Source organism: Alligator mississippiensis, chromosome 11 (genome assembly GCF_030867095.1).
Source record: "Alligator mississippiensis isolate rAllMis1 chromosome 11, rAllMis1, whole genome shotgun sequence".
NCBI classification, from domain to species: domain Eukaryota; kingdom Metazoa; phylum Chordata; order Crocodylia; family Alligatoridae; genus Alligator; species Alligator mississippiensis.
The window spans coordinates 63,662,847-63,733,363 of record NC_081834.1 but is presented as its reverse complement, the minus strand read 5'-3'; the positions used below and the strand labels follow the sequence as shown (position 1 = coordinate 63,733,363).

At 50.8% G+C, this 70,517-nt stretch overlaps 2 protein-coding genes across 2 annotated transcripts; both read right to left on the bottom strand.

Annotated features, from left to right (window-relative positions):
* Positions 1-4,144: 4,144 nt before the first annotated feature.
* Positions 4,145-12,550, bottom strand: LOC102561134 (tripartite motif-containing protein 10). Its single transcript, XM_014606141.3, has 8 exons — positions 12,270-12,550; positions 10,917-11,367; positions 9,595-9,690; positions 8,959-9,189; positions 7,629-7,651; positions 7,162-7,271; positions 6,761-6,802; positions 4,145-6,410 (listed from the first exon to the last, which is right to left on the bottom strand). The coding sequence occupies exons 2-8, from the start codon at positions 11,325-11,327 to the stop codon at positions 5,809-5,811; spliced, it is 1,515 nt and encodes a 504-aa protein (XP_014461627.2). The 5' UTR covers positions 11,328-11,367; positions 12,270-12,550; the 3' UTR covers positions 4,145-5,808.
* Positions 12,551-48,302: 35,752 nt separating this feature from the next.
* On the bottom strand, positions 48,303-58,824 carry LOC102560891 (class I histocompatibility antigen, F10 alpha chain). Its single transcript, XM_019482804.2, has 7 exons — positions 58,535-58,824; positions 52,536-52,796; positions 50,759-51,034; positions 50,347-50,622; positions 49,919-50,035; positions 49,132-49,164; positions 48,303-49,023 (listed from the first exon to the last, which is right to left on the bottom strand). Exons 1-7 carry the CDS (start codon positions 58,593-58,595, stop codon positions 49,013-49,015), a joined length of 1,035 nt encoding a protein of 344 aa, XP_019338349.2. The 5' UTR covers positions 58,596-58,824; the 3' UTR covers positions 48,303-49,012.
* Positions 58,825-70,517: the final 11,693 nt, after the last annotated feature.

Sequence of the window (70,517 nt, the reverse complement as noted above, 5' to 3'; positions counted from 1 at the left end):
GGGCTGCACAACAGGACTGGAGCGGAGGGGTTCTACCCCTCAGTATGACCAGTCCTGTCATCCCAAGGTTTACTTGGAAATCTCCCTTGTCCCACATGGCCTGCTGTGCCTTGCTGGAAAGAAGTGATTTGGGAAGTGTCCTACTTCTCCCAAAACTGAGGCGGGTGGAGGGGAGGAATCAGATGACAAGCTTTCATTGCCCAGGAGGACTTCTGGTGTCTGCTGGCTCCCTGGTTGCCTTATTTTGAATGTCTCTTCTCCAGCTCAGCACTGGAACCCCAGTTGCTTTGGGCCTGTGGTGCTGGGTCCTCCTGATCCTTTGTCCATAAACCACCCCAGAGCTTCTGCCCCTCTGATCTAGGCTGAGAGGAGCTGATGCTCAGACAGGGCCAGGGGCTCTGCTGAGAGCAAGGTAGTCTGAAGCCAAGCAGGGGCTGCAGCCGAAAAGCAAAGGTGAGAAGGGAGGCAGGCTGAAGCCTGGGAGTGGGTAAAGCCCAGACCAGAGAGAGGCAGGGCAGGAGGTTCCAGAGCAATAGAGCAAACAGGATCAGCGAGAGGAGCCCTGCTCAGGCGAGACAGACCGGCAGCCTGAGTACGAGCTGGGTGCAGCAAAGCTGAACTCCAACCCCCCAAGCACTTCCTGAAATAGAGAATTAACTCAAACATCAATTGTGGCAGGCAGGAGAGCAGGGCCAAAGTGGAGCGCTGGGGTAGGGGGATGGGCAGTGTGCCCACCTGGGGCACCTCAGCCACCCCTGGGGGTGCACTCTGTTAGCACAGCGAGTGGCTTTGGTTGCAGCTAGGTGGCGTGACTGTGACTGGCATCAGTGCTGCCCCGAGTAAAGGTAGTCACTGCACTGTACAAGAAAACCTGTGATGCCAGCCATGTCTCAGGGCTCAGATAAGGGACATGCTCATTATTCTGAGGAGCTGGCATGAGTACTGGCCAGGGCCTCACTTCATCGCTGACTCTTGGGGGAACTCAGAGCCTTCTGACAACAGCAGTGAGCTTTTCAGAAACATCTGCCCCGTCCCTTTCTAGGGGATCAGTGCAGGTTTCCATCGCCAACCGTGAGGGTTAGGTTGATGAATGTTCCCCTGGTTGGCAAACCCATGGTTGGTAAGACAGTTGTTGGCAGGCTGATGTGCAGCCATGGAAAACCATGGTCCCTCAAAACTGTATACCACAGTAGCCAAAATGATATACAGAATATTAAGCAGAGATACTCAAAACCATGGTTAGTAAAACTGTGGTTGGCCAGGGAAACCTCTACTTCTTTGCATTGTGAAAGGTGTGTAAAGCAAAGGCCGGTGGAGTTGCTACCCCAGGCAGCTCCCATGCCTGTGCCAGAGCGGGGGCCAAGGGAACGTGTCCCAGATCTCTTGTAGCTGGGTGTGAACAGGTCACTCACCCGGCTGCCTTATCAAGGCTGCTCAGTTTTGGGTTCAGTTTCCAGACAGTTTTATTTTCCTCAGGGCAACCTTGTCCCCACAGTCAACAAGAACAACAAAATGAGCACGTGGGCAAACCACAAACCAAACCACACCAAAGCTTGGTCTTCCTGCAGAACTGGGGAGCGGCAACGCAAGCTCTGGGTTTCTTCCTGAGCACCACCGCCCCTCACTTCTCTCCCCCTTGCAGCCTGCTCCTGGTGCTCTTATTCCTCTCTGCAGTTTCCCCCTCACTTACCAAGCAGAAGTTGCTCCTGACTCCCAGCCTTAGGGCCAGGCCAACTATTAGCTGTTGCACATCTGCACCAGGGCTTTCAGGCTCCTGGAACCTGAACCCCTCAGAGTGCAGCGGGTCCCAAGCGTTTGGGTTTGCAACAATAAAATATGTGGTCGCAAAGACCATCACAAGTAATGGTGCTGTTACATGTTACCTTCAAGGCATTTAAAATCTGTAGCATGTTTTGCCATCATAAACAGAGAACTGTTTCAGAGCAGTCCCAGGTTAAGGCTTAATGCCATCTCAGTCCTGCACAACTGTGACTCACCACTGGTGTCACAACCCAAAGTTGTGATTTTTTGTTTGTGTGTGCTTCGGCACTGCTAAATTATTTTCCCGCTAAATTACAGCTTCTTTGCACGGTGGAGTTTTCTGCTGCAGGAGAGAACCCCGGTGCAACGGAGAATTCCCGCCATTTGTATTAGAATTCGAGCCACATTATTGGCTAGTTCTAAAATATGCACACGTGGCGGCTAGCGATTGACTTGCTAGCCGTATAAAGAGCTTGGGTGGTTTCCGCCCAAGTCGGAGTTGGAGTTAGAGAGAAAGAAAAAACTTTCGCCTTGCGTGAAGATCTCTAAGCGCTGCAGATCCTTACGGACCCAACGCGTTTCTTAAAAGGCAACAGGGGCCTGACCAGCCTCTGGCCTCTCCCCGTCGCCGATAGATTCCTAGACGTATCCCTTCCTGCGAACAAAAGAGACAGACCCACAGAGCTTCAACAACTCCATGGGAGACAGCGAACTTGTCATAGTCCTCAAACGATGATTTAAGCGGACCTGTGCCTGGAAAACTGTCCAGCCTAAACCACGACCATCTTCGGTGTAAGTAAACAATCTTAAATCAACCACTACGCGTCCGTGACTAATTCTAGCTCGCCCCCGATCTTCTCCGACCCCGCGTGCCCGGGCTGCTGGCCACAGCCCACGTGCGCAAAAACGGGCCCGGATCGCTCCCGGCCCGCACAACTGGATGTCCTGGTGAGCAGGGCCATGGACAAGAGCCAGAACTCCATCCTTTTGTCTCTCCCACCCCAGGTGGCAGGTAGCTTGGAGGTGATGAAACCGCTACAGGGGCTGTGGCTTCCCTCACTCCACAGTTAGCAGGAGACACAGGCAGGAAGGAAAAAATCTTGTATGTAACCCTTGGAGCATGGTACTATCTGTGGCCATGTTCAATTTTTCGGGACCTGGGGTGCCAGGTAGCTCTACCTCCTGCTCATCTCACCTAGGAGAAGCCAGAGTCTCCCTGGGAGGAGAGGCTCCCTTTACAGTGGAAAGACCTTGCAGACTCATAAATAACGATTTACAAAATTTAATTATATACAGGAGGTAATCACTACGTGCCAAAGAACATTAAATAATATCAGAAGTTTGGAACTTTCTATTTACAACACACAAGGTTGAGTCAATACAAGAATAACACTTAATAACTATTTTCACAAAAAGGATGATCAAATCAATTAATACATAGCTAATCACTTAGGCACCATGTTAGATACTCACTATATGAATTCTCTAGTTAACTATTCACAATCAATAGCTAATCACCCCGACTTAAACCCAACAAATGGAGGGAGGGGCAGCCTCTCACTCCTCACATCATATGCTTGCAGGCTTCAGCTGCCTTGGGATATCAGTGCAAGCCAAGGCGTCTCATGGTCTGTAGAAACTGTTTCCACTCAAATTCCTGCAAAACACAAATTTTTCCCCATGCACCTCCGTGTGCTCTTCTCTCCACGGCCTCACCAAGCCCACAGAGCTATTTACATAGTTAAACACACAGGGCACATCCACACGAGTGCGCATGTGTCTCTTGCCCGCCTCAAACCCCTTTGAGGTGGGGCAACGGGCATGTGTGGGAATGAAAAAATGCCCCCCCCCCCCCCCCCCCCCGCTTCTCAGGTAAGCAGAGGCTTTTTTTTCCCATTTTTTCTGTTCTTTTTCTAGGTTTTTTTTTTAAGCGATGGTGCCTGGGGTTGTGGGGATGGGGCCGGCTATGGGGGCCTGGGGGTGCAAGTTGGGGGGTGGGGCTCAGTGGGGCACCCATGGGGGGTCTGGGAGTGCAGAGGGTGGGGCTGGGTGGGGCAGGCATTGGGGGGGCTGCAGCAGCTGGTGGGGGATGGGGCCAGGTGGGGTAGCAATCGGGGGCCTGGGGTGGGGCATGTGGGCCTTACAGCAGGGGTGGTAGCCCCTGCAGGGGCCATTTGGCCCCCATTGGGGGGCCAAATCCCCTTTTGTGGGGGCCAAACCCTTTGTGTGGGGGCTGAACTCCCCTTGGGGGGCTGAAGTCCCTGTTGGGGGCCGAACTCCTTGGGTGGGGGACGAACCCCCTGTTGGGGGGCCATAGCCCTTGTGTGGGGGCCATCGCCCTGTGGGAGGACAGCAAAATATGTATTCATGAATTCCTGAAACCTGTATTTAGAGTTCACTTTATTATTGTGATAAGAGACTTGTTTTACCACTGTAGATATATCAATAAAACATTGCCCAACTGATCACTGTCTCTGTCTTGCTCTCTCTCTCTCTCTTTATAGTGGTCTTTTGTTTTACTTGTGGAGGAACGTGGATTTGGGGGTATTTTACAGAGTGACTTTGGGATTTTTTTTATCAGGGAATTTTCAGTTTTCCAATAGGGAACACCAGACTTCCTGCTAGGGGAAGCCAGTGGTAGGACTTCGCCTGCTCAGCACTGACACCTTGGACCCAGCTGGCTGCGGCTGCCCTCCTGGTCAAATGGGGCCAGGAGGACATGCTTTGACAGTTCAAAGCAGGCCACCACACCCAGAATATCTTCCAGGCGATAGCTGCCCAGATGGCGGGGCAGGGGGCACAAATGGCAGTAGTGCCGCACAAAGGCCAACTCTGCAGCCACAGCCCGCTGGCAGCTGGCCCACAGGGGCAGATGCCTCTACTGGCTGTGCAGTCCCCATCCGAGTCTGGCAGGTGCGCAGCAGGTCACAGCCAGGCAGCAGCCCCCACTGCCAGCCTGCTGCAGCGGGGAGAGGGTGCAGGGAACTCTCAGGGCTGCTGCAGCGTCCAGCTGGCACAAGGGGTAGTGTCCCCAGGTACCAATTGGCTGGGCCCCTGAAGCTCCTGAGAGCTAGTAGCTCTGAGTTACTTGCCAGGGCAGCTTTTTATACTGCTGGGGCCAGGACAGGGCAGCTTTTTATGCTGCTGGGGACAGCACAGGTGCTGGCCCCAGGCACTAGCTCCCCCTGACTGAAGATCCAGGAAGAATCAGGCAGGGTTATTTTGCCCCAAGTGGCACGGTTTGCTCCACAACAAAGTGCATGTGTGAGCACATTTGCTGAAGCAAAAAGCCCTGGCTCAAATTTTGCACCGCTTCTATTTGATCTGCTGCAAGTGCACATGCTTGCATGTGTGGACGCGCCCACAGAGGGAGAGCAAGCTGCGCCCAGCAGACCAGACAGCACCTCTGGACTCACTTTCCCTTAAGGCACTCAGGCACACTGAGGCTCCCCTCAGGTCCTGCCTTCCTGGGTCTCAACCCACACGGGCATCCTGGGGACTTTCCCTAGCTGGCATCTCTTTGTGCCAAGCCGCCCAGTCCAGCCACAGTCCTTTCCCCATCCACTCACACAGGGGGTTTATCATACTGTTACCAACTCCCAAGTCTCCAAACCCAGAAGGGAATCACCTTCTTGCTGTCTAGGGGGTTCCCAGGGCTGTGTCCCTACCCTAAGGAATTTGTTCAGCTCACACATTAACTTCACTTGCTCATCCTAGGCATCTGCTCTCTTTTGCTTGACCCTTAAGATGCTCTGCTGGCCTCTGACCCACCCACGAGGCATCCAGCAGGCAACCGCAGGGTGCAAACATGCTGAAGACTTTTCCCAGGCCTTCTCAACAGCACATGCATCTCTCTCTGCACCCTGGGGACAGGAAGATGTACTAGTTTTAAGGGGAGCCACCCAGCCGATCCCTGGGCTGGAATTTTCCCAGGCTCCCAAACTGCTTTTTGAACCTTGCATCCCTTTGCTGGGGATAATAATTAAACTACAAGTATGGGGATAGTACTGAAATATCAGTATGGTGTCCCTGTTGGGACAGTCTCCTTCAAGTGTTGAGGCAGAGAGTAGGAGGCTGGAGTGCATCATTCCCCATGGGACATGCCCCTGCCCACCCCCCATTTCCGGGGCACAGCCTGAGCTCAGCTCCATTGTTCCTCAGCCAGAACCAGGGATGGATTCTGTCCCCAGAGAATGAGGCCGGCGGGAAGGTGAAGATTGGGGCCTCGATGTCAGCATCGAGAAATGACACTCGCCCCGCTGCACAGTCCAGACACACACGGATCCTGCTGGGGACCCGGCACAGGGACAGTGCAGTGGGCTTAGGGCAAGTGAGAGCCTGGACCTGACTACGTGAGCACTGCACAGCCCAGATCCCCCACTCTGGGCTCAAGTGGATGAGTCTCTTCCTCTTCACGGACTCTCTGGCGACCCCCACAGCCCAGAACGCCTCTTCCCCCACCTCCACCTCCACCTCCCAGCAGTGTCTCCCCATGGTGAATCCCTGACGGCCCAGTACATAGGAGTATGTATAAAATCTGTCAGGATTGTCAGGCAGACGCTGCCTCATGATTGTACATCTCACACTTCTCCCATCATCAGAAAGGAAAAGATGGGGATGAGCCGTGTCTGGATCCAGAGTCACCGTCACTGGGGAGAGAATCACCATGTCAGGGCAGAGCGCAGCAGGGGCCATTCCTCGCCCTCCCCACCAGCCCCGCTCTGCCTCGTCCTGTCCTGGGCTCTGGCAGCTGCCTTGGCCCTGCTCCCCTGAGGCCGAGAAGAGACAGCCCTGCAGCTCCACAGCCTGGCACTGGGGAAAGGGGAGGACATGGCAGCAAATCCACAAGCCAAGGCAGGAAAATCCCAGCCCAACCCCCCAGGTTACAGCACAGGGAGTTCGGTGCTTGGCTGTGAGTGTTTCTCAGGGGAGGGGAGAGGAGGGGAGCGCTGCATTGGTATTTTGTTGTGAAGACAATCCGATCTGCACTAGCACTTACCTTTCGGGTATGAGCCCTCCTTCAGATAAGACTGCAGAGTGTCTGGAAAAACAAAAGGGCCAGCTTACTGGGTCAGCACCATAACCACTAGGCTACTGGGCTAAAATGTGTAGATTGGGAAACTTCATCTGGGCTTTAAGTATTGAATAAATGCTTAACTACATTTATATGGAGCCACAGAGCTGACTAGACAGCGTACAGTCTCCTGGGTAGGCATAGTAGCTGTGTGAAGGGTGGGATGAGATTGCAAACCATGCCTAAATGTCAAAACTGACCCTTGTGTGCCCAGGTATGTGCCATTTGGAGGGCAGATTGACACAGGATTTTCACTGCCAAGAGCTTGTCTTCTCTCCACACATGGAGGCACTTCCCTTTTATCTCCCAACTTCCCCTATCAGTACCTTGAAATAGGCTAATCATCTCCCTTAGGTTTAGTCCATTGAAGCTCTTGAGTCTTGTTTGCAGCTCAGGGGAAATCCCTGCTGGTAGCTGGAACTGCCCCTTCTTGCACCTGGGAAAAACAATTCAGTGTCATTCTCTTTTCCTTTGGTAGCTCAGCTTCGTGGTATCAGCTTTGAATAGCTGGACAGACCTGGGGACTGATTCTCTCTGTCCCCCACCCACAGGGGCAGTGCAGTCAGTAACAGCACCCTTCATTGCCGGGATTCAGGTTTTCCAGCACAGAACTGTCCATATCCTTCCCACGCCAGAGTTTGTATAAAATGACCTCAGGATTGAATGCCATCAAAGATGTGTGTCCTAGCAGTGATCCTGCCCTGCATGTGATGCTGCGGTGCCCCATGGAGATGTGACCATATCACAGTGTCAGGCCCTTGCCTGCCCTTCAGAGTGAGAAGCAGCCACGTACCTGCTCAACGTGCTTCTGATGTCCTGGAGGGGAGAAAGAAAAAGGGAAGAGGGAGCTCAGTGCCACCTGTCTCAATCAGGTTCTAAGGGCAGGTGAACTTTCTGACTGCATGTGACACACCAGCATCTACTTTGGGACGGGGAAAATACAGCCCACAGGCCACATCCATACTATCAGTCACTTTCATCTGGCCTGGACACCTACCAAGGAGTTGTGCTCCACTCAGTCCTTCCATCCACGAGGGTGGGAGCAAGGTACCCATGTGTACACACATCCCGAAACATGCCCTATTGCATCTTGCTCCCACCCTTGTGGGCTGAAGGGCCCAGCCCCTCCAGCCAGCAGCTTCTGGGTGAGGCTGCTGTCGCTGTTGCAGCTCCTGGGAACCTGCTCCACTTCCCCAGGCTCTCGCTGGCTCCAGGCACCAGGTAGGGAAGCCAGCAGCGAAGGTAGGGCTGCAGCCAGGTAAGAACATGGAGTGTGAGGCTAGGCTGGCAGCAGCACTGAGCCCATGCCCAGGAGGGCAGGAGCAGCACAGATCTTGGATGGGCAGTGTGTGGGTTTGAGGGATGGGGGAGTGTGGGGACCCACCCACACTCCCCTCATGATACACAGCCCTGGCAGGTGGTGCCAGCGGCAGCAGCAGCAGGTGCAGCACTCAGGGCTCTGGTGCCTGGTGGGGCATAGCTATGGCCAGTGCTGCACATCACAGCAAGAAGCACAGGCTCTGTGGGGCTGTCTGTATCCCCAGTGCCTCCTGCATTCACACGGCACTGGAGCTGGCTGCCATCCCTGCCCCACAGGGGAAAGCACCTGGGGCGTTCCTCTCCTACAGGGCTGCCCCTGCAGGGAAGGCAGCCAGCTCCAGCTCCCCACATATACACAACTCCCAACATACCCTATGCCCCACACTCGACCCACACCCCTCACAACCTCCCCACCCTCCCACACCCTACCATACACACACACACACACACACACGCACCCCACTATACACACAGACTGTACACAAGACTAAGAATTTATTTTTAAGTTACTATGCAAACCTCTCTGTATACACTATGCAAATACACATCATGACCAGAATAGTTTTTGTAATAAAATTAAAATATGTTGTAGTAGGTGCCTGACTTTTGGTGTATGACTTGGTGTTTTTTTCTGGTTCTAAGATGGAAAGCCCCCATCTCGAAAGGAGAATTTCTGGGGGGGGGCAAGAGGAGGGAATTCTGGTGGCAAAGGTCAGGGGTCAGGGGGTGGGACTTCTGGTCCTAAGATGGCGACCAGGGGGCGGGACAGCTGTCAAGGTGCAGGGCTACTCATGGGGCCTCACCTGCAGGAGGTCCACTGGTGGCTGCTGGCACTTGTCCTCCATCTCCCTGATCAGGCTGTCCAGATGGGAGATCTCCTGAGACAGTTTGGTGACAGTTTCCTCCTGAATCACCTCAATCTCCCTCTCCAGCTCTGCCAGCTGGGCCAGCTGGAGTTGTTTCTGCTCCTCGATGAACTGGTGCAGTCGCTGTGATTCAGACACAATCTTCTGCCTTGCAGCCTTTGTCTTTTCCTGCAGTGAGCAGTCGGAAACCAGGGGGGAGAGGTCAGGATGCTCAGGGAGAGTCAGGCGCCACAGTGAGACTGACAGTGGGAAGAGTTAGTCCCCTGGAGCTCCCATGGTCTTGAAAAGATGCTCTGGCCTTGCAGCACCTCTGCTCCTAGACCTCTCTGATTGCAATTTCAGGCACCCTGCCTGGTTTCTGTGAAATCACTTCACCTTAGGAAGGGTTTTGTTTTTTTGTTTTTGTTTTTTTTTACAGCTTTGAGGGCTTGTATCTGACACGAGAGAAGTCAGTTGCTCTAACCATGCACACCAACACAGTCAAAAACCAACACACGTTTCACCAAATGCACAGAAGAGGAGACATCCCCACCTCCCCCTCCCCAGGGAGGGTGAGTGACCAGGAGCACTGACCTGATATTCCTGATGTTTCTGACTCTCACTCACTCTCTGGGCTTCAAGCCTTTTTCTCTCTTTCCTTAGACTCTCCAGTTCAGGCTGGATTTGCTCCTGAGGGAAGGAAAATGCCTTGGGTGAGTTTTCCTTTGGGGATGGAGAGACAGGTATGTTTTTGCCACACACAACCAAGGTGCCTTCCCTGCTGTGATTTCAAAGACTGGCACATGTTATTAGCCAGCTTGCATATGTGCCCATGTGGCCTCCCCTTCCCCGTGCCTTGGGTCCTTGCCTGGCACCAGTGGCCCCCGCAAAACCAGAGGCCCTCAGCCCTGCACCGGCCTTCGCTGCCTCCCCGGACCAGACCTGGCTCCTGCACCGTCTAGGGGGGCCTGGAGCCAGGGGCTGGAGCAGGACCAGCCTCAGCTGCACCATCAGGTTGGAGGGGACGGAGCCCCTGGGACCCCTGCATCCACCTCGCTTTGCCCCGCTGTGCTCTGTGGGGTCATGCACTGTGGCAATCTCGATATGACCCCCTTTCCCCCCAACCCTCAAGCCCAGGCAGTCATAAAGAAAGAAGATTGAAAGAAACTTACCTGCCTGCTGAGCCGGCTGTGATCCCGGCTGCAGAGGGTATCTCAGTGTGCACACCCCTCCCCCCTGCTGCAGCAGCCTGCGGCCAGGCTGCCCTACAACCATACCTGCTGCCCTGCCTTTGGAGGGGTTGAGTTTGTAAGGCCTCCCTTCCACTGCCTATGGTAGATGGAGGAAGAACCTGTAGGACACATCTGGTGTTGTACCCTCTCCCTGTGGAAATGATGGCTCAGGTCCTCCAGAAGCCAACAAAGTGCTGTCTGTGCTGACTGCTCTGCCTGAATTGTGCCTGCAGAAAATGAGTGGTGATAGCTTCTTTGTAGCTGGGACCTGGGCCTTGACCCTGTTGGCCCATTCATCAGTTTGCCTCTGATGGTAGTCAAGGCCCTTCATTCTCAGAGCCCTGTGCCCTGCCATCTCTGGGCTACCCCAGGCTCTCTCTAGCCCTGATTTGGCAACAGTCCTGGTTGTAGTTCATCCTCTAAAGGGAGGAACATGGACCTCCAGGGACCCCTCTGTGTCCTCTGCAGGGTAGTGCTCCAGGACAGGACAGTCCTAGGGTCTGGACAGTCCTGTGCTAGCCCAGAGGGTCTCACAGGAAACAGCAGGATTGTTGCTGGAATCAGTCTCTTCTGGGGGAGGGGGAGAAGCTGGGATCCCTGGAAGTGCATGTGGCTGTGGAGGGCTGAGAAAGTCTGGCCCCACAGGGAATGGTTTGAAGTAGCTGAAAATGGAGTGTTTCCTACCTTGTATTTCTGGGCAGCCTCTTCAATGAGCAGCACTGAGTGAGACCTGTGCTCTGGAGATCTCTCACAAACCACACACACGGCCGCCCCATCCTCCCAACAGAACAAGTTGAGCTCCTTCTTGTGTTTCACACACAGATCTACAACTCCAGGAACTAACTGCAATTGTTTAATGCCGTCTACTAGATTTCCCAGCTGCCAGTTTGGATGGAGATTCCCTTTCTGGAACCTGGCTCTGCAGACAGGACACTCCAAAGGTCCATGTTGTTCCCACGTCTCACAGTAGTCATTGATACACGCTTGGCAGAAGTTGTGCCCACACTCTAGTGTCACTGGGTTGGTCAGATGCTCCAGGCAGATGGGACACTTGATTTCCTCTTGGATGCCCTGCCCTGGTCTTGCTGTGGCCATGGCCAAGCACTGTTCTCAGGGCACTTCCGGTCACTCCTGTCTATTTTGCACAGGGAGACAAAAACATGCAAATATATAAAGTTTAGTGCAAGCCATATAGGGAAGGAGATGGAAAGGCAGGGAGAAAGCAGGGTATGAAGGGAGGCCAGTCTGGGAGGGGAATACTTATGCCACACAAGCAAAGGGAAGGGGAATCGCAGGTCTGTGGTTACAATCAGTGTCTCTATTAGGCCTGTGTGAAGCGGTTAGTATTCGCTTTGGATTTGGCCAATTTGGGAGACAGTCATTTGGTTCGGTGATTCAAATCACTGTCCCAAATCGATTCGGCCAAATCTGATTCTGAGATTCTGCTGCTGCTGAATCTCCGAATCACCCAGGCCAGGCCCATCGCCCACCGCTCCCAGCCTGGCAGGGGCTGCCCTGCCTTCCCCAGCTCCTGGCACTTTGAAAACAAAGCCCCAACTCACTGGTGCTGCTGGGCGGAGAGAAGGGGGTGAGCCGCACTCCCTCCCACTGCCCCCCACAGCTCTGCACAAACTCCCCAACCCCCCCTGCTCCCCCAGTACCCCACCATGGCTGCCCCACCTGCCCCAGCTCTGGCCCTTTAAGAAAAAAACAAACAAAACCCCCAGAACTCATTATTCCAGCCCGCTGCCCCGTGCCACATGGGGCACGAGCCCCCTGAAGCCCTGAGGCTGCTGCAGGAGCGGTTAGTCCTGGGGTTTTTCTAATGTTTTTTTTCCTTAAAGGACCGGAGCTGGGGCAGGCAGGGCAGACATGGGCGGGGAGGGGAGGGGTGGGGGCGGCTGGAGGAGCGGGGGGAGGCAGGTTGTGGCAGCTTGTGGCAGAGCCCCCCATGCAGCATGGGGCAGTGGGGGGCAGTAGAGATTGCCCCCCCACCTGTCAGCACCCAGTGGGTGGGGCTGCCCCATGATCACTCACCTGCTCCTCTTCTTAGACTCCTCTTCTTAGACTCCCAGCACACTTGGCTGCTCAGCTTTTTCTACAACTTCCACAATTTCCTCTTCAGTCTGATGGTCTTCTGGGCAAAGCCCTGTCTGCAGTGAGGGCACGAGATGTTTGTATCCCAGAGGGCTTCTGGCCTAGACCCACTGGGATCTTTGAAGATTTCCAGACAAAACCACAAGTTGATTCTCCCTGGAGATTTCATTTTGTCACTGTGAGGCCATGGCACACGCCGAGGGGAAAGGATACAAGAGGGAACTTCCGCTTTCTGGGTTTAGAAGTGTTTCAGTCTAAAGCAGGAAATGGGTGTTTCCCTTTCTAAAAAAATGACTTGTGGCAGATGTGACCTGCTCATCTGCTGCAAAATAAAAGTCACTGAGCTAGGGATGAAAAGCTGATATTCTGTCCTCAAAATACAGACATCAAGGTTTCTGGAGATCTGTAATACCTAGAATATTTTTATAGTTGAATAACCCTTTTCTTGTGAAGGAGAATCAAAAAGCATGTGTAGAAGGGTCAACTCTTGGGTTACATTGAAATAAGGACATTAGCACTAGCTTCATTCAAAGTCACTATGATACATACCTATGTGGTTCAAGCTGCTTCCAGCATCATGAAGAGGTAGGCCAGGGGGAAGAGGGAGCACAGGGAAAACAAAAAAGAGTACTTCATTCCCCCAAGGTATTTCCAAACTGATAAAGAGGGAAGAGAAAGTCCAGGATGCTCAAGCACACTTGCCACCGCATGGGGCTATCTCCTACTCCAAAAGGCACTTACTTTGCCCTCACTGTTTGAATTTCCTTTGGGGGTTAAGGATGGCAGTGTGAGCTTTAGAGGCTCTCACTCGGAGCCGTAGGTAATGCAGTTACCCACAAACAACACCAGGGATCTGACCCAGCAGGGGCTCTGGCAGGCAACAGACGGTCGGGGAAGAGCTGTCAGTCCTGAAACTACCTGTCAAAAAAGCAGAAACCATGAACCCGAGTCCATAGTGGATCTCCTGAATAGCTTAATAGATAAGAGGGAGTATAAAAGTATGTAAAGGGGCTGCACATATCAAGTGTAGATAGGTTTTTATGCATCCACACAATGAAACGAGAGACGCTAGGTCAAACAGGCAGCTATGAGGGAAATAGCCAAGCAGCTGAATGTGTAGGCAGCTTGCAAGGCAGCAGGAGGGGAGAGGGTGAGTAGGGAAGCCCATGGGACTGTAAAACTGTTCTGTGAAGGGGATCAAGCCACTCTCTGAGTGATTTGCCATCTGTTCCAGGCACCCAGTGTTGCCCATGTGTCTTGAAGTGACCCAGAGACAGCATGTGGTGTGCGCTGGACGACCCTGTGCGCGCAGTTCCCACTGTAACTTCCATCCTGGAGCCATGGTGCAGCTGTACCCCCACAGTGGTGGCTCCTGCCCAGGCACTAAGGGCTGAAATCACTCACATGCCTGAGAGGAGCTTTCTTCATGGAGATCCCCCAAAGCTGCCTGGCTGAGGAGGGCTTGGTCTCCCTGGAACAGCAGTTGCCAAATCTAGCCCTCAGCATGGTGGATCTGCAGAAAGATGGGACTCTTCCATGGGGTCTGTCTGCACAGCAGCTCTGGCTGTAGGCACCCAACCGTCTGGCAGAAGGCCTTGCTCAATGGTTTCTGTTCTGCCAGTTGTCATGCTGCCTGCACCAGTCTCTAAGGGCATTTGTACTTTAAAGCAGGTTAAGTGTCCTTTTGCACCGCTTTAATGGCGTTACTGTTTGCACATTCGGTAGTGTGTTGCACATTAATTGTGCTGCTGTTTGCGCATGTTGGTAGGGTAATGCTCCTTAAATGACTTTGGGATGCAGAAATGACTTTGGGACACAGCAAACTAAAACACCTCTGAGGTGTTTTAGTTTCCTACCCTACAGCTGTGGAGGGAAGCACCAGGCCCCATACAGCTCAGGGACTGCTCGGCCTACTGGCAGATTGCTCTCCCCTCCCCGCTGCCGGACAGGCAGGTAAGGATTGGGCAGACCATTGTGTACATGCCATGGGGGTTTACTTCACCCTAAATTGATGCAGTGTTTTTAAAAAAACTGCCGCTTCAATTTAGGGAGAACTAAACCCCCATGTCGTGTAAAAATGCCCTAGGAGGGATTAAAACTTATTGCAGTTTTTCAACTGTTTTTGTGTACCACTGATACTATGTCATGTCTCAGTCTGCATATTTCAGCTGCGGGAAATATGAACTTTTGTTCTGGGTCCATACATTGCTCCCCATGCAGGAATAGTGGAGCTCCAGGGCCTGCACAAAATTGGCTAATCGGTTTGGGGAAAGTGGCTTAAGCAGAAGCTTGCTTGTGAGCACATCTGAGCCGGCAGCTGTCACAAAGCTGGGTGTGCAGTGACGGGGATGCCAGGGCTATGAGGGTAGTCATCTGTTACTGCCCTGCTTGAAGAGATTGGGGTGGTGCTGGGAAGCTGTAGCCACTTTAAGTGCAAGGTATCTGGACTTTGGAAGTCATAGTGCTTCTGGGGGTAAACAGGTGGTGTGGCTGCCTGGAGACAAGAGGACCTGGGGTTTCCTTGTGTTGGGGGTTCCTCAGATCAGGGGGATTTTGTGGGAAGCAGCTTGGAGTCAGTGCTGGGCTTCTGACCTTTTGCTTGGGCATCATCTGGCTCCCCCTCCTTTTCCCTCTTGGCACTCGGCCCTGATACAGTTGATGCAATCCTGGCTGCTTGCTCAGGAGCTGCCACCTTGGCCTGAAGTGGTCCAAAGGTGCAGCCACAGGACTCTGCTTCCATCTTTTGTGTAACTCGACTGGAAGCACAAGATGGCAGATGAGCTGTGAGAATTCAGACTTGGGCTGAGGTGTGTGACCTTGCCGTACCTGCACCTTGGCAAAGGAGACATAAAATACCACTTTGCCAATGTATTGTGAATGGCAAGACAAGAAAGAAGCATTGTGAAACCAAGCCCTCTTCTTTAATTGCCTTGAAACAGGAGGTTGTTCTAAAACGGATGCTGATTCCAACCCTGTGGAAAACCTCATCGAGTGTAACAGGTGACAAGACACTGGAATATGGAAGCAACCACACAGTGTCCTGTCCTGTATGTCTGTGCTGATATTAACATTTGGTTTTTAGGTCACCCACAAACAATCTTTGTCAGATCTTCTCCCTTACCTCAGTTGCATCCTGCCCTATACCCACACCAAAGCTGTGCACATTGAGTGCTCCAGGTTCCCTTATGTCATGTCAGGCAGATCTCTAGGGAATGGTGGGCAGACTACTTCTCTACTGATGGGCAACAGGGAAAGGAAGTGGGAGAAAAATGGCAGATGTTAGAAATGGTGAAACTACTGAATTGTTGCAGATGGTCAGTGTGGCCCCAAGGTCAGCCACATGCGGGGAAGGTACAGGGAAGTGAGGAGAGGAGTGGGGGCAGGGTCTCTTTCATACCCAGAATGTGGCCAAGCCTCGAGGTCAGACCTCAGATAGGGATTGAATTTAGGGGTTTATATGGTTGGTGGTGAATAGGGCGAGACTTGTCCTAATACAGATCTTGTCTAGCAGTGTAGTGAGTGTTACATGCAGCAAGTGCTCAGCATGTTTGCGCTCCACTGAAGCCATCTCAGGCTGTTGCAGGTTAATGTATTTATTCAGAAGTCACAGCCAGGTAGAGGCAGTCAGGCAGGACTAAACTTAGGTGCCAGTTTAGAGTAGGCACCAGAATGGCAGGCCCCAGGGAAGCAGCCCTACCAGCAACAGCTGCCACCCCCAGTATGTGGGACACCGTGTGATGGCAGCTGCTGCCAGGGTCGTCTAGACTCCAGGAAGACTCTTTCTCCCCACACTGGTTTTCCAGCTCATGATAAAGCCCTCCCACACTTCCTTTCCACTGGCCATACTGTCAGCTTTGCCCAGGGCACCAGATTTCATAGGTTCATAGATTCATAGATTCATAGATGTTAGGGTCGGAAGGGACCTCAATAGATCATCGAGTCCGACCCCCTGCATAGGCAGGAAAGAGTGCTGGGTCTAGATGACCCCAGCTAGATACTCATCTAACCTCCTCTTGAAGACCCCCAGGGTAGGGGAGAGCACCACCTCCCTTGGGAGCCTGTTCCAGACCTTGGCCACTCTGACTGTGAAGAAATTCTTCCTGATGTCCAGTCTAAATCTGCTCTCTGCTAGCTTGTTGCCATTATTTCTTGTAACCCCCGGGGGCGCCTTGGTGAATAAAACCTCACCAATTCCCTTCTGTGCCCCCGTGATGAACTTATAGGCAGCCACAAGGTCGCCTCTCAACCTTCTCTTGTGGGTTTCCTAGTTAAACTTGTGGGTACAGCCTCCAAGAAACATCCACAATGCACTTAGATCAGGTATGGGAACACTACCTTGGAGGAGAGGGGGATACCTGGTTTCTGCCCCCTGCTACTAGGGTTCTTGTTATGTTCTTTTGAATCCATGACTGAGTAATGGAAAATGCACAAATTGTCCTGGAATCATGAACTGGAACCCATGGAACTTCCTTTCTAGTCGTGTCTGTGCCAAGGGGCTGCAAAATCATGTACCTTCTTGCTGGTTTTCCTTCTGGCCAATGAATCTTGCACGCTTATCTTCCCAGTGCCCAGGTTCAACAGGAAGGGTGAAAAGGGCTCCCCACAAAATAGTCTGTATCTGGAGGGTTAGAGAACTCCATGAGATGTCAGAAATTTGGGTTTCAAATCCCCTCAAGCTTAAGATGAGCTAAAAACAAGAAACATTTTGAGGGGCTCAGTGAGAAGAACACTCCCTGGAGGTTAGGAGCCATTGGATCTGGCTCTTCCCTCTGACGGTGCAGAAACTGTCCCACAGCTGTTAATCCATGTTATTAAATGAATATCAAATGCAAGGGGCAGAACTGCCCATTGGAGCATGGACCCTCCTCTTTCTTCCTTTCCTTCTCTTGACTCCACATCCCTGTTCTTTCTAGCTATCGAGTGGGCAGTTTCAAAAGGAGGGCTTTACAGGGCACTGGGCAATGCCCTGGTCATTACGGCACTTGGTAGCGGAAAAGGAGATGCAGATGCATACCCCCTTTTTGTTGGGGGAGACCTAGAACCTGGGTCTTTTGCTCCCTTCATAAGGCAATGCAATGTGCTGTTGCCAGGCTTGTCCATTTTCAAAAGGATTGGGTCAAAACTGAGACAATCTGGCCCAGGCAGAAAAGCCCCAAAGCTTCTGCCTGAGTGACTGTACCATGACCCTTCACAGATCCAACAGCTAGCTGGGCCAGCAAAGCAAGAGGAAAGCCATTCATACATTTAACTGGGCCAAATCACACAGAGCACAAGGCCTAAAAAGAAACACTGTAAGGAAGAATCATGCATCAAGTAATCCCAATACTTGACATTGAAGCTTCATCTTAAAATAATTAGCAGTAGCAATTGCTGTAACCAAATGTATTGAGTGTTATTTTGTTCTAACAGATATCTTTTTGATAAATGCTTGGGTAAGTTGTAAAACCAAAGCAGCCTTGTCAAACCATAAGCTAAAGTGAGGAGGAAACAGACCTGTCTTAACAGCATGCAGTGATAGAAAGGGAAAGGAGAGAAGGAATCCTCCATGCTTTCCCAAGGATTATGAATCTCAACGAGTTGGCACCTTCCAGGTCCAAAAGAAATCTTGTTAAATCCAGTTCTGAACATTTCAGTGAAACAAAGAAGTTTAAATTAAGCCAGTCTGAGACCAATCGTTTGAATATCGGGACCAGCCATCTGTAAATGTTGGGCACAGACTGGAGGGAAATTAACTTCTACTCTTCAATACTTTTAAATCGGAACTTGTCCAAGGCTCAGCAAATGAGCTCAAGTCCTCAGAGGACCAGAGAAGCCTGGCCAGCGGACCTGTTTTCTTCCCTGAATCTGAGGCTACGCAAGCATTCTCTTTATTGAATTAAATACATCTTTCCTATTGTGCATCCTAATAAAGCTTTCAAGCTGTGACTGGAATTGGTCCCACTCGATCATCAATCTCACTGTGAACCAGAGTTAAAACTGAATATAACACCTTGACAAGGCTCTAACCACTAGGCTGTTTGGGCTAAAAGGTGGAATGGCCTTCCTCACCCTCCACTTCACTTCTCTCACATACACATCTACTTGGGCAAGTTTACTGCGCTGAACATAGAACAAGGATCCAGATCCACCACCGTGTCAAAAAGGATGTTGGGAAGTCACATAAGTGCGTAAAAGTGAAACAGGAATCACCCCATAGTGTCACGTGCACTCAGTCAAACCCAGATTTAGTCAAAGAGGTCTGAACAGTGGAAGAAGATCATAGAATCATAGAAGTCGGGTCGGAAGGGACCTTGTAGATCTTCAAGTCCGACCCCCTGCCTGGGCAGGAGGGAAACTGGGCTCAAATGACCCCAGCCAGGTAGGCATCGAGCCACTTCTTAAAGACACCCAGGGTAGGAGCCAGCACCACTTCCCTTGGAAGTTGGTTCCAGATCCTAGCCGCCCTGACTGTGAAGTAGTTCCTATGGATGTCTAATCTAAACCTACTCTCCAACAACTTGTGGCCATTATTGCTTGTTATCCTGTGTAAGATGCACAGGACAGTTTCAGAAACAGCTGTTCTGTTACAGGTTTAAACCAGTTTCTGATCACTTGAACCGGTTTATGTGTAATGTCTGTCCCTAGCCCTAGAGGATAGCTGCAGTGACTTTACTAACAAGTTCATTGTTCTCCAGACAGTCAGGGCAACATGAGAAAGAGCGAAGGGCACACAGAATTGCTTTCTGCTTGTGTTGATCAGGAAGGAATAAAACAGCTGATAGGAAAAGCAGCGCCATAAAGGACCTGCTTGTCTGACAGGCAGGAGGAGGAGCTCTGCCTGTCCTGGGGGAGCAAAATGTGACTCAGATGTGAAGAGATTGACTCCTCTTCTCTAAGTGACTGGCCCTGGGCATTCTCCACCTCCACATCTTCTCCAGGTTGTTAGTCTTCATGTCTTTGCTCCACCGAGGCAGCAGACACAGAACTCAACCATCATAGACATTTTCCATATTAATAGAAGTTAATGTTGAATGGGAAGAGCTTTCCTGGGAGAAGGGTAGGAATTGCCAAGTCCAGTTACAACAAGGATTCCCGACCTTCTGCATGGTGTAGTAGAGCACCCTGCAAAGGGGAACCTGTCCCAGGGACATATTCCCCTTGATGGAAGGTGACCCAGACCACCCATCTGTTCACAGGCCCCCACACAGAACAAATTGCTAGGGCGTGCTGCGATATGGGCTGGTGCACTTTTATTAGTGTGGTGTACGTGAAACAGAGACAGACACATGCAGTCCATTTTGTGTTGCAATCACCAGTCTCCTATCCAGAGCAGTCCTAATATAGCCCTCTGCTCCTCTCTAGTAGGTCTGAAGGACCAGGGCTCTGAGCACGCCACATCTTCCAAGAAAGACCAAGGATGTAAGAGCTGAGCTGTTCACAGGCCCAAGTGATTGCTGCTGCTTCTTTTTCCACTTGAGCATAGCTTCACTTGGTGTCTGTAATACATCTTGATACGAATACAGTCAGCCTCTGGTGCCCTTCTGGCTGTGTTTGAAGGGGTACTACCCCTAAACCATGTGAAGATATATCTGCTGTGATCACTGTAGGAGAGTTTACTAAATACGGTACTTACACAGGTGGCGAGGACAGTAGTTGTTTGTGTTGAATACCCCTTGTTGTGCATTTGGCAGACCAACCTACAGCCCAGGGATGATCAGGGACCACCCGCAGATGGTGGCACCTTCTTGCAGGGGGTGCACTGCCACGTGCATAGGGTGCGCATGCACCCACGTGTACCCCCTATGCATCACCCCTGAGCAGGGGAGAGGTCTTGCTCCATGATATGCTCCATGCAGCATTAAAAGAGGCCCCAAGGAGATTGTGGAGGAGCCTGGTCTGAGTTCAGTCTGGAGAAGGATTGACTTCCCCAGCATTGAGGATGCTCCAGCAGAGAGAGAAACTGTGCATGGCTATCAAGCAGAGCCTGAGTGAGCTGCACTTAAAACACTGCACAAGTTAGTGCAGTCAATGTGGTTGTGGTGCAGTGAAAGTCCTGGTGCTGTCTGGGACAGCTGGGGCTGTGGCAAGGCAAAGATTCTCATCCTAAAGGGTCGTTGTCGGACTGTTTGGAGTTGGGGTTCAAAGTTATCCTGTAATGCACCTTCTTACTCATATTGCTTTTAACTATAGTTCATATTATACAAGTGCAGGGAAGGAGGGCTGACTACAATGGAAGTGCTCCTGTCATACCAATTTCTTCAGGATGACATGCACTTCTGGGTTCACCCTAAGGCTTGGATTATGCCTCGGGTTATCATGAGAGGTAACCCATATCATCTTTTCTCACTGACATGTGTATACAATCCAGCCTTTCTTTACAACAACCATCCATAGAAAAAACATCTGGGGTTGCAAACTGACAAATGACAGCAAGGGAAGAGGAGAGCACCCACTGGATCTTCAAGAGAAATTCAAAGTAGCCTATTTACAGAAGGATCACAGCCGAAACAGCAGCTACCAGGGCCAGTGATGCTGACTGGGTTTGCAATCCCACTGCATGAAGCTCACTTCCCAAGAGGAGCTCCCACATGTCCTGGGGTGTCCTTTCACTTGTTTGGGACCAATGAGGAAGAGATGTGCCACTGCTCAGGACAGGTCAAGATGTGTTGTTCCTTAGGGCAGACTGGCAGTTTACTTGCCATCATACCATTTGCCTATCCTGCCCTCCCCCTTTCAGTTCCCAGCACCAAGATGCCCAGAAGGAACGCCTGTACAACCAAACACTGAAACCAGGGATGAACATTTGAGGACTCATGTCCTGGCAGTGTTATGCAACTTGCCAATTGCTCAAATCATGAACAAGACTGCATAAGGGGAAATAAGGCAAAGTTTATTGATTAGACGCTTAATACACACACCACATTCATTACCCAATTTCTGTTTTGTGCTGGTATACATTACCAGTCTTATTGGTGATCGGGTCAACTTAGTGGTCAGCTAAGTTGATCACAAGTAGAAGCTAGGCTCCTGCTGGTCCCTCTTATCAAATGAAGTGATGCTTCAGGATGATATGCAGAACAAGACCCAACATTGATATGTCTCGCACCATCTTTTAAAGCCTTGTAAATTCACCCAGTCCTCTGGGCTTTTGCTGGGTTATCACTGTGTTCTTGAAGGTCAATTGCCGTTGTTCTCTCGCTATTCTGGGCTGGATTCTTCTTGTTTGGTCTTTTATCTGTCTGTATTTTTCAGCCAGTCACCAGTTGATGCTTTCCTTTTCCACAAAAACACTCTCACCCATACAGTATACAAAAGAGTAAAAGGTTGAGCACTTATATCAAGCTACAGAACAATACAAAATGGAGTTTCTTAAAGGAAGTGCAAAACTCAAGAAAATACATAAGATTAATAGCAAGAGGCCTGGAAATTCCTGTGTTATTAAAAAAAAGTTCTGTCCTTTTGTTTAAAACAATCCCAAAGAAATATCAAGTCTGAGGTCCAGAATTGTGTTCCCCAGAATCACACACTTTCCAATTCTCTATAGAGTCCCATACAGACTTCCAGGGAGAGGAGAACCCTGTTTTAATGTACAGAAAATAGTGGTAGATTTAGAGCTATAACAAGCTCTTTGAGCTCCCATGCTGGGTGCCAGAGGAGAGGGAATTGTGTTGCCCTCAGCAGAGCAGGGGCGGATGGGGAGAGTGATGGGAGAGGAAGAAACATCTTACCTACGCAAGCTCTCCTCATCTGAGCGGTAGCTACAACTGCTGCTGCTTGTCTCTCTGCAGCGCAGGCCGGGGGTCTCAGCTGAAGGAGACGCAGTGGTGTGCACATTGAATTGCTCATTGTCATATTGAATGAAATAATTTGAATGTTTGTAATAGTTGCCCATTAGCCAGTTTAGGAAGAAGACAATATTTATCTCCTTATCTAGGCCATTGTTTTGGTCTACGTGCAAAAAGTCCTGACTGCTCAAAGTCTTAACTTTTGAATTTTATCTTTAGAGGTCTTTAACAAAGAGAACCTAAAACTGACCCTTAAGAAAATATCCTGAGTTCTGAGAGATCAAACCCTAGGGCCTTTTGACAAGATTGGAAAGAAAAGGTCACTTGCAGTGGTATGGAAGTTCCCCAAAGTAATTAAAATGATCAACAAAAGAAACTAATTACCAAGCAAAAGAATCTGTAAAGTAAGATCCAAGCCCAAATTTGGGAGTAATGACAGGTTTGGGTAGGAGTGGCCCAGGACGGCAACTCACTCAATAAAAACTGTAACCTACTCTCCCAAATTGGAGGTGACTATATTTGCAGAACAACGAAGGAAGAATCGCAAGTGTAGGCCAAATCAGACTGATCACCTGAACCACCCTCTCTGTGAAAACAAATCTCTTAGTTCACGCTGAAGCTGCAGAGCGCCTGAAAGGGACTGAAGGAAGGGGACTTATTCCTATCAGTATTGAGGCCAGCCCATTGAATCGTATTGCTGAGGCGAGCCCATTGAACCGTACTACTGAGGCCAACCCATTAAATTGTACTACTGAGGAATGAAACCATTTTTTGGTATTTGGCTTCTCGGAATTCTAGGATTGTAAGTATATTATGAAAATAATAGTATTGATTCAAATTTAACTTTTAGTTGTAATTGTAGTTGTTTTTGTAACACTAATTCTTATAGCATTGTTTGGGAAGGAAGTATATTCAGAGCATTGTTTCTGATATATGTAGTTATTGTATTCTTAATGTTTGTGGTATTTCTTAAAGCTAAGCAGTGTTATATGCATAGCAAAGAATTTTAAAATAAAACTGTGTTGTATGAATTAAGTGTGTAATCATTGTGAAATCGTGCAAGTAGCTAACTACTCCCCCAGCCAGTGCATCAAAACGAATCAGTAAATTGTGTGGGATTTTCTCTATTCCATAACCCACTAGAGACACTCGTCCAAAATTCTAATATAATAAAAGGCTCAATCTTTCTGTCTGTGTGTCCGTCTGTCCATAATGCTTTTGGCCAACTGCACATGCACCACTGAGACAGCGGGCAGCAATTGGCTGTATGGTCCCTTGGGCCCATGTTTGCGCTGGTGCTGGGGAAGTTTGTGGTGGTGAAGAATATACCTCGGCTTCCCAAGCAGTGGGGATTCCCCCACCTGCCTCCCTGCCTGAAGGTGAAGTGGGGGATCATGGTTGGGGCACCCTCCCACTGCTGCCGAGCCCCGGAGCCCCCCAGAACAGCTGGCAGAAAGGAGGAGTTTGTGGGCATGGAGAGAGGGATGTGGGCATGGGTCAGGCAGATATGGAGTGGTGGCGGGGCATGGAGCAGGGCCAGACCTGAAGTGGTGGGCAGGGGTGGAGTGGGGCCAGGCCCAGAGTGCAGTGGGGAGGGAGCAGGGCCAGACCCGGAGCGGCAGGGAAGTGGGGTGGAGCAAGGCTGGACCTGGAGCAGCTGGGGCAGGAGATAGAGTGGGGCCAGACCTGGAGCAGCGGGGTGAGGTGTGGAGCAGAATTGGACCCGGAGCAGTGGGGGGCAGTAGCGGGGCTGGACCCAGTGCAGTGGGGGGTGGGAGTTGGGGCACAGGTCTGGACATGGGGATCCATCCCCACCCCCACTCCACCCATCATTCTTGATGGGAAATTTGCTAGTCCTTCATAAGGTGCAATGCAAAGATAGGTTGGGAACTCTGTGTAGATGTACCTTAATGAAGGCATCTCTAATGCCGTATATCCTAGCTTGCTGGAGCATGCCTGTAATTCTCTATCACAGTCTAATAGAACCCAAAGATACCTCCCTGCCCTCCTCCCACAACAGGAAATTGCCAATAATAACTATTTAACCAAAGATGAAAAAAGCAGACAAGCATTTGGGGGAAAAGCCTGTAGGACACATCCAACGTATTACCCTGTCCCTATGGGAATGATGGCCTAGGTCCTCCAGGAGCCAACAAAGTGCTGCCTGTCCTGACTGCTCTGCCTGAGCTGTGCCTGCAGAAAACCAGTGGTGGAAGCTTCTATGTACCTGGGGACCCTGGACCTAGACCCTCTTGGCCCAGTCATCAGTTTGCCTCTGGTGGTAGTCAAGGCCCTTCATTCTCAGAGCCCTGTGCCCTGCCATCTCTGGGCTACCCCAGGCTCTCTCTAGCCCTGATTTGGCAACAGTCCTGGTTGTAGTTCATCCTCCAAAGGGAGGAACATGGACCTCCAGGGACCCCTCTGTGTCCTCTGCAATGCAGTGCTCCAGGTCAGGGCAGTCCTAGGGTCCGGACAGTCCTGTGCTAGCCCAGAGGGTCTCACAGGGTACAGCAGGATTGTTCCTGGAATCAGTCTCTTCTGGGGGAGTGGGGAGAAGCTGGGATGTTGTGGAGGGCTGAGAAAGTCTGGCCCCACAGGGAATGGTTTGAAGTAGCTGAAAATGAAGTGCTTCCTACCTTGTATTTCTGGGCAGCCTCCTCAATGAGCAGCACTGAGTGAGACCTGTGCTCTGGAGATCTCTCACAAACCACACACACGGCCGCCCCATCCTCCCAACAGAACAAGTTGAGCTCCTTCTTGTGTTTCACACACAGATCTACAACTCCAGGAACTAACTGCAATTGTTTAATGCCGTCTACTAGATTTCCCAGCTGCCAGTTTGGACGGAGATTCCCTTTCTGGATCTTGGCTCTGCAGACAGGACACTCCAAAGGTCCATGTTCTTCCCAGGTCTCACAGTAGTCACTGATACATGCTCGGCAAAAGTTGTGCCCACAACCTAGTGTCACTGGGTTAGTCAGATGCTCCAGGCAGATGGGACACTTGATTTCCTCTTGGATGCCCTGCCCTGGTCTTGCTGAGGCCATGGCTGCTGGTGTCCTCAAGCAACTTCTGGTCACTCCTGTTTATTTTACCTGAAGAGTGGAGAACATGCAAGGAATGCAAAGTTCAGTTAAAGTCATACGGGGAGGGATATGTAAAGGCAGGGAGAAAGCATGGTGCAAAAGGAGGCCAGCCTGAGTGGGGAATGCTTGTGTCACACAGACGAAGGAAAGGGGGATCTCAGGTCTGTGGCAACAATCAGCATCTCTTTTGCAATCTCCACTTCTCTCCTGAAGACCCTGTTTGTGTCCACACTGTCCCTCTCCATTTGCTAAAAGCAAACCTCTCAGATCCTCTCTCTTCATGGGCTGAATTCCACCTGTACCGCCACTTCACATTGCTCAAGGACAAAGCTGTTAATGTTTGGCCCTGCTGCCCAGGCACTGAGGGCTGAATTCACATGCCTGAGATATACTTTGTGCCTTTCTTCATGGAGATCCCACCAAGCTGCCTGGCTGAGAAGGGGCATTGTCTCCTTGAAGCACAGGCTGCCATATCTAGCCCAAGCCTGGTGGAACTGCAGAAAGATGGGACTATTCCACAGGGCCTGTCTGCCCAGCCGCTCTGGCTGTAGGGATAGGACCATCTGGCAGGAGGCCTTGCTCCATAGTCTCTGCTCTGCTAGCTGTCATGCTGCCTGCACCACTCTCTACGAGGGATTAAAATTTACTGCAGTTTTTCTAAGTATGTGTTTTTGTTAGTAATATTATTTCATGTCCCCAGTTTGAAAACTTCAGCTGCAGGAAACACAAACTTTAGCAACTGGCCCACGCAGTTTTCTACTCAGGAATAGCAGAACTCATGGTGCCACATAAACTTGGCTAATCAGTCTGGTTCAAGTGGGGTTAAGAAGGAGCAGGTCTGTATCTGAGTGTGGCAGGCCAGTAGGGGGTGCTCCTGTGTTGAGCCACCCACCTCACTGCGCCTGACCACCTTCCAGGCTCCGAGTGCCTCCCTGGGGGTGCCTCACATATGGCTGACCCCCTTCCTGGAGCACACCTGCTAGCCTGGGGTTAAAACTGCCACCACCCAGGGCTGGGCTTGATTCTGGCTCTGCGCACCCTGGGTAACACAGGCCTAGTAGCCCTCGAGGGTACTTGACTCACTTCAAGCACTTGGGAGTGCTTCCCTCAGTCAGAAGCACAAGTAGTGGTCTCCCTTAGTCAGCCGGACCAAGGGCACCCCAAGGCATAATCTAGACCCACACCCAATAAGTATCCGACACTAGGTACAAAGGAGAACTGTATTGGTTACAGAGGGTAGGGTTGCAATAGGGTACAGGGTAGAGCAATATCAGAGAAATCCCATAGAGCAAACTGGCATGGGTAGCCTTTGATCACGTATCTGAGTTACTGCAAGCTAGAGATCTAGTTAGATCTCAAGTAGCTTACTCACAAGTATCATCCAGAGGCAGGTGGAGATTCCCTCTGGAGGCAGGCAGTTCCTTGATCATGAGTTTTGAGAGAGAGAGCAAGTTTCAGATGGTCCAGCTCTTCTCCTCATGGCTGCTTCCCCCTTCTCCTGGGCAGTCTTTAACTTATATAGCCCTTGTGACCTCATTTACCTGGTCCAATGGAGGCCAGCACCTGTTGGCTGTCAGCCAACCAATTTGAAATACATCACTAGTTGCTGGGCAGACTGGCAGTTCCTAGCTCCCCAGGGAGCCCAAGCCCCTCACCCAGGTATGTGATGCCAGTCACATAGGCAGAAGGAGCAGGTTTCCCTAAAGAGATAGGGTAAAGGTATGTATCCTCTGCTGGGCTCATCCTAATCATAATTGTCACAGAGCAGAGTTTTGGGGAAACAGAGGTGGCCTTCTGCCACACTGAGTATATCTCTGTGGGAAGCAGTTGGGTAGCCGGGTGTGTGCTGATAGGGATGTCAGGGCCATGGAGTTCCTGAGGGTCATAATTTATTATAGCCCAGCTGGAGGAGATGGGGTTAGGGTTATGGAGTTGTTGCCATTTTAAGTGCAAGGTATCTGGACATTGGAAGTTGTGGTGCTTCTGGAGTAGACAGGTGCTGTGAGTGCCTGGAGACAGGTGGGGCTGGAGTATCTTGGTGTTGGGGGCTCTTCCGATCAGGGAAATGTAGGGGGAAAAAGACTGGAGTCATTGCTGGGCTTCTGGCCTTTTTCTTGGGTCCCACATACCTCCCCATGCCCTTCCCTCCTGGCACTTGACTCTGATCCACTTAAATGGGGGGGGGAGGGGGGGAGGGGAGACGGGAGTCATTGCTGGACTTCTGACCTTTTGCTTGGGTCCCACATACCTCCCCATGCCCTTTCCTCCTGGCACTTGACTCTGATCCAGTCAATCCTATCGTAGCTGCTTGCTCAGGAGCTGCTACCTTGGCCTCAAGTGGTCAAAAGGTGCAAGTAAAAGACCCTGATTCCTTCCTTTCTGCAGCTTGACCAGGAGCATGAGACTCCAGCCCAGGTGCAAGAATGCAGACCTGGGCTGAGGTGGGTGTGACCGCGCAGTTCATGCACCTTGTCAAAGGAGGGATAAAATTTAGGGCTGTGCAAGGCTTCGGACACAGCTTCAGATCTGGAGAAGCTTTGGACACTTTGGCATCTAAAGGAGCATGTCCAGGTTGAAGCGCTGGTTTTGTTCAGCCTCCCGAAGTGGTTCAGAGCTTCTGAAGCCCTTCGGTGCCACCTCGGAGATCCAGCCATAGGGTATAATGGAGAAACAATAAAATATCTATAACTTTGTTGTTTTTTGTCCAATTTGGATGATTTTTTTCTGGGGTGGTATACTCTGCAGAGAGCATGAAGCCTGCCAAGTTTCAAGAAGATCGGTGCAGGGGTTTTGGGGGAACTGCACCCCAAATTCTTGAAAGAAAAACTCATGTCATGTGTAGACATTCCAACACGGGGGGGTGAGAACTGCAGAGACGGTAGCCTCTGCTGAGGCCAAGTCTGCCAAGTTTCAAGATCAGTGCCTGGGTTTTGGGGAAACTGTACCCCAAATTGTTGAAAGCAAAACTTCTGTCATATGTATGTGTTACATCACAGGGGGGGTGAAAACTGCAGGGGTGGTAGCACTTACTGAGACCACAAAGCCTACCAAGTTTCAAGAAGATAAGTGCAGGGGTTTGGCAGGAACTGCACCTCTGGCTGCTGACAGACAAAACTCGTGCCATGGGTGCTTGTGGGACTGACTGTCTCTGTCTTGGGACAGGGGACTCACTACTGCAGGCCTGGCTGCTAAGCTACTGTGTTACCAGTTACCAATCATGGCTACAACCTAAACCCCTGCAATCAATCATGATTCACTCAGGGACCAGCTCAATACACAGAACCTAGCTAATGTAGCCAGTTAAATACCATCTATTAGCACCTACAAAACCAGACTAAGAAGAGGAAATACTCAATACAGACAATCAACTGACCCACGACAGAGACAGTCAGTCCCACAAGCACCCATGGCACGAGTTTTGCCTGTCAGCAGCCAGAGGTGCAGCGCCCAGAACCCAGAAGCCCTGCACCCATCTTCTCAACAGCTGGCAGGTATTGTAGCCACAGCAGGGACCACCTTCCCTGCAGGTGTCACCCCCGCTGCGCCTTAACACACAGTGTCACCCATGGCACGAGTTTTGTTTGTCCACAGCTTGGGGTGCAGTTCCCCCCAAACCCCTGCACTGATCTTCTTGAAACTTGACACACTTTGTGGCATCACCAGGGACCACCGTTCCTTCATTTTTCACCCCCCCCCCCCCATGTTGTAACACACAGCCATGACATGAGTTTGAATTTCAAGAATTTGGGGTACAGTTCCCCCCAAACTTGTCTTCTTGAAAATTGGCAGTATTCATGCTCTCAGCAGAGGCTACCATCTCTGTAAGTTTCATCCAGCTCAAACAAAAAACAACAAAGTTATAGCTATTTCATTGATTCCCCATTATACCCTATCGCTGGATCTCCGAGGCGGATCCGAAGCTTCAGAGCTGCTTCAGCCAGATCGAAGCATAAACCCGTCCGGAGGTCCGGACTGGATCGCGGCCATCCAAAGTGGCCGGATCCAAAGCTGGATCGGATCGATGCTGACTCACACAGGCCTAATACAATTCCACTTCATGGATTTATTGTGAATGGCAAGACAAGGGACAGGCATCATGAAACCTGTACCTCTGCTTTAACTGCCTTGGAACAGCGGAAGACTGTTGTAACACTATGCTGATCCCAACCCTTGGCAAACCTCATAGACTTTGGCAGGTGAATGTAGCAGATAATGGAATGAGGAAGCAACCACACAATGCCCTTTCCTGTATGTCTACACTGGTATTTAGATTTGAACTTCAGATCACCCACAAATTACCTGAGTCAGATCATCTCTCTTACCCCATTACATCCTATCTTGTAGAGGGATTGGTGGGTGAGGAGAGGAGTGGGGACAAAGTCACTTTCATACCCCAGAGCGTGGCCAAGCTTCCAGCTCCAGCTTGGACCTGAGCTAGGGATTGAGTTCAGGGGTTTATGTGGCAGATTGTCGATGGGGTTGGGGTTAAGTGTCCTAATATGGATCTTGTCTAGCAGTGTAAAGAGAGTTGTAGGCAGCAGGTGCTCAGCATGTTTGTGCCCAACTGCAGCCATCTCAGGCTGTGGTGGGTTAATATATATTTACTCAGTAGGCACAGCCAAGCTGTGGGTAGACAAGCAGGACGCTAAACTAAGGGTGTTTGTACACCGCACAATGTTTAGTCCTTGTTAAGTAACTGCACCTTTAAAATGTTACCCTGCATTAATTTGGTGCGATGTGTTTGTGTTTGCATGACAGTCTCTTTCAAGCAACCTAAGTCCCACGTGTCAATCCCTCAGATTCCAGCAGAGGGAGCGAAATACCAACCTACCTCCCCATAATGTCTTTCCCAATGAATTACAGCAGGAGGTGCATGGAAACTGGCCTCCACAGTCCCTGTCCCCTGCCCTTGCCAGGGGTCTCCTGCTAAGACCCTCCTGCACCCCAAACTGGGCACGTTCACCCTAAAACTCTGCCACTTGCACCCGCCTAGGCTCAGGCTGGTTTCCCAGTATGCAATCGTGTGGTGATCCTGAGGACAAGCCACGTGAATCCTCCCCTCCCGTCCCTTTTCCTTCCCCCCCATGTTACAAATACATGGGATTTTTTTGTGTGTGTAGTGCTTTGGAGGGGTGTTGTGAAATGTTTTTGAAAAGGTGGGTTGCTGTTGGGCTTGGGGTGGTGTATGCCCTTCCCCCCCCCACTCAGTCATTATCCACCCCTCAATCACCCCCCTCTCCAGCTGGCTGAGAGAGGTATAGTTAATCCTTTCACCCCTGGGGTGAGACAGAGGTAGATTGAAAAAGAATGCATTGTAACCTAACCAGAACAAAGCACTGGTAGTTGTTGTCAGCAATATGTGCTGCCAGGCAATCCCACACAAGACCAGCCTTTTCTTGAGGATATCTCCTCACTCCCTGCACTGTTGCCTGGCCACGTCCCTGTCTGGCCACTGCTTCTTCTGCTTCTTCAGCCCACCACTCCCTAAAAACCTGTCCATGAGTCTCACAGATGTTGTGGAGCACACAGGCTGCTACTACAAAGTCTGTGATATTTTCCACCTGGAGCCAGCATGTAAGTGTCCTCCACTGTCCTTTCAGTCTGCCAAAGGCACATTCAATGGCCATCCTGCAGCTGCTCAGATGGTTGTTAAAAACCAGCTTCTGTAGGCCCGTGATGTTCCCTCCATAAGGCTTCATGAGCCAGGGCTTAGGGGGTAGACAGCGCCCGCTAATATAACTGGGGGAACGGCAACACTACGGATCACTTTCTCCTCCACACTGGGTGCATAGTGTCCTTTCTCCACGAGGCCAGGTAGAGGAGTTTTTGAACACCTGCACGTCATGCACGCTGCCCGCCCACCCAATAAAAATGTTCATGAACCAGCCCCAGTGGTCCATCATGGCTTGCAGGATTATGGAGGCAAATCCTTTCCTGTTTGTAAAAGACCACCTCCTCCCTGAATGGCAAGGCACTGGGATGTGAGTGCTGTCTAAAGCCCCACAGTTAGGGAACCTCTTTTCATTGAAGCCATCTATGACTTCCAGTGGATTCACCAGGCATATAAATTTGTTTGCATCCACGTCCTGCAGCAGCTGGCATACCTCATGAGTTGCCACCCCGGCCATACAGGGAGCCTTGCTGAACTGGCTTGCCACGTAGCAGAGACTGGACAGGGTGGCGAGTTTCATGATAGCCGGCCACCCTCTTGTCCAGCAGGATGGCCCAACACATGTTAGTGTCCTGCCTTGCAATGTGGGGCCCCAGCATTAAGACAATATGACAAAATGACTCCCTGGTCATTCAGAATGTCTCCAGGCAGTGCTGGTCGTTCCAAGCGGTCACCACAATTCACTCCCACCAGTCCGAGCTGCTCTCACAGGCCCACAACATGCAGATGCTGCTCCTCAGCTTTCTCAACAGAGCCTAATCATCTTGCACTTTATTGCATGCCTCTTGGTTTTCCCAATCCTCAGAATATCTCCATTTCCTTTTTCTTTCTCCCATTGCTTGTGAATCTTGGGGATACGATGTTGTTGAATATGCTATCATCATTATCTGGTGGTGAAGCACTTCTTGTTCTGTCAAGGCCAGCAGTAGTTCAATCAGCAGCACTATCGCTGCCTCCTCATGCTCACTCACGTCCTCCATATTGTCCACACTGGAGAAGTGGTCACTGCATTGTTCTCCATTTTCCATTTCTCAGTCCTCATGCCTTACAGCCTGATTCTCCATTTGGCCCCTCTCCATCATCAGCTGCTTCTCACCCAATTCTAAGATCAACACCAACCCCTGCACCAAGCCGGGGCAGGGGCAGGAGGGAGGGTTGTGGTCTAGAGCGCTGTCTAGCTGCATTCAATAGATGACCATTGCTTTTTCAACAAACCACCCCAGATCATTGGGGCGTTTGTGCAGCCTTTTGGCCCTGTTATTGCTGAATAAAATAAAATTATTTTATTCAGCAATAACAAATAACACCGTGGCCTTCCTTATTGTGCACAAACAGGCTGGTGTGATTGATTTTGGCAACATTCTGGGGCATTGAGCGGCCATTGAGCAGCCATCCCAATGCACAATGGCCTTACGCCTGGTCTTTGTTGATAAACGGGGTGCTTCATCACCTTCGGGTGTTGTGAGACACAGGTGATGACTTTACAAACTTTGGAATTTTCTAAGATCCTCATGCAGGCACAGCATGAATATAAAGGTGACCCCCACCCAAATTTTGCCAGCGACCTTTCACAAATCACTTGTTCTGTTGACCATGAACTGCTTCTCCATGTCTCACAAGCCAAGGCCAGCACAATAGAGATGATGGAGCAGGAGGCTGATACCTTCAATGCCCATGCACCCAACGGGATCCAGGAAGAACTGCAGGACCTAATTCGCATTTGGTCAAAAGAAAAGATTGTAGAAAGATGGGAAGTAGGAGGAATGAGCCTGTTTATGTCTTCATTGCAAAGGTGATGCAGGTACAAGGGCACAATTGTGACTGGACCCAGGTGTGGTGCAAGATCAAGGCCGTGAGATCTGTATTTTACTGCACCAAATATACACACTCTTGCTCTGGGCCAGGGCACACAATTGCTCCTTTTTATGACGAGCTGTCTGTCATTCTCTCCAAGGATGCGGGCGACACTCTCGGTATGGAGACTTTCAGCACTGGGGTTAGGCAGGAGGAGAGCGCACCAACAGAGGCAGCTCCTTCTGAGGGTGAAACTGTGAGCATGTTGCGGCAGCTGTACAGAGACTGCTCTGTGCTCCCACTTGACAGGGACTGGCAAGATGAATAGGGGTGCACCATAGAGTTGAGTCCTGTGCTCCCCCCTCCCCCTTGCGATTCCATGGATTAACACAGATGATGAGGGGCAGGAGGCAGAACAGGAGACAGAAACCTATGCGGCCAATGAGGTTTCAGTTCCCAACAACACTCAATCATCATTTTATATCCCCAAGACCCAAAAACATGCACAACTGGTGACTTGTAAGTATCTGGTGTGTCTCTTGCTGCTGGCAGGCACTGCTTGGAAATGTGCCAGTTGGGAGACCGGGGGCAGGGGGGATTCATGTGTCATTGCAGGTGGGTCACCATGCTCTTTTGGTGCTGGTGGACAAAGAGTATACATTAGGGATGTGCGAAACGGGCCCTATTCGATTCAGATTCAGCCCTGTCATAACCCAGTGATTTTGAGTGCCTCGGCACGGTGGAATTTTCCCGCCACGTGAGAATCTCTGTGCACAGCAAAAGTTTTCTGTTGCAATAGAAAACCCCGGTGCAAGAGAGTTCCCGCCATTCGTATGTAAATTTGTGTCCCACTATTGGCCAGTTCTAAATTATTCCTATGTGGCGGCTAGTAATTGGCTTGCTAGCCGTATAAAATTCTGCGCAACTTCTGCCCAAGTCGGAGAACTTTGAGCACGCTGCAGAGTGCCTTTGAAGATTCCTGACTCGTGGCTGAGCTGATCAATAGCCTGATCACCTATCGATTCTTCTCCCAGTTGCAGAGCGCCATCCCTCGACGTACCCTTTTCCCACATGCCTAGTTCGTTTACGGATTTGTGGGCCTGAACCTTACCAGCTGGAGCTACTCATGTAGTTGTTTAAGCGATCGGACCACCTGCGTCGCGGCTACTAGCGACGTAAGTAAAGCTCTTTTGCAACCAATACGCTTTGTCTGCCTCTCCATTCACCAGCCCGCCCAAACGGCCGAGTAATTTGTATATCACCTCAAGTCGGCTCCGGCCGTCTGAGACAAGTCCAAAATGGGGACAGTGATTTGATTAGTTGATTCAGATCACTGTCCCTGATTTGATTCGGCCTAATCCAAATCTGAAGATTCAATGCTCATTTGTAGAATCAGTGATTCAGACATAGACACAGCTTTAAACTTTTTTTCTACATACCTTGAGGTAGCAGGCATGGCTTGCGATCGCTGCAATGCTGGGGCAGATGGAGCATCCCACAGAAGCACGGGGGCTCCCCAGCACACTCTGCAGAAGACTGAGAAATGGACCAGAAGCACTGTGGTTCATTTCCGGGTCCACCGGGGAGAGCGCAGGGGCACCCTCACCACCCTGGCATGGTGATCAGCTGCAGGGGGACCCCAGGTGCCCCCCCAGACCCAGGAGGCACCAGTCACAGAGCTGGGGAGGACCGGGGAGGCCTCATGTGCTCCTCAGTGGCCCCAGCAGCGGACTGGAAGTGCTTCTGGTTCACTTCTGGGTTTGCTGCTGAGTGCACTGGGGAGCCCCCCGTGCTTCTGTGGGATGCTCCATCTGCCCCAGCATCGCAGCAATCACGAGCAATGCCTGCTCTCTTGGGGTATGTAGGAAAAACATTTAAAGCTGTGTCTGCGTCCAAATCTTCAAATCTTCCTGAATCTCTCTGAATCGATTTGGGGGGTTCCGGTTCAATTTGGAGAGATTAAAGGGTCCTTTGATTCGATTCTGATTCAGAGATTCAGCCACCGAATCGGACCAAATCTCCACCCAATCAAATCAGGGACTGAAGCTTTGCACAGCCCTAGTATACACCGTTCTGTTTGGGACTTGGATATCTCAGAAAGTAACAGCTCTTTTTTGTTTTAATTGTTTGCAGCCGGCATGGGCAGTGGCAGCCCGAGCCGGCACTTGTACGTTTTGGGCAGTATGAATGGTGTCCCACTCTTGCGGGGTCTGTTTCTGTGCCTGCAGGCATTTTCTCCACTGCAGGGTGGAGAGGGAGGGAGGGTGGTGTGCAGTTTCCTCCTCTGTGGGGAATGAAACATCACGAAACCAGGAAGACTTTTTTCATTTGTTTACCAGCTACCGCGACTGATGGTGGCCAGGAACGTGCCCCGAACCTCGGATCCCAGCTTGCAGCATGGCAGAGCACTGCAGTGATATGTGCCTCAGGCAGCAACGCTCCTGAGAGAGATTGCTGGAGGTTTTGGGGGAGTCATCACAAGCCACATTGTCAGAAACAGCAGCCTGGTGGGAAGAACTCCCTGAGTCCACGCATTATGAGGATGTGAAGACCGAAGCCTACCGTGCACAGTTGCTAGGCCATCTGCAGCGGTCGGTAGACATGGCCGCGGAGTCCTGTGTTGATTACCAGAGGTCACAGGACCAGATAAGACATGTCCTGCAGAAAATGCTAAAGCACCTCTTTAAAAAGTGGGTAACATTGCCGAAAGGGAAAAGTAGCTCCGCTTGGGTTCCCGCTGTCCAGGAGGTAGCCAGGAGCATTACAGCTGAGGAGTCAGGGAGGAGCACCCAACTATGAGCAGGGCCAGGCGGCCACCACTGCGGTTCAGGGAGCCAGGGTCGGTTCAGGGTGATGGTGAGTTGAAGGCAAAGAAGGCCACGTAACCGACTGCTAACCTACTGCTTACAGTATTGTGTTCCTTACAATCAAACCTCACGCTTTCCTGGCTTTCTGCATCTGGCTCCATATCTTTGAAGGGAAGGGTGCGGGGAGGGGGAAGAGCTGCACGGGCACTCTTGCACAGATACACAGGGGGGCTCCCTGGGTGGGCCGCCCCCCCAAGTCTGGCTGGCCTGCATACCAGCAGTTTGCCAAGTTAGCCCCCACTCTGCAAAGTCATTTTGGAGGCCAGGTTGTCTCTGATTTGACCCCCATTGCCCCCCCTCCCCCCTACTGCAGCATGTAATAAACCCCTCCCACACTTCTTCACTCCCCAGGCTGCCATCCTTGCCCAGGGCACCCGATTTCCTAGTTAAACTGCTGGGCACAGCCTCAACAAAACATACAGTGTGCTTAGATCAGTGATGAGCATACTTCTTTGGAGGGGAGGAAGGATAGATGGTTTCTGCCCCCTGCTACAAGGCTGCTTCTTGTTTTCTTTTTAATTCATGACTGACTAATGCAAAATGCATGAATTGTCCTGGAATCAGACTAGAACCCGTCACTCTCCCTTTCTAGTACAGTGTCTGCCCAAGGGGCTACAAACTTCCTGTGCCACCTTGCTGGCTTTCCTTTTGGCCTGATGAATCTTGCACTTTTCTTGCCAGAGCCCAGCTTTAGCAGGAAGCACGAAGAGCCCCCCCACAACAACAACAAAATCTATATCTGGGGGTTAGAGAACTTGATGGGATGTGGGAAATGTGGGTTTCAATCCCCTCAAGGACCAGGTCCTTCCCTCAAATGGTGCAGAAACTGCCCCACAGTTGTTAATCCATGTTACTGAATGAATATCAAATGCAAGAGGCAGAAATGCCCTTTGGAGAGAGAACTCTTCTGTTTCCTCTTTTCCTTCTCTTGGCTCCCCACACCTGTTCTTCCTGGCTGTTAAGTGAACAGCTTCAAGAGGAGGGCTTTACAGGGCACTAGGCAATGCTTAACCCATGCCCTGGTCATTAGGGCACTTGGTTGCACAAAAGGAAATGTAGATTCATACCCCCTTTTTGTTCTGGGGTGAACTAGAACCTGAGTCTCTCCCTCCCCTGACAAGTGTCCTAAACACTAAGCTTTTTGGGCTAGAAGGTAGAATGGCCTTCCTTAGTCTTAACATCCCTTCTCACACACACACCCCTACCTGGGCAAGGTTATTGTGATGAACATGCAACTAGTATCCAGACCTGCATCTGTCTCAAAATAGCCATTGTGTAGTTATGTAGGTGCTAGGGTTGTGTGAAGTTTTGGTCCCTGATTTGATTTGGTGGGCATTCAGCCTGATTCGGTGGCCGCATCTCTGAATCCAAATCGAATCAGAGGACCCTTTAGTCTCTCCAAATCGATTTGGAGAAATTCAGAAAGATTCAGTGATTCAAATACAGACACAGTTTTAAATGTTTTTTCTGCATACCTCTAGGTACCAGGTGGCTCGTGGATGCTGCAATGCTGGGGTGGATGGAGCATCCCACAGGAGCGTGGGCTGCTCCTCAGCACGATCAGCAGCAGACTCAGAAGCGGAGCAGAAGCACTTCCGATCCACTTCTGGGTCTGCTGGGGAAAGCGTAGGGGGGCCCCCACCCGCACTCCCCTGGGACGCTCAATCTGCCCCACCATTGCACTGTTCACGGGCTGTGCCTGGTACCTTGAGGTATGTAGAAAAAACATTTAAAGCTGTGTCTATGGCTGAATCACTGATTCTCTGAATCAGCATCACATCTTCAGATTTGGATTCGGCCAAATCGAATCACGGACAGTGATCTGAATCAACTAATTGAATCACTGTCCCTGATTCAGGCCAAATCCAAATCTGGATTGAAGAGGACCCGTTTTGCACACCCCTAGTAGGTGCACTCAGTCAAACCCAGCTCTGTAGTCCAAGAGGTCTGAACAATGGAAGAAGAGTTTCAGGACAGATGCTCCAGCTGTTTTCAGGAGTTACATTTCTGGAAGGGCACTATAATGGCCTCTTTAAGGACAACTGACCGGCCTTGGGCACATGTTACCTTCAGCTATGCAATGCCTTCTACCCGATGTGAATAACTGCATTTAAAATCACATCTAATACAAACAAGTATAAAAAGTATATCATAATGACTTTAAAGAACTGTCTCACATTAATACTACATTGATATTTTCAAAGGGCTTTCCAGAAGGATCTGGGAAGTACAAATGAGAAATAACCAGCACAAATAACCAGCTGAGAATAAGGACCCAACATCAACCATATGCTCCATTTTTAGCATAGTTTCCAATGTTACCCCTCCCATGAACTCATTACTATCCCCTTCATTAATGTGTGATAATATATAACAAATTATCACATGTGTTTGCCTGTGTAAATCTCCCTGACCTGTGCAAAAAAGGAGGGTTTGTCATACAAACGGTTTGAAACTGTGGTCCAAGAAACATATCTGTCTTTCCCCTGTCATTTCCTTGCATGTGTGCATGCAGTCTCTTCCAGGGAAAGAATATTTTGGGGTTAGTGAAAACTTATGGCAGAGATTAATGACGAGACATGCAGAGTAAAGGAGAAATGTAATTAAAATGTAGAGGGCCGGTCTGAGACAAGCAAGCAGTTCCTTACCTTGTGCACCAGGGCAGCACCTCCCGCAGGAACCGCAGACCACAACTCTCAGCCACGGTCTATTCCACAAAACGGTTTTGGAGCCTCCCCTTGCTCCCCTCCGTCCCAGTCTGCTCCTGGCCCTTTGCCTGCTTGCACGCACAGCCACGGGGCTGTTCTCCAGTGCTCACCAACTGCTCCTTCTGCTTGAGCTTCCTCTACACAAATGTCTCTGCTTTCAAAGGCAAGGGATATCGGTATCTGACTCCTCCTAACACCGGGTGCAGCAGGCAAAGCAGGGATTGTGCCTGCAGTGTGGAAGAGGATGTTAGAAGAAGCCCAGACCAGCAAGGCCAGTGGAGTCACCTTTCATACTTTCTATACTGAATCCCATTACACTCTGAACAGCAGTTATAACCTTTCCATAGGTGAGAACTGGGTGCAGCCACAGGGAAGGTGAGAAAGGATTCTGTTCCCTGGAGGGACACCCCAAAGTGCGGGGCCCAGGGAGGTCACCCCGATCCCCCCGGGTGGCCCTAATTCCCAGGAACAGAGCTCAGTGGATACAAGGGTGGTCATGGGATGAGGAACCAAGGGAGTGCTGGTTAAATCCGTTCAATCAGGACAGCCAAAAACCTGCTCCCCACTCTGCTAATGCAAAGATTTTCTTGACTGGGCCTTAGGCAAAGCCTAAACCTCGAGCACAGCAGGAGCTGTGTGCTGGTTACAATTTAATGTTGTCATTTTGTTGTCCCTGGAAGTCTTTGATCCTGATGGTCCTTCTCTTATGAATAATCTCATTTTTTTGTTCTAGGGTAGAAACCATTTCATCACAGCGTCCAGTGTCAGTTTGCTCTCACAGTTTGCTCTCCCAAAGGATAGCTGAAGTGACTTTAGTAACAGGTGAATGTGTGCTCTTTGTTCTCCAGGTAATTCGGGCTACAGAAAGAGCAAAGGGCGCGCAGAATTGCACTAAGATTGTGTTGATCAGTAAGAAAAGAAACAGCTCATAGGAAAGCATAGCCTTAAACCACCCCCTCAGCTGACAGCCAGGAGGAGGAACTATTCCCTGTCCTGGGGGAGCAAAACGTGACTCAGACCTGAAGAGATGACCCCTCTTCCCTAAGTGACTGACTGGGGTGCTCCATCTCCACTTCTGTTTTTCTCCAGAGCCTTCATGAGAAAACGTGAAGCAGACACATGCAGCCCCTCTTTTGGGTTGTAATCAGCCCTCTTTCCAGAGCTGTCCTAATACAGCCCTCTGCTCCTCTCCAGTAGGTCTGAAGGCCAAGCAAGTCAGAGCTGACACCTGGGGTTGCAAATTGACAAATGACTGCAGGGGAAGAGGAGAGCACACACTAGATCTTCAAGAAAAAATCAAAGTAGCCAGAAACAACAGAAGTGGCAGCTCAGGAGCCCAACTGGGACTACTGTCAATTTTGCCAGCACAAAGACATTGAAGGTGCACTACAAACTGCGCAGTGATGCTGACTGGGGTTGTGAGCTGAATGCATGACACCACTTACCAAAAGGGGCTCTCACATATTCTTACAGGGAACAGCTCCCTGAAGCCGTGCTTTGTTGCTGACTCTGGAATGGGCCCTGAGTTGTTGCTGAAAGGGACTGTAAGTGCTGAGAGGACCAGCGGGAGGGGCTGATTCTGGGGAGTACCTTCCCCTATAGATTTCATAGACATTGGGGCTGGAAGGGACCTCGGAAGATCATCGAGTCCAGCCCCCTGCCCCAGGGGCAGGAAGTCAGCTGGGGTCATAGGATCCCAGCAAGATAAACATCCAAATTTCTCTTGAAGGTGTTCAAAGTAGGTGCTTGAACCACCTCCGATGGCAGGCTATTCCAGACCTTGGGGGCTCGGACAGTAAAGAAATTCTTCCTTATGTCCAGCCTGAAACAGTCTTGCTGTAGTTTATAGCCGTCCGACGTCGTCATCCCTTGGGGCGCTCTGGTGAACAAACGTTCCCCCAGATCCTGGTGGTCACCCCTGATAAACTTATAGGTGGCCATCAGTTCACCCCTGAGCCTGCACTTTTCCAGGCTAAAGAGCTCTTTTCCATAGCTCTCTGATCATGTGCGTGGCTCTTCTCTGCACTCTCTCAAAGCTTCTCCACATCCTTTTTGAATTGTCGGGCCCAAAACTGGACGCAGTACTCCAGCTGTGGCCTCACCGAGGCCAAGTACAACGGGAGAATGACATCCCGGGATTTGCTTGAGAAGCGACGGATGCAAGCCAGTGTTTTGCTCGCTTTACTAGCCGCATCACATTGAAGGCTCATGTTCATCTTGTGGTCAATCATGACTCCCAAGTCTTTTTTATCCGTAGTGCTAGCCAGCCGAGCCTATAAGTCTGCTGCAAGTTTTTCTTCCCAAGGTGGAGAACCTTGCATTTTTCAGTGTTAAATACCATCAGGTTCTTGTCCGCCCATTTCCTGAGCCTGTCTAGGTCACCCTGGATCGCCTCCCTGTCTTCAGGTGTGGATGCTTTGCCCCAAAGTTTGGTGTCATCGGCGAACTTGACCAGTCCGCTTATGACTCCAATGTCCACATCATTGATGGAGATGTTGAACAATATGGGTCCAAGGACAGCCTTGGGGGACCCCAGTGGTCACAGGACACCATGACAATTGACTTCCGTCAACCACCACCCTTTGGGTCCGACCACGGAGCCAATTCCCCAGCCAGCAGATCGTGGTGGACCCGAGGCTGCAGTTGGCCAGTTTTGACAAGAGGTGATCATGGAAAACCAGATCGAAGGATTTTTTGAAGTCAAGATATGTGACATCAATCTCTTCTCCCTTGTCCAGGTGATAGGTCACCTGGTCATAAAAGGAAATGAGATTGGTTAAGAAAGACCTACCCACAACAAACCTGTGCTGGCTGTCCCTCAGGACGTTGGCATTGGCCAGTCTATTAAGGATGGCCTCTTCAATAAACTTTTCTAAGACCTTCCTGGGGATAGAGGTCAAGCTGATGGGCCTGTAGTTTGCCGGATCCACTTTCCTCCCTTTCTTGAAAATAGGCAACAGATTGGCCTTCTTTCGGTCTTCGGGCACTACACCAGAGCACCAGGAGCTCTCGAAGATCCATGCCAGGGGCTGGGCTATGATGCTCACTAGCTCCTTGAGTACCCTGGGGTGAAGATTGTCAGGGATGGCTGACTTGAAGGTATCCAGCCTCTCAAGGTGTTCCTTCACGAAGTCAGCATTGATGGAGGGCAGGGGATCTCCCTCACCCGGTCCTCCTGTCCCATAGTGGGCATGGGCGTCCCATGGGATTGATGAAAGACTGATGCAAAGTACTCATTTAATAGGTTGGCTTTTTCTTGGCCATCAGTTGTCAGTTGTCCCATCTGGTTCAGTAGGGGTCCAACGTTGCCCCTGCTTTTCCTCCGGCTCCCCACATATCTGAAAAAGGACTTTTTATTGTCCTTGATGCTCAAAGCTAGCTGGAGTTCAGTTGCAGCCTTGGCTTTCCTGGTTTGCTCCCTACAGGACCGGACCAGTACAGAATAATCCTCCTTGGAGGTGACTCCCATCCTCCATCCTTTGTAGGCCTTTCTTTTTAGCCTCAGGAGGTCTGCTAGGTCCCTGGAGAGCCAGGGGGGCTGCTGTGCCCTCTTGCTGCCTTTCCTCCGAGATGGAATAGACTTAGTTTGTGCATTGAGGATCGCTCCCTTGAGGAGCAAGCACTCTTCTTGAACTCCCCTCCCCTGGGGTTGTGGTCCCTTAGGGCCTCACCGACAAACCTCCTGAGCTTGTCAAAGTCAGCTTTCCTGAAGCTGAGGACTTCTGTATTACTGACTGACTTGCCAGCTTTACAGAGGATGGTGAAGGTGATCAGCTCGTGGTCGCTGTCATCCAGCTTCCCATCGATCACTAGGTCACTGATTAGGTCATCCCCAGTTGCCAGTACTAGGTCAAGCGGCGCTTTACCTCTCAGTGGCCCGTAGACTTCTTGAGTCAGGTAGAGGTCATCCACGCATGATAGGAAGCTTTGCAACCGCTCAGATTTTGCTGAGTGATCCTCCCACGAGATGTCTGGGTAATTGAAGTCACCCATGACAACCATGGTCCTGGAGCATGCTGCCTCAGCCAGTTCCCAGGCAAACTCCTGGTCAATATCTTGACTTTGGGTGGGAGGTTTGTAGTAGACTGTCACCATTGTGTCCCCTGTGCTGTGTTCCCCACGGATTTTAACCCAGAAGGTCTCCAGTCGTCCACCCCGGTCGCCTACATCAGCTTGCAGGGACACGTAGCTTTCCTTAACATAGAGAGCTACACCCCCGCCCCTTTTATCTACTCAATCTCTCCTGTACAGGGTATAGCCGTCTATAGGGATGTGGCCAGCTTGGAGAGGGTTCAGAGGAGGGCCACCCGCTTGGTGAGAGGGCAGCAGGGCAGGCCCTACGAGGAGAGACTGAAGGACCTGAACCTGTTCAGCCTCAGCAAGAGGAGGCTGAGGGGGGACCTGGTGGCTGTCTACAAACTCATTAGGGGAGATCAACAGCAAATAGGCAGAGCCCTTTTCTCCCCAGCACCACCTGGGGTGACGAGGAACAATGGTAATACGCTGATGGAGAATAGGTTTAGGTTAGAGATCAGAAGGCAATATTTTACAGTTAGGGTGGCCAAAATCTGGACCCAACTTCCCAGGGAAGTGGTCCTCGCCCCTACCTTGGGCAAATTCAAGAGGAGGTTGGATGATCACTTGTCTGGGGTCTTGTGAACACAGCATTCATCCCTGCCTGTGGCAGGGGGTCAGGCTAGGTGATCTATTCAGGTCCCTCCTGACCCTAGCTACTATGAAACTATACCCATGGTCCAGTCATGGGTGGAGTCCCACCAGGTCTCCGTTATCCCTATGACATCGTAATTATTTGCATTAAGCAGGAAGACAAGTTCCTCCTGCTTATTCCCCAAGCTCCTGGCATTTGTGTACAGGCAGGCAAGTGTCCCCTTGGGGGCTCTTGCCTTGCCCACAGATTGTACCAGGGCTGGGGCAGGGGTGGGCTCTCTTAAGTGTATGTGGGAGCAGTGAGGAGATGTGCCACTGGTACAGGACAGGATGTGCTGATCCTTAGGGCAGACTGTCTGTTTATCATCTACCGTCATGCTATCTGCCAACCTTGCCCTCGCCCTGTCCATGCCCAGCATCCAGATGCCTGGACAGAACACCTGTACAGCCAGATACTGAAACCAAGGTTGAGTAACAGTGGACTCATTTTTTGGCAGCATCACTAACTCCTTCGCCTCAAGCAGCCAGAGGCATCCCAAGGCTTCTTTTACACCAGGATGAAGGTATGGCAAGACCTGCTAAAAGCCATCTGCAGATTCATAGTATTGGATTAGTCATAGTCAGGGAGGGGGATTAGGGGAGCAGAGGGGCCTAAAGCCTTTGGAAGCCAAGGGGACATTCACCCCAAAGACAATTGGTGATGGTCAACAACCACCTGCAGGCAGTGCTGATCGAGACTATTATGGTCTGCTGTATTGGGGTCTGGTTGGGAATGTCAGGTGCCGGCCAAGTGGGTTTGCATGTCTCCCATTCAGCATAAGTGCTGTGGGAGCAGGGTAAGGGCATATCGTGAGCTTCAGAGGGGGATAATGAAGACCACCCTGGAAATTTCTCTTGGGCTTTTAGGGACCTTCAGGGTTTCAGTCTCAGTTGTCAGGTCATTCAGTCACTGACAGTTTAGCATGCAGGTTGTGTGCAGTGGGGCAGCTGTGGCTTTGCTTTTTCTGTCCACACAACTGGCAGCCATCCCAACATGGACCTGTTTGGCACCAGCTACCCCAGAGAAAGGGGCTGACCTGCCTGGCTGCTTCTCCACCTGTATTGCCCCTGCCACCCCAGCTCTAGGCACTTGCTGACTGGACATCCCCAAAACAACAAAAACACCCAGACATGGTGTAACCTCAGAGACACCCCCCAGCCCCGGTCCTCCCATTATTACACCCTGGACTGCACCCGTCACTGCTTGGGCTGTGTGACAGGACTCGAGTGGACAGGCTCTCCATCTCAGCATGACCATCCTGCATCTTGTTTTACATAGAAAGCTCCCTTGCCCCAGGTTGCCTTCTGTGCCTTGCTGGAAAGAAGTGATTTGGGAGGAGTCCTGCCTCTGCCCAAAGCCGAGGAGGTTTGGCGGGGAAGAATGTGATGACAAGGTCTCATTGCCCAGCAGGGCTTCTGGTGTCTGCTGGCTCCCCGCTTATCTTCTCTTGAATGTAGCTTCTCCAGCTCAGTCCTGGGCTCTGGTCTGGTCTGGGTCCCAGTCACTCTGGGCCTGTGGTCCTGGGCCCTCCTGATTCTTTTTCTCTGTCCATAAACCACTCTTGGGCTTCTGTCCCTCCAGTCTAGAAGGGCTGACCGGCATAGACAGTTGTCCAATGCATTAGGTCTACATGTCCCTGGAGGTGGGGAAGGGCAAAGTCCTCCTGGGAGACAGGAGAAACTAAAAGTCCAGGAGTGGGAGTTTCTGCTGGGGAAAAAGAGCTGCTGCTGGCAGAGAACGTGAGTGCACTTGAAGGAATAAGGACATGATTAAAGGCAGGCCCACTGTACACAAACACATGGAGCTTTCTGTTAAGGGTTATTCATGTTAACCCAGTAGGGATCTGTTTTCTTTGGTGTGTAACATTTGTTGGAGAGGGAGCAGGTGCTAGGGGAGGGCAGGAGGATGTAGTGTCTGGCATTTGATGGTCTTTCTCTTGCTCTTTATTCTCCCCTCTCCTCATGCGGGAGGCAAGCTGCAGGCTGAGAGGGGCTGAGTGCAAGGCAGGGCAAGGCAGTCCGAAGGCAAGACAGAGCCTGGAACCGAGAGCAAGGAGGAGGCAGGCTGAAGCCTGGGAGGGGGCAAAGCCCAGACAAGGCCAGGGGCCCAGACTGACGGGAGGCAGACGGAAACCCAGGAGGAGTTACAGGCTCCAGCCCAGAGCCGGGGGCCCAGAGCAAGAGAGCAGAGAGGAGTGACATGGAGCCCTACTCAGGCTAGACCAGGAGTGGGCAATTATTTTGGCTGGAGGGCCACTCAGTGAGTTTTGGTGAGCTGGTGGGTCCCTGACAGGTGACCCACCCCCGGTCACCATCTTGGGAATGGAAGTCCCAAGCCCTAACCCCTGACTTTTGCCACCAGATGTGCCTCCCCTTGCACCCCAGAAGTACTCCTTTGGGGTGGGGGTGGCAGGGTTGCCATCTAGGAAAAAAAACCCTAAATCATCTACTAAAAGTCAAACACTAGGGCTGTGCGAAGCTTTGGGTGGTGATTCGATTTAGACGAGATTAGGCCCAATTTGGTGGCCGAATCTCTGAATCCAAATCTAATCATGGGACCAATTACAGGTCCAAATCAATTCAAAGCTCTCCAAATCTTTGGAAAAATCCCCCCAGACCCCCCATGGCTGCCCCAGCTAGGTACTTTAAAAAAAAAAAGCCCTGGTGTTCACCAGGTGCTGTCGGGTTGTGGGAGGGAGGAGATCCCTGCTGCCCCCAGTGCCTCACACTGCATGGGGGGGCTCTGCCACGAGCCCCCCGACTCCTGTCTGCTCAAACCAACAGAGAGCAGATTTAGGCTAGACATCAAGAAAAACTTCTTCACGGTAAGGGTGGCCAAAACTTGGAATGGGCTGCCAAGGGAGGTGGTGCTCTCCCCTACCCTGGGGGTCTTCAAGAAAAGATTGGATAGGCATCTGGCTGGGGTCATCTGACCCCAGAGCTCTTTCCTGCCTAGGCAGGGGGGCAGACTCAATGATCTGTTTAGGTCCCTTCCCACCCTAGCATCTATGAATCCATAAACCCTAATTTTCTAGGATGCTATGAAATGTGCAGATGACACCAAGCTGGGTGGAGTTGCAGACGTAGTGGAGAGCAGAATGACTTGGATGAACCAGAGACATGGTTTGCAATCAATCAGGTGAGATTCAACATGGACCAGTGCAACCTCCTGAACTTGGGAGGGAATAACTGCATGCAGAATTGCAGCCTGGGGAACAACTGGATGGGCTGCAGCAGACCAGGAGCTCAATACGAGCCAGCAGACTCTTGTTGTGAACAAAGTCAGCAGTCTCCTGGGTCGTATGCTCAGGAGAGTCATTTGCAAAACAAGGGCAGTGATTGTCCTGCTCTATTCAGCACTGGGGAGACCTCCCCTGAAGCCAAGTGTCCAGTGTTGGGCCCCGCACTTCAAGATGTGAAGAGTCAGGCACAGAGCTACATGATCAGGGAGGCAAGATTGATGCTAGGTAATAAACTGGGGTAACTGAGTCTGGAGAAGAGAAGACTGAGGGGGGAGGTGATGATCACTGCCTTCAAATCCCTGAAAGGCAATGACAGAGTGGAGGGAGACGGCTTTTGTGTCTGTGGCTGCAGGGGACAGGACAAGGAGCAGTGGGCTCCAGCTGCAGCAGGGGAGACGGAGGAGGAATTTTGTGATTCTGAAGGTGGTCGAGCGCTGGGACAGGCTGTCTGGGGGAGTCTCCATCCTCGGAAGTTTTCAAGGGCAAGTTGCACAGACATGTGGCTGGGATGGTTTAGTCAGGGACAGTCCTGCCCTGAGCAGGGAGCTCATACCAGAAACCCAGCACTGTTCAGTCTTTTGAGAGACAAGACCCCAACCTGTCTGCAATCAGGGCTCCTTTGGAAGCCGAGACAGATCTCCAGGACAGTTACATGTTTGTTACTGATTCCCTTTGTCATGATACAGTCTCATTTCCCACTGATCTTCCATTCCCTCTTGGTAGGGAAGGCATTCCTACCACCCATGTCAGACACAGCAACCAAACTTTTATTAACATACCAAAGCATAAACATAAGCACTTGTCCGTCGGCCTACCCAGCTCCCCACACCAGGACAAGGTGCAGTCTCACTTTTATTAGCCAGGGGAGGGGAGGGGAGAAAGCAAGAGGAGGAAGCTGGTCTGCAGTCTGGCAGCAGGTTGCCTTGATTTTGCAGAAGTCTTTCCGAGATCCCATTTGTACCCAATATGTGTATGTGGTTCATTTAAATAAATATTAATATTTATTTTTCACTGAGACGTTGGGAATAGGACTGAATGAGTTGTCCTGTGCACTTGGAAGGGACCATTGCGCTGGGGCCTGTACCCTTGAGAAAAGCATGGCTCTGGAGGCTCATGGCCTTCTTTTCTCTTTCCCTCCCCATCTGGGAACTCTCCTTGCCCCGTCCTGTTGCTTCTGCTCTGCTGGCCAGGCCACGTGTCATGCAGAGCGGGTAACCAGAAGAGAGCAGCAATGGCTGCTCCTGGCTGCTGTGAGACCCATACAAAAAGCAGCTATTTCTTCTTTGCAATGTCTGATATTAAAGGCCCTATAAACAGATTCTTATTCCACTTTCCCAGGCTACAGTTTGTGATGTAACTGTGAGCCTACTGGTTCTGGCTTGCCTACCAGCATAAACACACATCATTCATAGCTCAGGCTTTGCTCATCTGCACTGTCCAGTGTGGTCTGGCAGCTACTGGCCACGTCTGAAGCCTGCAGGGTTGGACTAGATGTGACCTCAGGAGGTCCCTACCTTCCTAGCATCCTATCATCCTATGGTCCTATCACCACCCCTCTGCTGGCTTTAAAGAAAAAAAGTGGAGGCATGCTGCTTTTTGGGAAAAGGGGAGCTTGTGTATGAATAAATGAACTAACTAGCTGAAGAGAGCCACAGGCAAATGACTGCCTGGAGACAGTCCTGGCCACCTGTGCCAAGAGATGAACAAACAGCAGGAGAACAATTTTCTGCGATACAAGAGCCTGAGATGTGGAGACAAAGTCCACCCCATGCAGCAGGTGTGGCAGGCCAATGGGAGGCACTCCTGTATTGAGCCGCCCACCTCACTGTGCCCGCCCACCTTCCCGGCTCCTAGTGCCTCCCTGGGGTGCCTCCCGTCTGGCCGACCCCTTCCCTGGAGCACACCCTCTAGCCTGGGGTTCCCGCTGCCACCATCCAAGGCTCTGGACTCAATTCTGGCTCTGCGCACCTTGGAGAACGCAGGCCTGATCATCCAATGGGTACTAGACCCAATACCAGCACTTGGGACACTTCCCCAAGTCAGGGGCTTATTAGGAAGCCTCCCTTAGTCCACAGACCTAAGGGGCCTCCTCGGCATAATTTAGACCCACCCCTCAATAAGTCTCCCACACCGGTCACAAGGAGAAGTTTATTGATTACAGGGGGTAGGGCGGGAACAGGGTAAAAGGTAGAGCAGTATCGTGGAAATATCAGAGGAATATCAGAGGGATCCCATAGAGCAAACCAGTACGGCTGAGGTAGCCTTTTGATCATGCATCTGAGTTACTGTAAGCTAAATATCTAGCCTGATCTCGAGTAGCTTACTCACTCGCATCATCCAGAGATGGTTAGAGTTTCCTTCTGGAGGCAGGTCACTCTTTGAGCATGCGGTGATGAGGAGAGAGCCAGGTTCAGATGGTAAAGCTCCTCTCCCAGTTTCAGATTCACCTGGGTGACCACATGGCTAATGGCTGCCTTCTTCCTGGGCCGGGCCTTTAAATAACCTTTCTGACCTCAGCAGCCCGGTCCAATCGAAGCTGCCAGTGATGGTCACAAGCCAATCAATCTAAAAAGCATCACTAGCTACTTGGGCCGGTGAGCAGGGCTTTTCCTTCCCCATCCCCAGGTGACCAGAGCATCTGCCTCTGAGGCCCCAGGCTTTTGTCATATAGACAGGGAGGAAGATCCCCTTCCCTGAGGAATTCAACACCAGCCTCTCACGCTGGCAGGGACAGGTTTCTGGAGAGGGACACAGATGGTGGCATTTCTGGGGTCCTGCTGTCTTGAGCCGGGGGGTCCCTGGTTGTCAGTTGTTGGCCCTGGAGAAGGCCAACTTGGAACAATCTCAGCTCTCAGCTGTCAAGTAAGGAAACACTATTTAGAGGCAGCAATGGCTTACAGCATCCCAGCAAGACAAGGGAACCAACCCCCTACCCCTGGGATGGGGGCTAGGATGTTACTCACTGCTCGCTGGACTGTAGTCAGGTTTGGCGATGCCTGGAAGCCAAGCAGAGAGAAAGGTTCATCACTGAAGAGGAACTGGGGACGGGGCTAATCCTCCCCAATGTGCCCAAGAGCAGACAACGCCCCAGGTTCACCCACAGGCCGTGTCCCAACAACAGAAACACTGGTGCCCCAGCCAGTGGCACAGACCAAGGGTGCAGGGCATGGGGCAATCAGCTCAGGCTGTATGCAGACTCAGGCAGCCTCGCTGCAAGGAACTCCCACTCCTGAGTGCCACAGCTCAGTCTGTCTGCAGCAGCAGGAGGGTACAGGCTGGCCTCTGTCCCAGTCTCGTTTGCCAGCAGGTATCACCAGAGCCACCAGGGCAAGGAATTTAGGATGCCTGCAGTTAGGGTCAGCTGTGAGGGCCCTCTTCACCCACATGAACTGCCTGTCCCCATCACGTGATTGGTAACAGGGGTGAATGGTGCTCAGGAGACAAGCTGTGGGCCGACAGATTCCTAGAAGGGCTCCACACCAAGGTGCTTCCTGGTCCCCAAGACAAGCCCTTGTAGGAACGCCACTGCTATGACTTGTCTTCTCCTGTTCTTGGCATGTGCAATGGGCCAATGTGCACACACTGAGGGAGCTGTGGGGTTGGTGATGGAGGGTTCCCTGGGCTCTCACTGCTGTCAGGTTGTGTGTGATGATGGCTTAGTGCATCCCCCTCCCCATAACACAAGCTGTGCCCTGTCTGTCACTCTGTCTTCTGCTATCTCTTCCCTTAATGCTCCAAACGTCCTCTTACCTGCTGACTTTTTCCTCCAGACGACGGCACAGCCCAGGACAGCAATAACCAGAATCATGCCCCCAACTATGAGGGAAGCCAGGACCCCAGGGGACAGGATGCCTGTCTCATTAGGGACTGCGGGGTAGAGAAGAGAAGTTACTGGGGGCAGCACGTGCTATGGATACACCTTCAGATGACAGGATGCTGAACCTCTGCTTTCAGCCTCCACCACCCAGACTGTGCCCTCACCCTGAATGCGAACATGTTGGCTTGTGGAACTCCCTGCCATGGGGCATTGCCCAGGCTGAGAACCTTGCCTCTGGGGTGCAGAAGTGCCTGGGCGAGAGCACTGAACGCTGCACATGGACAGGGATGCCTGAGATCTCACACTGAAGCTGGTCCCTCCCCCACTCCATCATTCAGCAGGGACTGGGACAACCCCTCACCCCAGGTGAGCGAGGGCTCCGGCAGGCTGCTGTGCTCCACTTGGCAGGCGTAGCGGCGCATGGTGGACAAGGGGGCCAGCTCCAGGGTTGTCCACAGGTAGAATGTGCCATTGGCAGTGGGCAGGATCCCACTGGTGAAGGTCTCTGGGAGGATCTCCCCTCCTTCCTGCACCCACGAGACATGGATAGGACGTGGGTAAAAGCCCCTCACATGGCAGGAAAGGGTGGAGGAGCCATCGGGAGCATCTCTGTGGGACACCGACACCACGGGGGAAACTGTGGGGTGGCAAGAGAACAGGGACAGTTAGAAACAAGGCTGGGTCCTAGGACAGCCTTGAGCAACAATATACATGTGCAAGGCCTGTTGTGCACTAAAAGCCCTGTGCCTGTGTCACCAGGACCATTTGCTCACCCCTCTGGGCCAGGTTGGCCTTTCCCTCCTGCAGCAAGCTCTTCAGGGTTTGCAGACACTTCTCCTTCAGGTACCACTGCACAAACTGGGTCCAGGTCTTGCCACTGTCCCACCACAGCTTCTGGTGATGTGCCACTGGCACAGCCGCCACCCATGTTTGCTGCTGGATGTCGAAGCTGATGAAATCCTCTCCATTGTAGGCATACTGGAATTTCTGGCCCCCCAAAACACCACCGTTGAGCGAGCAGCCCACATGGATCTGCTCGACCTGGAGCCCTGCACAGAAGCATCTCATCAGCACATGGCAATCTCCCATCTCATACACTATTCTCCAGCAGGACAGAGCATCCAGCCAGCAGCCTTAGGTCTTGGCTATACCCACCTCCACGGGATCCACTGCCTCCCCATTCCTCCCCAGTTACTTTTTAGCTGTGCTACAGCCTGGCCAGCTACCCACTAGCCAGTCTGCGCACTTGGGTTCTCTTCCCTAGGCACAATACCTGAGGCCTCTCCCACGGGTTACACATATTACATAAGTATGCGATTAATTGAGCAATAAATTAAGACCATCAACACATGCAAAGTTATTATCACACAATTAACTAGTTCATTGCACAAATTTAGATTGGCCACATGTTCAAAGTTATTATTACACCACAGAAATGTCTATCCATTTATAAAAAGATCCAAACAGCTACCACATTAGTGCTTGAAAATGCCTAATAACTTTAAAGCTGGTTCCTATCCAGCTTTCATCTGAATGTGTAGCAGGGCCCTGACATTCGTCTCTGCCAAATTTCATTTTTTGTCTAGTGCCCAATTCTCTGGTTTATCCTGGTGAATTCTAGTCCTATCCTCCCAAAGCTGCTGCTGTCTCTCCCAGTTGGTCATCTTCAAATTGGATCAGGAAGTGCTTTATTTCTACATTTAAGTTACTGATAAAACATGCTGAACAGCACCTGATCTAGCCCAGACCTGTGTGGAACCTCCACTCAATCCTCCTGCTGGGTCTGAGGCCAGCATGTGACCTCAGGCATTGATCCACATGTAGGAACTTATGTGGCTATCTCACAGCAATGCTACCTGCCCTGGTTTCTCTACTTAGAAGAATGCCATGTCAAAAGCTTCAGTAAAGTCCATGTACATTATACCTACTGCATGTCCCTTGCTCATCAAGTTGGCTACCCTGTCAAAAGGAGAAGTCAAGGCAGCTTGGCACAATTTGTTCATAGCATACCCATCCTGGCTGCTACAAAACTCACCTCCCTCCTCCAGGTGATTACAGAGTCCCGATTCACACCAGGAACTCCCCAAGTAACAGAGTCAGGCTGCCATTTTCGAATCCCCCAGGGCCCACTTGCTAAAGACAGTCACAGTGTAAGCCTTTTTCCAGCCCCTGGGAACTCCCCTCCCCAGCCAGGGCTTGAAACTATTTCTGCCAATGCCTCCAGAATTTCTGTTTCCATCCCCCAACATCTCAGGAGGAATTTCTCAGGCCCTACATGTAAAGAGCACAAGCCCAAGGACCTGGTTGTCTGAACACAGGACTTGGCTCAGAAGCCCAGGCCCACTTCTAGCCAATGCCTTCTCTTCATTTCCTTCCAGGGCTGAGCTTCCAGCCTGCTCAGTCTGTCCTGGTTCTCTGCACCTGCACCTAGGCAGACACAGCTAGAAGTATGCAAGCTTCCAGGAAGACCCGAGACATTGGGGGCACTTCATGGCAGCTGTGAACACTTCCAGCATACAGGTTTGTGAAGAACAAGCCTGGGGCACTCACCGCCCGTCTGATTATACAGCTTCATCCACCTCTTTATGTGGGCTTTGGCACCTCTATCATACCCCTGAAACTCCCGGGTCTTTTCCTGCGCATAGTCATCGCCCAAAGCCCGCTTCACCCACTTCTGGGTGGGTCTGAACTCCTGGGTGTTGCTGTGGTAGTTGGCAAACACAAAGTCATCCACCTTGGCAATCATGAAGTACTTATGGGTCTCCTCATCATCAACAGTTGCAGTGATCAGAACGTCCAGGTGATGATAACCTGAAATGCAGATAAGACATTAAGGGTTAACATGATGTACACTGCACGGTGCTACCCAATTGCCTAAGTGCTGCAGTAACACACCAAGACTTCAGGGGCCCAGTGCTACACATGCATGAAATGAAGAGTCCCTAGCTCAGCTCACAACCAGAAAAGAAGTCTTGGGACAAGGGACAGACTGACAGGGTTGTACACAGAAAAGATATTACCCAGCCTGATGGGCAGTGACCTCACAGGAAAGCGACAGACAACATGGTCTGGCTTTTTCAGCCAGAGCAGGCAGGCTGCAGTAGAAGCCCAGCTACAGGCAGTTTAGCTACTCAGGGAGTGACCCTGGCCAGCTAAGACCCCAGAAGTAGCTCGGTTCTATATCTGCTGGTGAGGACACGCAGCCCCCATGAACAGAGCTGGTGGCCTCTGTCACGTGCTGTCCTGGAACACCTGCTTCTGGCGTGCTGCGGTAAACTGGCTCTGCTGTGGGTAGTCCTGAACTGGCTCCGGTGTGGTGCAGGGATTATTTTGTTTTTAATCCTCATCTCATACTCCAAAGTGCATACTACCCAATTTAGCTTGGTGTTACCTGCAAGCTTACTGTGTCTGTGCACGTGTCCATCCTTCTAGACATCAATGAAGACACTGAACAGAACCAAACTGAAAACAGATTTCTGGGACCCCCCCAATACCTCCTCTCAGTGAGAGTCTGAGCGCCTGATGGCAGCCCACCAGTTATTGGACCCCTAATGGTAGTCTCACCTAATTGGGATTTCCTTATATTCGTTATAGAAATGACCCAGGATATAGCATGAAAAGCCTGGCTGACCTACTGATACATCACATCTGTTATTCCCTGCTTGTTGACAGGGCTCTCTGCTTGGTCACAGAAGGACATGGGATGGGTTGAGCATGACTTGCTCTTGACAAACCCATGCTGGCTGGTTCAGGACACCACTTTATCTTTGAGATGCTCTGAAGTGGATTCTTTGATGATGCACAACAGGATCTTTCACCTTGACCAGGAGGCTGGATGAGAACATGACCGGAGACCCAGGCCCCTTCATCCTTGGTGTCTGGAGCCCTGGAGCCAATTTGGATCTGCTCAGGATTACTCCCGTATCATGAGTAGCCTCATGGATGGACAGAATGGGGGAGAAGGGGGAGAGCTGGATGAGCTTTGGGGACCTTTCTGCTACATCTTGGCTTCAAGCTCCAAGACAACAGCTCTGTCTGACAGATGCCTCCATGGGCCTAAGGAGATATTATTCATTTTAAGATTGAAACAAAAAAAAAAAGTTTATTGGGAGGTGCACTACCTAGCTATATCATGCATTCTCTATTCAATAATCCAGCAACTACGCAAAAACTAATCAATTTCTGCTGCTTCTTTAGTTCTGTAGCTATTGGAAGTAAAGGCACATCGGTTTTAGCTTTGTAAAACAAAAATCTTGCCTACTTGAGCATCTTGGCAGTCAGGGGTGCCAGGTGCATGTGCACCCTCTGAGCGTGGCAGTGCACCCCCTACAAAACGGCGCCACCAACAGTGTTGGCAGTGTCTGGGGACGGTCAGCGATCCCTGCTGGCCACTGCTGGTGGCGCCTGCAGGTGATTGCTGACCCCTGGTTGGCGCGCACCGCCGACAGTGCTGGCGGCATCTGCGGGAGCTCCCTGCTCACCACTGCTGCGCTCCCACTGCCACCATGCCCCACCAGCCGCCAGGGGCTTGGGTCGTTCGTGTTGGCAGTGCCTGCAATGCTTCCAGAGTCCTACCATACACCTATAGATTGCTGTAATCTATAAATCTATAGATTACAGGTGGATAGAAAACAAGGGTTACACATGATCAAGCAGTAACTTTGTAGCCAATGGTCTCTTTTTGCAGCTGGATAGCCTTTATGGCGTAATTACTAGGGCTGTGTGAAACAGCAGTGTTGTTTGGACCAGTGTCTAGATGTTTTGACAGAAAAGCATTTTGTTTCGATTTGAAACAGCTGTTCCATTTTGTTCCCTTGAAACAGTTTTGCTTTCAAGAATTTGGGGTGAAGTTTCCCCCAAACCCCCTGCACCTATCTCCTTGAAACTTGGCAGGCTTTATGGCCTCAGCAGGGGCTACCATGCCTGCAGGTTTAATCCAAATCAGGTCAGAAATTACAAAATTAGAGGCTGTTTTGTCCTTCCCCATTATAGCCTATGGGAGAAACATCGAAACAGCGTTGAAATGGCAAAATGTTTTGACTTGCCTCTTTTTGTTTTGAGGGTGTTTTGACCATATCTGTTCTGTTTCAATTTTGCTGTTTCAACCTCAAAACAGGTCGAAACAGTGCCAAAACAAAACTGGTGCTGAAATTTCGCACAGCCCTAATAATTACTTCCCCAGCCAGCACTTTGGTTGCAATTTGGTTACTTATTCCCAGTTCCTTATTTTCCGTTCCTTATTCCTAGTTCCTAAATCCTTATTCCCAGTTCCTTTTTCAAACCTAATCTAGACCCAGTAAAAACTTGCTATTATTGAAGTGGTGCTCACTTCTACCCTGGGGGTCTTCAAAAGGAGGCTAGATAATCACTTTGCCGGGGTCATTTGACCCCAGCACTCTTTCCTGCCCATGGCAGGGGGTCGGACTTGATGATCTGCTCAGGTCCCTTCCAACCCAACCAACCATGAAACTATGAATTACACATCCTAAAGAGAGAATTTCATTAGCTCTGCATATGTACTAATTAATATGTAAAATAGTATCCCACATCAAGTACAGAGCCCTAAATGAAGGTCAGGTTAGGATAGGATTATGGGGTAAAATACTTCTTGGGCCACCCCAAATTTCCAGTCAATGCCACTGGGGGACAGTCCCAAAGACCCCTCACCACAGTCCTGTCTGTCCCAAAGCACGGTTTGGTTGTGCCAGGCTGGCAGCTAACAGCTCCCATGCCCACTATACTAAGTATAAAGGCTTGAATAAGAAACTGGCATTCGGGCCAGGATTATGGCTAGGAATTCTGCTTGGGCCAGCCCTCTCCATGCCTCTGTGCCACTGAGGGACTCTCCTGGCCATCTCTGACCAGAGACTTGCCAGTCCAAAAGGGCGGTTTGGCCATGCCAGGCTGCCAACAGACAGCACCCCAGCCACTGTGCTAAATACATGGAACCAAATAAGGAACTGGATTTGGGGCTAAGATTATACCTAGAAATCCTTCTTGAGCCACCCCAGGCCATGTTTCTGTGCCACCGGGGGACTCTCCTGGACACCTCTGACCAGAGACTTGCTCGATTTAGACTGCAGTTTGGTCATGTCAGGCTGCCAATTGACAGCACCACAGTCACTGTGCTAAGAACATGGAACCGCATAAGGAACTAGATTATGGGCTGGAATTATACTCAGAAATCCTTCTTGGACCACCCTATGCCATGCTTCTGTGCCACCAGGGGACTGTCCTGGACATCTATGACCAGAGACATGCCCAGCCCAAAAAACAGTTTAGCCACACTAGGTTGCCAGCTGACACTACCCCTGAGACACTGTGCTAAGTATCTGGACCTAAGGAACTAGATTTTGGGCTGGGATTATACCCAGAAATCCTTCTCGGGCCACTCCCAAGCCATGCCTGTGTGGCACAGAGGGACTCTGCTGGACATCTCTGAACAAAGACTTGCTCAGCCCAAATTACAGTTTGGCCGGGCCAGGCTGCCAACAGACAGCACCCCAGCCACTGTGCTAAGTAATGGAACTGAATAAGGAACTGGATTTTAGGCTTGGATTATACCCAGAAATCCTCCTTGGGCCACCCAGAACTCACCTCTGTGCCACTGGGGGACTCTTCTGGATATCTCTGGCCAGAGACTTGCCTAGCCCAAAAGGCAATTTGGCTGTGCCAGGGTGCCAACTGACAGCACCCCAGTCACTATGCTAGATACATGGACCTGAATAAGGAACAGGCTTTTGGACTAGGATTACAGCAAGAAATCCTTCTTGGGAAACCCCATGGCATACCTCTGTGCCCCCGGAAGACTCTTGTGGACATCTCTGACCAAAGACTTACCCGGCCCAAGACACGGTTTGGCTGTGCCCAGCTGCCATCTGACAGCCCCCCAGCCACTGTGCTAAGTATAACGGCTCAAATAAGGAACTGTTTTTTGGGCCGGGATTAGAGACGGAAATCCTTGTTGGGCCACCTCACTCTATGACTCTGCGGCACGGGGAGATTCTCCCAGGCATCCCCCACAACAGTATTGTCCGGCCCAAAGTGTGGTTTAGCCCTGCCACGCTGTCAACTCGGAGCACACTGCCCCCAGCAACTGTACTAAGGACAACAGCTTGAATAAGGAACTCTTTTTGGGCTAGGATTAGAAATGGAAATCCTTCTTGGCCACCCCACGCCATGCCTCTATGACACTGGGGGATGCCCCCAGACATCCCTGACCAGAGTCTTGCCCAGCCCAGAGCATGGTTTCTTCATGCCATGCTGCTAACTGCAGCCCCCATATCCATTAATATAATAAAAGGCTTAGTCTGGCTGTCTGTATGTCCATCTGTAATGCTTCTAGCCAGCTGCTCATGTGCCCCCGAGAGGGTGGGTGGCGATTGCCTGGGCTCCACAGGCCCAAGTTTGCACCACTGCCGGGGGATTTTGGCGGTGGGGAATGTGCCCCAGCCGCCTGAGCAGCCAGGCTGCCCCCTGCCTCCCTGCCCGAGGGCCAATGGGGTCACGATGGCTGCCCGTCCTGGATGCCCCCAGACAACCAGCAGGGACAGGGAGATGGGGGGCAGGGAGGGAGGGAGGAAGGGGAAGGGAAGCAGGCACATGCGGGCCAGGCGGACCTGAAGCGGCTGTGGGGGGAAGAAGGGGAGTAGGGTCAGACCTGGAGTGGGGATGGGGTCAGACCCGAAGCAGTGTGGGGGATGGGAGTGGCTTGTGGTCGGACCTGGAGCGGTGTGGGTAGAGCAGGGGGGGAAAGAAGGGGATGCAGGACCAGTCACGGGGCTCCATACCTGCGCCCTCCTCCCCACCCCACTGTCACTCTTGATGGAAAGTTTACTAGTACAAGTATATTGACTTGAATAAGGATTAGGTTTTGGCCTGAGATTATCATTGCAAATCCTTGGTGGGCCTCTCCAGCCATGCCTCGGTGGCACTGGGGGACTCTCCCAGACACCCCTGGCCAGTCTTGCCCAGCCCAGTGTGGACTCTGCCCAGGGATCCTCTCCCTGGAGACAAGCGCTCACGAGTGAAAGGACAGCGGCCCCAGTGCTGGGGACCCTCCCACCCTGGTCGGGCACGCAGCCAGCATGGCCAGGGCCCCGAGAAGATGGACCACAGCGCCCTGGGACTTGGGGGGGGGGGGGGTTGTGGGAAGGGAGAGGCGAGGGGAGAAACGCAGCCAGGAGCTCAGCAGGAGGCTCTGGAGGGGCGGTGCAGGGCAAAAGGGACACAGGGCAGAGCCGGGGGAGGGGAGAGGAGAGGAGGGGAGGGCGGGCTGTTTGCTCCCGCAGCCAGGGGTGCGAGGGCTGTGGCCGCCCTGGCAGACGAGCCCGGCGCGGGGCTGGGAGCGAGCCGGGGCCGGAGGAGCAGGCGGCCCCGCAACCCCGCACCGGGGCGGCGCCGAGGGAGCCAGCCCGGGCGAGGGTCGGCTTTCAGCGGCGAGCAGAGGCTGCGGGCGCTACCGTAATGAAACCCGGCCCGAAACCCGCCTCCGCCGCCGGGGCCGCGACCCTGGAGAGCGGGGCGGACACCCGGGACCCCGCACTCACCGTCGGGCCCGGCCGCGGACACGGCCGCCGCGAGCAGCAGCAGGAGGAGGGTCGGGGCCATGGCGGCCGCAGGTGTCCGCTCGCACGAGCAAGCGCGCACGTGTGTCCGCACGGCGCGGGCGAGGCTGCGCTCCTCTGCATAGCGGCCTCGCCGCCCGCCGCGATTGGTCGCCGCGATGCTCCAGATCGCTCCGTCACCGGCCGCCGGGCAGATCCTGCCCGCGCACTTTGCTGCTGCGAAAGCTGCCGCCCCAGCCCCGCGCGTCGCCCGACACCCGACACCGGCTTCCCGCACCGCGGGGCCGGGGCCCGGGCCCAGCTCCGCCCCGCCAGCTGCTCGGCACTGCCCTGCGCCCCGCGCACGGCCCGGCAGGGACCGGCGCTGCCAGCTCCACCCTCCCCTCCTCGCAGCCCCGCCGCCCCCAGGCCCTGGTCTCCTCAGCACCGGGGCTGGCGAACAGGACTCTTTTATTTATTTGTTTTGCAAAAAATATTTATTTCTAAAAAGGGAAAAAGAGAGCACTTTACCCCCAACACCCTGCCAAGCCCCCCGGCACTCTACTTGACAGATCAAAGCACACGTTGACAGTTAAACCATGAAAAACCCGTTGCACAGTTCACACCGTGTATCCACGCACCTGTGCCTCCATCTCCACACCTGCACCCCCACCCACAGCCCTCCTCAGTGGTCCTGCCCCTGAAACAGTCTATGCCAGACCCTCTCCAACAGGTGAGTCTGCCATCTTTTTCTGTCCTCCTCTTCTGTCTTTGTGGTGGGAGAAAACTCCCTAGAGTTCGTTATCTAGCTGCAATAGTGACCAGACAACACGGGTAAAGAATTGACAGTTGTTTATTTGCTCGAGCAAAGACCATAAAGCCAGCAAAAGGCAAAATGGACTCCCTCAAGGGCGGGGCGATCTTTTATACTTTTATAATAAGGCAAGACTACAGGGTTAACAAAAAGCAATACTTGGGCGGTGCTTTACAAATCTTTGTAACAGCATATTTCTATTAAGCTGAACTAGCACTTTTTAAAAGCTAAAAGTTAAGTAACAGTAACATTATGATATGTTAGCAAAACCTTGCACAGTAGTAGATACTTCTCAAGGACACGATCACTGTACTTAGAACAATGGCTTCTTTGTCTTATCTTGCTTCTTGCTGTAGCTGATTTTGCAGCATACAGACACAGATCCACTTGCTGCATTTTACTCAGAAAATGCTTAACACAGTTAAAATGATTACTTGACACAAGCAAAGGCTTAGCTATCATCCTGCCTTGTGGTCAGCGGCATTGCTAGGCCACAGGTCACGCCTTGTATTCATCTGTAAAGCTAATACTTCTTAATAATCCAAATTATTGTTAACCTAACAGTATGCTATCAGAAAACTATTCTATTTCAGGGTAATAACAAACCTGCGCACTACAATTCCTCCCTTTGTTCCAATTTTCCAGAGGAAATTTTGGAACACACTTTTAGGTATTCAACTTCTTGTGGGGTTAGGTTTTGATGATTGATGCTGGATATTTGTACAAACTGACCATACATTTTTACTTGCCTTTGCATAAACTGTTGTCCTAGAGAGCATAAACACTGAAAACAGCACAACAGGCAGATTACAGTTATAACAATTCCAATTAAGCTTAATACAAAAGGTCTAAGCCATCCTGTAAGGGAAGGCAACCAATTAGTGAGCCAACTAAGAGATGTATCTTTGGGGATTTTAGCTATATCTTTGGCTTTTTGGGTATGGACAGCTGCATCATTGAGGTGGGTTTGTACTATTGTAAAAGAGCTGTTAACCTACACACAACATTCTGGTCCAATAACCGCACAAGCTGTCTCTCGAGCAGCGAGGAGAAAATCAAGGGCTATACGGTTTTGAATTACCATTTGTTGGAGTTCTTCTTGGGTGCCAGCCAAGGCAGCAACGGCCTTCGAGAGTTCCTTGTGACCTTCACTGAATTCATGAGTCATGATTTCTATCACAGCTTGGAGGCGTAGTGTAAATCTTCCAAGACAAGCAGTGCCTATTCCCGGGAGTATACCTGCTAAAGAACACCCGACTAATACTCCTTTGGTAAGCGGAGTTTTTTGATATTTTTTTACTATATCACGGCTTTCTTGCAAATCCCTCTTGTTTCGCCACCTGCCCCGTGGAAGGTGCGTGGCGAAGGATGTAGAGGGTTTTAGCATTGCCGGATAGCAGATACCTTTTCCTTTGGCAGGGATTTTATGGTAGGCATGGGAGCCACAGACCCAGTATTGTCCTTTTAAAGCAGCGGGGTTTGAATACTTAGGAGGTATTCGGCCCCCATTTCCTAATCCTAGCACCCCGCGTTCACCCTTTGATTTAAAGGAAGGATTTGCAGTTCCATTGAAGAAGCATTGTCCCTGGGAGGTATCAGTGTACAAACAATACCACAAGGTATTATTTAAAGAGGAGATGGGGGTGCAGATAGGATTAGTGCCCTTGGTTAAATTTTTGCTGCTGTAGAAATCATTGTAAGAGCTGCAATAGGTAGGAGTTGCTGTGTTATTATTACACCAGTCTCCTCCACTTGAACTAGTAAAATAGTGGTGACACATGCTTGTGCCTAAATTAATGCAGTCTGATACTGAGCAGTTTACATAGAAACACCAATCTCTGACAACAGGCTTTACTAAAAGGAACTCCTGCTGACTTTGGTCTCAAGCTTGGTTATCAGAGGGGTTTAAAAGTGACTCGATGCGGCCCAAGGGGATGGGAGTCATGGGAATTCCTCCTTGGGTGTGGAGAGGAAAATGACTGCACACCCAACAATCACTTTGGTTTTCTGCTTTAGCAGCTCTCTCAACGTATTGGAGGTACATATTATTATCAGAGATGTGGGCAACAGTAGGTTTAAGAGTAGTCTTAGCCTGAGGAGACTCTGCAAATCGTCTGAAAACTGGGTGGCTGGGCTTTACACAATATTCTGTTCCATAAGTAAATACCCGAACTTCTGCTGAACTACAGCAATGTGAGGGAGGATACCAACGGGCAATGTTGACCTTCCTGTCTATATTAGAGAGTTCGACTGAATCGCTTATCCAGACAGGAAAACCTCGGGCACCAGGATTAGCACATCTGCAGCAACTGGCAGCTATAGCCGACCCCTGTGAGAGACTTATTTCTCTAGCAAAAAGAAAGATTAGAAATAACATAGTTATAAAAACCATATTATAACAAAAATCAGCACAAACAGTATGCACAACCCTGCAGCTCAAATAACTGATCTTCTGGGACATGTTACAGTCTCAAAGTGCTCGGTTTCGGCTGATCTAAAAGTGTCTAGAGGATGCAGTACTTGGAGTTTGGTGCTTTCTGGGCTGGGCAGGACCCCAAAAGGGTGACAGTTCATTAGTGGACTTTGGTTAGTTTGAGTTTTATATTATCTAATGGGCTGCAGGTCCAGGAGGTGTTTGTTTTTATTTTTTCGTCTGCTTCTGCCTCACCCTTGTCGTGGTCAGGTGGGCGTGCGGTGCTCCCGCGAAGTCTGCAGTCGTCTTCTTCTGGCTTCCCCTTTTCCAGGTCAGGGAAGCTCGCGTTGGAGCCGATCCTGAGCTCTGGTGAAACTTCTGTCTTCTTTGTACGAATATAATGAATCCAGTTGTTTTTTTTCTGCTACTTTTACGGCAGTGTGGGAGGTAAGGAGGACTTGATATGGTCCTTGCCACTTAGGTTCAAGGGGAGACCGTTTCCAAGTTTTTACATACACCCAGTCTCCAGGCTGGATGCGATGTGCTGGGACATCGGCAGGGAGGGGTTGGCTTAAAGCAGCATACCTATGGAGAGATTTTAACTGAGACTGTAGAGATAAAATATAAGGGGTGAGTCCTTCATCGCCTAAAAGAGAAGAAGTGTGAGCCGGTAGTAAGGGGAAATGTTTGGGAACAGGGTGTCCAAACAGCAGCTCGTAAGGGCTGAGCTTTAGTTTTCCCCTGGGGGTGGTTCTGATGGACATAAGGGCCGGTGGGAGAATCTTAGTCCATTTTAACCCGCTCTCAGCACATAGCTTTCCAATTTTTTGTTTCAGGGTCTGATTCATTCTCTCTATTTGTCCTGAGCTTTCTGGGTGCCAAGGGGTATGGAATTTCCATTCTATTCCTAGGCAGTTGGCCAGTGTTTTGTTTATGTCAGCAGTAAAATGCGATCCTTGATCGCTTTCAATGATACGTGGAGGACCAAACCTGGGTATAATTTCATTAAGGAGTATTTTTACTACTAGTTGTGCTGTAGCTCTTCTGGTGGGGAAAGCTTCTACCCACCCCTTGAGTTGATCTACAATTACTAAGAGGTTTTTGTACCCATTGTCTTTAGGCATATCAGCAAAATCTATTTGTAGTCTTTCAAAGGGAGTATAAGCCCAGGGGCGGGCCCCAGGGGGTCCTGATTCTTCTCCTTTGATATTAAACTTTTTGCATATACTGCAGTGTTCTAAAAGCCTTTTTGCTTCCTGGTAGACTCCGGGTGTGTACAACAGCCTGTTAGTGATAGTGGCAAGTTTTTCACAACTTAAATGCTCGCTTTGATGGAGTTGTTGCAGATAGGGTCTAAGGGCTGCTTTAGGTAGCACTATCCTTTCATCTGGCAATTGCCATATTCCATCTTTTTCACAGGTGGCTCCTGCCGCTTTCCATCTCTGTTGTTCTAAAGGTGGTGCACACTCGTACATTTTTGGCTCTAGCAATATTCCCAAATATGCCTTTGACTGAAGGATTTGAGTTTGGAAGCCTAGGGCGGATAGTGGCTGTAGGGCTGCTGTTTGAGCTGCAGCATTGGCCAGGGCATTGCCTTTTGAGACTTGATCTCCCTTTTTGTTATGGGCTGGGCAATGCATTACAGCTATGGCTTTTGGCGACATTATAGCTTGTAGGAGATCATAGACTTGTTTAGCATTTGATATTTTAGTTCCAGAGGCTGTCATAAATCCCCTCTGTTTCCACAATTGTCCAGTGGCATGACAGATTCCAAAGGAATACTTAGAATCAGTCCAAATATTTACAGAGTGGCCCGATGCTAATTGACATGCTCGTGTAAGGGCAGTAAGTTCAGCCGCCTGTGAGCTCAACTGCCCAGGCAGTGGTTCAGCTTCAAATACTTTAAATGGAGTTACTACTGCATTACCCGTTCTTCTAACTCCATTGACTAATTTTGAAGAGCCATCTACAAAAAAAATCAAGTCAGGGTTGTCTAAGGGTAAGTCACTAAGATCTGCCCTGGGTTTGTCTGAAAATGCTGCAACTTGAAGGCAATCGTGGGAGTCTGGTTCCCCGTCGCTGGGTAGAGGTAATAGAGTAGCCGGATTCAGGGTATTGCATCTCTCTATGACCAGGTTTGTGGCCATTAAAAGTGTGGTTTCATACTTGTTCATTCTCTGATGAGAAAAATGTTGAGTATTTTTCTGGGGGAGGAGGAGGGCTGCTGCGTGTGGAGCCTTTAGGATAAGGGAGTATCCGAGGACTAATTCCTGGGCTTTCTTGACTATTGTTGCAGCTGCTGCCACTGCGCGAAGGCAACCTACTCCCCGCTTCGCCACTGGATCTAATTGTGCAGAGAAGTAAGCTACCGGGCGTTGGGTGTTGCCTAAGGGTTGAGTAAGTACCCCAGAGGCTACTCCTAGTCGCTCATGGACAAAGAGCGTGAAAGGTTTTTGATAATGTGGTAACTCTAGGACAGGGGCAGAAGTTAAAGCAGATTTTATGTTACTGAAGCTGTGGGCTTCAGAAGCTTCATGATCCCAAAAGACTGGCTCTTCTGCCTCTTTTGTGGTAAGCTGTACAAGTGGTTTGGTTAACTCTCTGAAGGCTGGGATCCAGGAGCGACAGAACCCCACCATTCCCAGCAGACCCCGAACTTGACGCTTTGTTATAGGCTTGGGAATATTTAGGATAGCTTGGATTCTGTCATCACTAAGGCGTCATTGGCCAGGCTCCAAAATGTGTCCCAAGTATTTAACAGTGGATTTACAAAACTGAAGCTTGCTTGGTGACACCTTGTGGCCTTTGGTGGCTAGTGCAGTGAGTAAAACGATGGTGTCCTGAATACATGCTTCTGATGAGGCAGAGCATAAGAGTAAATCATCCACGTATATTAGGAGGGATGAGGAGTTAGGAAAAGTAACATCTTGCAAATCTTTGTGAAGAATTTGAGAAAAATGCTGGGAGATTCTACATATCCCTGGGGTAACCTTGTCCAGGTCAGTTGAGAAGAACCCCAGGTGAAGGCAAAAAGATATTGGGATTCAGGGTGGATGGGGATGCTGAAGAAAGAAGAACAGAGGTCTACTACTGTATAAAAAGCAGTGTCAGGGGGTATTGCAGTTAAAATAGTATTGGGGTTAGGAACGACCGGGTGTCGAGGAATGACATACTTATTAATTTGTCTGAGATCTTGAACCAGACGATACGTGGGTTTCCCGTCTGGACCAGGCTTGGGTTTCTTTACTGGAAGTATAGGTGTGTTACAGGGGAACTGACAGGGAATTAAAATTCCTTGTTTAGAAAAATCTTCAATTAAAGGCTTGAGTCCCTCAATAGCTTCTGCTTTTAAAGGATACTGGGGTACTTTAGGTGGCTCAAGATTGGTACGAATTAGAATTTTGACAGGATCTGCAGATTTTAGGAGTCCCACCGAGCTGGAGGTGAGGCCCCAAAGCTCTGGGGGTACCCTTTCTTTTAGAACAAGGGGAAGAGGCTGCAAGCTCGAGTTTTCCGTAACTGCAAGCACTGTGGCTATCATTGGGACCAGGGAGGACGGAAACGTTAGAATAATTCTGTCAGGTGAGCACTGTATGGTGGCTTGTAGTTTGCAAAGAAGATCCCATCTAAGAAGGTTTACAGGGCCAGTTGCTAGAAGAAAAGAGTGTTCTGCTGAGAGGGGGCCAATTTTGACGTTCGAGGGTTGAGAAAATGAGCAACAGAAGGGTTTTCCCTCAATTCCCATAACAGTGACTTGTTTTCCACTTGGTGAAAGATGTTCTTTGGAAATACTGGAAAAAGTTGCCCCTGTGTCTAGCAGGCACTCGTAGACGCGTCCTCCTATCTTTAAGGGTATTAGGGAATCTTGAGCACTGCAGTTTAGGGTGACTTCTTTAGGCTGGACAGAGGATAGTTGCAGAAAGTGGCATGTAGAATCTCCCTCATCGTGTCAGTCATCAAATTGGTTTTGAGCAAGATCTGGGGTAACAATAGTGAACTGAGGGTTCTTGAATTTTTGATTTTCAGGGTTATCACTTGGGGAATCTTTTTGGTCTTAACTTGCACTCTCTTTTCCAGTGTCCTTCCTGTTTACAGTAATGACATACGTTGGGCCCATACGGTTGGTGGGTACAGCCTGGTGGCCTAGGCACAAAGGGCCTCTGGCCATGGAGCAGATTGGTTCTATAGCGATTTGTGGGCTGTATTACTGCTGCCAACATGCGAATGTTGGACTGGTCTTCCTTTTGTTTTTCTTTCTTCTTTTTTCTTCCCTTCCATTAAAAGTTTTAGTAGCAATGGCTAAGATTTCTGCCATGGATTTGCCCTCAACACCCTCAGTGTTATGTTGGAGCTTCTTTCTAATATTTTCGCTAGCCTGACTTATGAACACAAGTCTTAACACAGGCAAAGTGGCAGGTGTCTCGGGGTCCATGTTTCCATACTGGCGTATAGCTTTACAGAGTCTTTTAAAGTAGTCTGAAGGGTGTTCTTCGGGACTCTGAACAGCTGTCACTTTGGACCAGTTTGTAGTTTTATCTCCTGCTTTCTTTAATTCTTCTAAAATGCTGTATTTCAGCATTCGTATTGAATTCTGCCCCCTTTCCTTGTTGTAATTCCAATTTTGGATTTTGCCTAGGCATGCCATTAGGCATGGGGTGGTTTTCATAGGGCTGATCGACTAGAAATTGGTCAGCATGGCGTAGTACTTGGGTCTTCTCGTCCGTAGTTAAGAGGCTTTCGAGAAGCTGCATGACATCTGACCAGGAGGGGTTATGAGTCATGAAAATGGTTTTGAAGCGCCTTAGAACTACTTCGGGATCACCTCTGAGCCTGGGGGTGTTTTCTTGCCAGTTTAAGAGGTCTGTGGTGGAGAACGGAGCATGTGTCCAGTGACTGATAACTTCTCCACCCTCGCCAGGCACAGGGTATTCTCTTAGAGGTAACTGAAGCGCAGGCTTAGACAATTTTTGACGAGTGCGATTTGAAATCGGAGTGGAACTGGAATCTGGAGAGGGATCTCTGGATCCCTCTCCAGATCCGGGACTCGGGGATTCCGAGAGAGACAATCGAGGTGATGCCTCCCGAAGACTTCCTAGTCCCTCGGCCGGCCTGGGGGCAATGTTTTGGGGTTCAAACATTTGAGGTGGTATCAACGGTAGGTTAGGGGGTCTGGGCATGGGTCTGTAATCATCTTCTGAATATGACGGTGGTGCAGCAGGTTTTGGACATTGAAGGGGAGTTAACAAATTCGGGAAAGGTGTAGGGGTTAGGGTAGCTAAAGGTTTTGATTGCTTGCTAGCAACGTTGTCTCATAAATACCAATAACTAATTTGGCCAGGGCGGAGGTTCTCCAAGATCTTTCATAAGGCAGCCAGGCGATTTAGGTTAAATGATCCATTTTCTGGCCATTGTCTTCCCAAATCTAACTGGGACGTATAAGATGTCCAATTAATTAAACAGAGTTCTGCCATACGAGACTTGGACAGTTCTGCCTGTCCCTCCAAATGTTTCCAATTCCTAATCATAAAATCAAGGGGTGAATTGGGAATAGCTTTTCCTTTCCCTAGACCGGAACCCATGATTATATCCAAGCACAAGCAGTCTTATTTCCCTAAGTTCTGCCTGCCTAGAAGCTGTTTCGTCCACTTACAACAACCGGTGTTCTCGGACCCCACTGGCTTTCCCCGTGAGGAGGGGCGTCTTGAGTCCGAGACCCTAGTCATTGGCCGTTATAACAGCATTTCTACCTTATACCCGTGTCTTTTGCCTTTCGGCTAGGCTGCTGCTCTAACAGCTTTTAAAGTAGCAAACGGATACTCTTAAAGACTGCTTCCAGAGACCGCTAGAGGTAAAACCAGAAAACCAGAAACCAGATAGAAACCAAAAACATACCTGACCTGAGGTACTCGCCGGTACCGTTCCTTTACCCGACTTGAGGATCCCGCCTTATTGATCCTGAGGGGACCGTCCACTTCCCGAGACTAACCCAATAGGTGAACTCACCTGGTGCGTGCTGGGGTGTCAGGGGATGGAGGTCTCCAAAGGCACCAAGCTAGACGAGTCCCATCTGGGGTGCCAAACTGTGGTGGGAGAAAACTCCCTAGAGTTCGTTATCTAGCTGCAATAGTGACCAGACAACGCGGGTAAAGAATTGACAGCCGTTTATTTGCTCGAGCAAAGACCATAAAGCCAGCAAAAGGCAAAATGGACTCCCTCAAGGGCGGGGCGATCTTTTATACTTTTATAATAAGGCAAGACTACAGGGTTAACAAAAAGCAATACTTGGGCGGTGCTTTACAAATCTTTGTAACAGCATATTTCTATTAAGCTGAACTAGCACTTTTTAAAAGCTAAAAGTTAAGTAACAGTAACATTATGATATGTTAGCAAAACCTTGCACGGTAGTAGATACTTCTCAAGGACACGATCACTGTACTTAGAACAATGGCTTCTTTGTCTTATCTTGCTTCTTGCTGTAGCTGATTTTGCAGCACACAGACACAGATCCACTTGCTGCATTTTACTCAGAAAATGCTTAACACAGTTAAAATGATTACTTGACACAAGCAAAGGCTTAGCTATCATCCTGCCTTGTGGTCAGCGGCATTGCTAGGCCACAGGTCACGCCTTGTATTCAGCTGTAAAGCTAATACTTCTTAATAATCCAAATTATTGTTAACCTAACAGTATGCTATCAGAAAACTATTCTATTTCAGGGTAATAACAAACACGCTCACTACACTTCCTGTAGTACCAGTACTTTTGCAGCCCCGGCCTCTGCCCACACGGGGCGGGCTGTCTCTGTTCTCTTCATCCGTGGGCAATTGTACGGGCCCGCAGGCCTCATAGGGAGGTTGGGGGCACTGTCACAGGCTGGGTCAGCAACCCCCTCCCCCCAAGACCTCACCAGCAGCTCCCCAAGCCTCTGTGTGTGGCATGAGTCCATGGGCAGGCCCCAGGGGCCGGGTGTGGATGCACCAGCGCAGCTTCCAGGCTGCCCTTCTACCCCGAGGAGGGGCCGGAGCTGATGCTGGGGGGCAGCAGCCTGGGCACAGAGACCACTGCAGCCCCATGGAGACCAGCACAGGCAGGAGTGCACAGCCCCTGCCCTAGCCCTGGCCCATCGTACACAGGGGTCAGAGTCCCTGCAGCACCTGGTCTGGGCCAGCCTGCCCCAGCTGTCATAAGTGACAGGAAATTTTTATTTTTAATTAAAATATATCTATCTGTATATATTTAGTTATATATATATACATCCTCTATCATAGACTTCCATCACACCTTTTTTTAAAACCACCTTAATAAACCCACACACCCGTTACAATAACCACACCCGCCCCCCTGCACCCAGGCCTCTGCCCTTCCCTAACCCAAGCACAGTCCCTTAGTCCCAGCCCCTTCTCAGTTCATTCACGGTCCTTGTCGCTGTCACTTCCACTGCTGCTGATCCTGTTGTCCTCCTTGCTGTCTTCAGGTCCAGTTGCATCGCTGTCCCCTTCGTTCTCCCTGTCCACTTCCTTCCTGGGAGTGGGACCACATTGGCCCTTTTCCAGTCCTCTGGGACCTGGCCAGAGCACCAGGAGCACTCATACAGCCTGGCCAGGGACCCTGCTATGACCTCTGCCAAGTCCCTCAGTACCCTTGAATGAAAAGCATCCAGACCTGCTGATTTATACACATCCAGCCCCTCCCAAGAGTTCCCTAACTAGATTGTCCCTGACCCTAGGCAATGTCTCCACTCTCTGGCTCAGCAGCTGCCCTGTGAGCATGCAGCTCCAAGGCACAGCTCAGGTGACAGCGGGGCGTGGGCATGCCCACAGTAAACACAGCCATCGTGGGGGTCACCGGGGTGCTGGAGTGGACCATCAAGTCCCAGCCCCATTGCCCCTAGCCCCTGTTTATTCAAGACATCCTGCACACTGCCCTCCTGGTCCTTCATATCCACAGCACCTTGTGGACACCCTCCAGCCCCCTGCTAAGCTTGTTTCAGCTTCCTACTACCCACGTGAAAAGCATAGTCCTGCTATCGCTATCCCACAGTGCGCTCCTCCACTGCTGGCACAGTTGGTCCTGGGTCCATCTTGGACAGACCTGGGGGTTTGGGGCACAGGAACCCCCAGCTGGTCCCCTCCCTCCCAGCCTCCCCCCAACACCATTCACTGACCCTAGCTGCCCCAGTGCCCCAGGTTTCCCTCATCCAGCTGGACAAGGCCCCTCCTGACCCCACAGTGGGTCCAAGCAAGGGCAGGGGTGTAGATCAGGCACTGCATAGGGCAGCACATGCACAGGGCAAGCCAGGGAATAGCCAGCCAGGAACAGATTTAGAGACACCCAGCTTCAAAGTCTTCCTCTATTACACCTTGCATACACACAGTATTCCTCCCGTTGGGAGCCAACACATGGTACATTGCACTGGCACGATCCCTGATCTGCAGATGCAGCCCCCTCTCCCTGGTACCCACTGTAAGAGGGCCAGAGATGCCTGAGGAAACTTCTCCAGCCATCCTGTTCAACAGCCATTAATAGAGCCATCAATAGATCCATCATCCATGAATTCATGCAGTCGACCCCAGCTCTGCTCTCTGCTTCCACCCCCAACCGTGGCCATGAATCCCACATGCTAATGACACGTTGCACCATAAAATCCTTTCTCTGGTTCATTTTAAACCTGTCACCACCACATTGCTGCTAGTGACAAAGGATGCAGAAAAGGCTGAAGTACTCAATGCCTTTTTCACCTCATCTTCCCAAGCAAGGTC

Bases quoted from the DNA above. Each gene is read 5' to 3' on its own strand.
- LOC102561134 (XM_014606141.3), bottom strand. From the start codon at position 11,327: ATGGCCACAGCAAGACCAGGGCAGGGCATCCAAGAGGAAATCAAGTGT. The intron at 7,272-7,628 runs GTACGTGGCTGC...TGTTTTTCCCAG, and splicing joins ATCAGAAGCACGTTGAGCAG to GTGCAAGAAGGGGCAGTTCC. The intron at 6,411-6,760 runs GTAAGTGCTAGT...TTCTCTCCCCAG, and splicing joins GGAGGGCTCATACCCGAAAG to TGACGGTGACTCTGGATCCA.
- LOC102560891 (XM_019482804.2), bottom strand. From the start codon at position 58,595: ATGGCCCCGACCCTCCTCCTGCTGCTGCTCGCGGCGGCCGTGTCCGCG. The intron at 50,623-50,758 runs GTGAGCAAATGG...GCCACCCCACAG, and splicing joins GGCCAACCTGGCCCAGAGGG to TTTCCCCCGTGGTGTCGGTG. The intron at 50,036-50,346 runs GTGAGGGGTTGT...TCTACCCCGCAG, and splicing joins GGAGCCCTCGCTCACCTGGG to TCCCTAATGAGACAGGCATC.